Here is a 72,089-nt window from a genome sequence, read left to right as displayed (position 1 = left end):
TTGTGTTCCTACTAAGGTGATGACAAAAACTATCTCTAGTTGTTTGGGTGTGGTCCTACCAAGGTGATGTCAAAAACTATCTCTAGTTGTTTGGGTGTGTTCCTACCAAGGTGATGACAAAAACTATCTCTAGTTGTTTGTGTTCCTACCAAGGTGATGACAAAAACTATCTCTAGTTGTTTGGGTGTGTTCCTACCAAGGTGATGACAAAAACTATCTCTAGTTGTTTGGGTGTGTTCCTACCAAGGTGATGACAAAAACTATCTCTAGTTGTTTGTGTTCCTACCAAGGTGATGACAAAAACTATCTCTAGTTGTTTGTGGTCCTACAAAAGTGATGACAAAAACTATGTCTAGTTGTTTGGGTGTGTTCCTACCAAGGTGATGACAAAAACTATCTCTAGTTGTTTGGGTGTGTTCCTACCAAGGTGATGACAAAAACTATCTCTAGTTGTTTGGGTGTGTTCCTACCAAGGTGATGACAAAAAAACTATCTCTAGTTGTTTGTGTTCCTACCAAGATGATGACAAAAACTATCTATAGTTGTTTGTGTTCCTACCAAGGTGATGACAAAAACTATCTCTAGTTGTTTGTGGTCCTACAAAAGTGATGACAAAAACTATGTCTAGTTGTTTGGGTGTGTTCCTACCAAGGTGATGACAAAAACTATCTCTAGTTGTTTGGGTGTGTTCCTACCAAGGTGATGACAAAGGCTATCTCTAGTTGTTTGTGTTCCTACCAAGGTGATGACAAAAACTATCTCTAGTTGTTTGGGTGTGTTCCTACTAAGGTGATGGCAAAAACTATCTCTAGTTGTTTGTGTTCCTACCAAGGTGATGACAAAAACTATCTCTAGTTGTTTGGGTGTGTTCCTACCAAGGTGATGACAAAAACTATCTCTAGTTGTTTGTGTTCCTACCAAGATGACGACAAAAACTATCTATAGTTGTTTGTGTTCCTACCAAGGTGATGACAAAAACTATCTCTAGTTGTTTGGGTGTGTTCCTACCAAGGTGATGACAAAAACTATCTCTAGTTGTTTGTGTGTGGTCCTACCAAGGTGATGACAAAAACTATCTCTAGTTGTTTGTGTGTGTTCCTACCAAGGTGATGACAAAAACTATCTCTAGTTGTTTGGGTGTGTTCCTACCAAGGTGATGACAAAAACTGTTGTTTGGGTGTGGTCCTCTAAGGTGATGACAAAAACTGTCTCTAGTTGTTTGTGTTCCTACCTAGGTGATGACAAAAACTATCTCTAGTTGTTTGGGTGTGTTCCTACCAAGGTGATGACAAAAACTATCTCTAGTTGTTTGTGTTCCTACCAAGGTGATGACAAAAACTATCTCTAGTTGTTTGTGTTCCTACCAAGATGATGACAAAAACTATCTCTAGTTGTTTGTGTTCCTACTAAGGTGATGACAAAAACTATCTCTAGTTGTTTGGGTGTGTTCCTACCAAGGTGATGACAAAAACTATCTCTAGTTGTTTGTGGTCCTACCAAGGTGATGACAAAAACTATCTCTAGTTGTTTGTGGTCCTACCAAGGTGATGACAAAAACTATCTCTAGTTGTTTGGGTGTGTTCCTACCTAGGTGATGACAAAAACTATGTCTAGTTGTTTGGGTGTGTTCCTACCAAGGTGATGACAAAAACTATCTCTAGTTGTTTGGGTGTGTTCCTACCAAGGTGATGACAAAAACTATCTCGAGTTGTTTGTGTTCCTACCAAGATGGTGACAAAAACTATCTATAGTTGTTTGTGTTCCTACCAAGGTGATGACAAAAACTATCTCTAGTTGTTTGTGTTCCTACTAAGGTGATGACAAAAACTATGTCTAGTTGTTTGTGTGTGTTCCTACCAAGGTGATGTCAAAAACTATCTCTAGTTGTTTGTGTTCCTACCTAGGTGATGACAAAAACTATCTCTAGTTGTTTGGGTGTGTTCCTACCAAGGTGATGACAAAAACTATCTCTAGTTGTTTGGGTGTGTTCCTACCAAGGTGATGACAAAAACTATCTCTAGTTGTTTGGGTGTGTTCCTACCAAGGTGATGACAAAAACTATCTCTAGTTGTTTGGGTGTGGTCCTACCAAGGTGATGACAAAAACTGTCTCTAGTTGTTTGTGTTCCTACCAAGGTGATGACAAAAACTATCTCTAGTTGTTTGTGGTCCTACAAAAGTGATGACAAAAACTATGTCTAGTTGTTTGGGTGTGTTCCTACCAAGGTGATGACAAAAACTATCTCTAGTTGTTTGTGTTCCTACCAAGATGATGACAAAAACTATCTATAGTTGTTTGTGGTCCTACAAAAGTGATGACAAAAACTATGTCTAGTTGTTTGCGTTCCTACTAAGGTGATGACAAAAACTATGTCTAGTTGTTTGTGTTCCTACCAAGGTGATGACAAAAACTATCTCTAGTTGTTTGGGTGTTGTCCTACCAAGGTGATGACAAAAACTATCTCTAGTTGTTTGTGGTCCTACGTCCTACAAAAGTGATGACAAAAACTATGTCTAGTTGTTTGTGTTCCTACCAAGATGATGACAAAAACTATCTCTAGTTGTTTGTGTTCCTACCAAGATGATGACAAAAACTATCTATAGTTGTTTGTGTTCCTACCAAGATGATGACAAAAACTATCTCTAGTTGTTTGTGTTCCTACCAAGATGATGACAAAAACTATCTATAGTTGTTTGTGGTCCTACAAAAGTGATGACAAAAACTATGTCTGGTTGTTTGTGTTCCTACTAAGGTGATGACAAAAACTATCTCTAGTTGTTTGGGTGTGGTCCTACCAAGGTGATGACAAAAACTATCTCTAGTTGTTTGGGTGTGTTCCTACCAAGGTGATGACAAAAACTATCTCTAGTTGTTTGGGTGCGTTCCTACCAAGGTGATGACAAAAACTATCTCTAGTTGTTTGGGTGCGTTCCTACCAAGGTGATGACAAAAACTATCTCTAGTTGTTTGGGTGTGTTCCTACCAAGGTGATGACAAAAACTATCTCTAGTTGTTTGTGTTCCTACCAAGGTGATGTCAAAAACTATCTCTAGTTGTTTGGGTGTGTTCCTACCAAGGTGATGTCAAAAACTATCTCTAGTTGTTTGTGTTCCTACCAAGGTGATGACAAAAACTATCTCTAGTTGTTTGTGTTCCTACCAAGGTGATGACAAAAACTATCTCTAGTTGTTTGGGTGTGTTCCTACCAAATGACAAAAACTATCTCTAGTTGTTTGGGTGTGTTCCTACCAAGGTGATGACAAAAACTATCTCTAGTTGTTTGGGTGTGTTCCTACCACGGTGATGACAAAAACTATCTCTAGTTGTTTGGGTGTGTTCCTACCAAGGTGATGACAAAAACTATCTCTAGTTGTTTGGGTGTGTTCCTACCAAGGTGATGACAAAAACTATCTCTAGTTGTTTGGGTGTGTTCCTACCAAGGTGATGACAAAAACTATCTCTAGTTGTTTGGGTGTGTGGTTCCTACCAAGGTGATGACAAAAAATACCTCTAGTTGTGTTTGGGTGTGTTCCTACCAAGGTGATGACAAAAACTATCTCTAGTTGTTTGTGTTCCTACCAAGATGATGACAAAAACTATCTCTAGTTGTTTGGGTGTTTCCTACCAAGGTGATGACAAAAACTATCTCTAGTTGTTTGGGTGTGTGTCCTACCAAGGTGATGACAAAAACTATCTCTAGTTGTTTGGGTGTGTTCCTACCAAGGTGATGACAAAAACTATCTCTAGTTGTTTGGGTGCGTTCCTACCAAGGTGATGACAAAAACTATCTCTAGTTGTTTGGGTGCGTTCCTACCAAGGTGATGACAAAAACTATCTCTAGTTGTTTGGGTGTGTTCCTACCAAGGTGATGACAAAAAACTATCTCTAGTTGTTTGTGTTCCTACCAAGGTGATGTCAAAAAACTATCTCTAGTTGTTTGGGTGTGTTCCTACCAAGGTGATGTCAAAAACTATCTCTAGTTGTTTGTGTTCCTACCAAGGTGATGACAAAAACTATCTCTAGTTGTTTGTGTTCCTACCAAGGTGATGACAAAAACTATCTCTAGTTGTTTGGGTGTGTTCCTACCAAGGTGATGACAAAAACTATCTCTAGTTGTTTGGGTGTGTTCCTACCAAGGTGATGACAAAAACTATCTCTAGTTGTTTGGATGTGTTCCTACCACGGTGATGACAAAAACTATATCTTGTTGTTTGTGTTCCTACCAAGGTGATGACAAAAACTATCTCTAGTTGTTTGGGTGTGTTCCTACCAAGGTGATGACAAAAACTATCTCTAGTTGTTTGTGTTCCTACCAAGGTGATGACAAAAACTATCTCTAGTTGTTTGGGTGTGTTCCTACCAAGGTGATGACAAAAAATACCTCTAGTTGTGTTTGGGTGTGTTCCTACCAAGGTGATGACAAAAACTATCTCTAGTTGTTTGGGTGTGTTCCTACCAAGGTGATGACAAAAACTATCTCTAGTTGTTTGGGTGTGTTCCTACCACGGTGATGACAAAAACTATATCTTGTTGTTTGTGTTCCTACCAAGGTGATGACAAAAACTATCTCTAGTTGTTTGGGTGTGTTCCTACCAAGGTGATGACAAAAACTATCTCTAGTTGTTTGGGTGTGTTCCTACCAAGGTGATGACAAAAACTATCTCTAGTTGTTTGTGTTCCTACCAAGGTGATGACAAAAACTATCTCTAGTTGTTTGGGTGTGTTCCTACCAAGGTGATGACAAAAAATACCTCTAGTTGTGTTTGGGTGTGTTCCTACTAAGGTGATGACAAAAACTATCTCTAGTTGTTTGTGATCCTACCAAGGTGATGATAAAAACTATCTCTAGTTGTTTGGGTGTGTTCCTACCAAGGTGATGACAAAAACTATGTCTAGTTGTTTGTGATCCTACCAAGGTGAAATGCTCCACTCTGTTGTTGTATTAGCATTTCTTGACTGAATGGTAATGCTATCACTGTATGGTAATGCTATCACTGTAATGCTATCACTGTATGGTAATGCTATCACTGTAATGCTATCACTGTATGGTAATGCTATCACTGTATGGTGATGCTATCACTGTATGGTAATGCTATCACTGTAATGCTATCACTGTATGGTAATGCTATCACTGTAATGTTATCACTGTAATGTTATCACTGTATGGTAATGCTATCACTGTATGGTAATGCTATCACTGTATGGTAATGCTATCACTGTATTGTAATGCTATCACTGTATGGTAATGCTATCACTGTATGGTAATGCTATCACTGTAATGCTATCACTGTATGGTAATGCTATCACTGTATGGTAATGCTATCACTGTATGGTAATGCTATCACTGTAATGCTATCACTGTATGGTAATGCTATCACTGTATGGTGATGCTATCACTGTATGGTAATGCTATCACTGTAATGCTATCACTGTATGGTAATGTTATCACTGTAATGTTATCACTGTATGGTAATGCTATCACTGTATGGTAATGCTATCACTGTATGGTAATGCTATCACTGTATTGTAATGCTATCACTGTAATGCTATCACTGTATGGTAATGCTATCACTGTATGGTAATGCTATCACTGTATGGTAATGCTATCACTGTATGGTAATGCTATCACTGTATGGTAATGCTATCACTGTATGGTAATGCTATCACTGTAATGCTATCACTGTATGGTAATGCTATCACTGTATGGTAATGTTATCACTGATAAAGCTATCACTGTATGGTGATGCTATCACTGTATGGTAATGCTATCACTGTATGGTGATGCTATCACTGTATGGTAATGCTATCACTGTATGGTAATGCTATCACTGTATGGTAATGCTATCACTGTATGGTAATGCTATCACTGTAATGCTATCACTGTAATGCTATCACTGTATGATCACGTAATGCTATCACTGTATGGTAATGCTATCACTGTATGTAATGCTATCACTGTATGGTAATGCTATCACATGTATGGTAATGCTATCACTGTATTGTAATGCTATCACTGTATGGTAATGCTATCACTGTATTGTAATCACTGTAATGCTATCACTGTATGGTAATGCTATCACTGTAATGCTATCACTGTATGGTAATGCTATCACTGTATGGTAATGCTATCACTGTAATGCTATCACTGTATTATTGTAATGCTATCACTGTATGTATGTAATGCTATCACTGTATGGTAATGCTATCACTGTATGGTAATGCTATCACTGTATGCTATCACTGTATGGTAATGCTATCACTGTAATGCTATCACTGTAATGCTATCACTGTATGGTAATGCTATCACTGTATGGTAATGCTATCACTGTATGGTAATGCTATCACTGTATGGTAATGCTATCACTGTAATGCTATCACTGTATGGTAATGCTATCACTGTATGGTAATGCTATCACTGTAATGCTATCACTGGTAATGCTATCACTGTATGGTAATGCTATCACTGTATGGTAATGCTATCACTGTATGGTAATGCTATCACTGTATGATAATGCTATCACTGTATTGTAATGCTATCACTGTATTGTAATGCTATCACTGTATGGTAATGCTATCACTGTATGGTAATGCTATCACTGTATGGTAATGCTATCACTGTATGGTAATGCTATCACTGTATGGTGATGCTATCACTGTATGGTAATGCTATCACTGTATGGTAATGCTATCACTGTATGATAATGCTATCACTGTATTGTAATGCTATCACTGTATTGTAATGCTATCACTGTATGGTAATGCTATCACTGTATGGTAATGCTATCACTGTATTGTAATGCTATCACTGTATGGTAATGCTATCACTGTAATGCTATCACTGTATGGTAATGCTATCACTGTATGGTAATGCTATCACTGTATGGTAATGCTATCACTGTATGGTAATGCTATCACTGTATGGTAATGCTATCACTGTATGGTAATGCTATCACTGTATGGTAATGCTATCACTGTAATGCTATCACTGTATGGTAATGCTATCACTGTATGGTAATGCTATCACTGTATGGTAATGCTATCACTGTATGGTAATGCTATCACTGTATGGTAATGCTATCACTGTATTGTAATGCTATCACTGTAATGCTATCACTGTATGGTAATGCTATCACTGTATGGTAATGCTATCACTGTATTGTAATCACTGTAATGCTATCACTGTATGGTAATGCTATCACTGTATGGTAATGCTATCACTGTATGGTAATGCTATCACTGTATGGTAATGCTATCACTGTATGGTAATGCTATCACTGTATGGTAATGCTATCACTGTATGGTAATGCTATCACTGTATGGTAATGCTATCACTGTATGGTAATGCTATCACTGTATGGTAATGCTATCACTGTATGGTAATGCTATCACTGTATGGTAATGCAACGTGTAATGCTATCACTGTATGGTAATGCTATCACTGTATGGTAATGCTATCACTGTATGGTATGCTATCACTGTATGCTATCACTGTATGGTAATGCTATCACTGTAATGTAATGCTATCACTGTATGGTAATGCTATCACTGTATGGTAATGCTATCACTGTATGGTAATGCTACATGTAGCTATCACTGTATGGTAATGCTATCACTGTATGGTAATGCTATCACTGTATGGTAATGCTATCACTGTATGGTAATGCTATCACTGTATGGTAATGCTATCACTGTATGGTAATGCTATCACTGTATTGTAATGCTATCACTGTATGGTAATGCTATCACTGTATGGTAATGCTATCACTGTATGGTAATGCTATCACTGTATGTAATGCTATCACTGTATTGTAATGCTATCACTGTATGGTAATGCTATCACTGTATGGTAATGCTATCACTGTATGGTAATGCTATCACTGTATGGTAATGCTATCACTGTATTTGAATGCTATCACTTTATTGTAATGCTATCACTGTATTGTAATGCTATCACTGTATGGTAATGCTATCACTGTATGGTAATGCTATCACTGTATGGTAATGCTATCACTGTATGTAATGCTATCACTGTATGTAATGCTATCACTGTATGGTAATGCTATCACTGTCACTGCTATCACTGTATGGTAATGCTATCACTGTATGGTAATGCTATCACGTATTGCTATCACTGTATGGTAATGCTATCACTGTATGGTAATGCTATCACTGTATGTAATGCTATCATGTATGGTAATGCTATCACTGTATGGTAATGCTATCACTGTATGGTAATGCTATCACTGTATGGTAATGCTATCACTGTATGGTGATGCTATCACTGTATGGTAATGCTATCACTGTATTGTAATGCTATCACTGTATGGTATGCTATCACTGTAATGTATCACTGCTAATCACTGTATTGTAATGCTATCACTGTATTGTAATGCTATCACTGTGTATGCTATCACTGTATGTAATGCTATCACTGTATTGTATGCTACACTGTATGGTAATGCTATCACTGTGTATGCTATGATGCTATCACTGTATGGTAATGCTATGTATGGTAATGCTACTGTATGGTAATGCTTATATCACTGTATGGTAATGCTATCACTGGTAATGCTATCACTGTATGGTGCTATCACTGTATGGTAATGCTATCACTGTATTGTAATGCTATCACTGTATTGTAATGCTATCACTGTATGGTAATGCTATCACTGTATGGTAATGCTATCACTGTATGGTGATGCTATCACTGTATGGTAATGCTATCACTGTATGGTAATGCTATCACTGTATGGTAATGCTATCACTGTATGGTAATGCTATCACTGTATTGTAATGCTATCACTGTATTGTAATCCTGTTACATTAACGTAAGTATAACATTAATCTAACACCTTGGAATCTACCTGATGGTATCTGTCTTGGGCCATAAAACATGCCCAATGTCTAGAATTAGGTATTTGGCCTTTTGCCTTGAACTTACAAGTAAGTGTGACTGTGTCCAGTGGATAAAAAAAACAAGAGCTCCAGAGGGCCTGTATCGCTCACCTGGTTTGTAATGCCAAGTTATGTTCTGGATACAGGTTCATTGTTTCTTTACTGAAGGAATTTTAATATTTACCTCTAATTCCCCTATTTGGCCCCATCCCTCCTGCCCCCATGGGCTCAGAGCCAAAATTTATACAAGTTCTGTTCCCCTTCCCCCAAGGATATTTGTGGCCAAATTCGATTAAAATCCATGCAGAACTCTTTGACTAGTAGCGATTTATAGAATTTACCTCTATTTCCCTTAATCAGCCCCACCCCTCCTGCCCCCGGGGGGTCAGAGCCAAAATTTATACAAGTTCTGTTCCCCATCCCCCCAAGGATGTTTGTGGCCAAATTTGGTCCCTTCATGCAGAATTCTAGGACAAGTAGCGATTTATAAGATTTACCTTTATTTCCCCTATTGGGCCCCGCCCTTCCTGCCCCAAGGTGATCAGAGCCAAAATTGATACAAACTCTGTTCCCCTTCCCCCAAGGATGTTTGTGTCCAAATCTGGTTACAATCCATGCGGAACTCTAGGACAAGTAGCAATTTATAGGATTTATCTCAAATTCCCCTATTGGGCCCCGCCCCTCCTGCCCCCGGGGGGTCAGAGCCAAAATTTATACAAGTTCTGTTCCCCTTCCCCCAAGGATGCTTGTGGCCAAATTTAGTTACAATCCATGCAGTACTCTACAACTAGTGGTGATTTAAAGGAAATGTTGACGGACGGAGGGACGGACGGACGACGGACGCCGCGCCATGGTGAGCTAAAAATATACCATGTACTATAAAGTGTCAGAGAGCATGACTTTATATCAATTTAATCACTACCTCTTTTAGGGATCAAACCCATGACAAGTAGATTACTTGTCTAATACTCAACCGATCAAGCTAAAAAGAAATTTTCTCTCACCATGTATTCACTTTCCTCATCCCATCCCTTAGCAAGATTTTCAGGGGTCTATAGTGATGCCAATGGAGCAAATCTTAGTACATGTATATCATTTCTTTTTCCCTACATGTAGACACCAATGTAGCAGAATGCACAAAGTATCTGCATAATTACCTCTTATAGGGTTACACAAAGTATTGCCATAGCTACCTCACTAAAGGGTTAAACAAAGTATCGCCATATCTACCTCACTATAGGGTTAAACAAAGTATCCCCTTTAGCTACATCATTATAGGGTTACACAAAGTATCACATAGTTGCCTCACTATAGGGTTACACAAAGTATCATTTTTTAATCAGCTACCTAATTATAGGGTTACACAAAGTATCGCACTAGTTACCTCACTATAGGGTTACACAAAGTATCACCTTAGCTCCCTCATTATAGGGTTACACAAAGTATCACATAGTTACCTCACTATAGGGTTACACAAAGTATCACATAGTTACATCATTATAGGGTTACACAAAGTATCGCCATAGTTACCTCACTATAGGCCCAGGTTACACAAATTTAAAAGTATCGCCATAGCTACATCATTATAGGTTTACACAAAGTATCGCCATAGCTACCTCATTATAGGGATACACAAAGTATCACCTTAGTTACCTCACTATAGGGTTATACAAAGTATCACCTTAGCTACCTCACCATAGGGTTACACAAAGTATCACCTTAGCTCCCTCATTATAGGGTTACACAAAGTATCACATAGTTACATCATTATAGGGTTACACAAAGTATCGCCATAGTTACCTCACTATAGGCCCGGGTTACACAAAGTATCGCCATAGCTACATCATTATAGGTTTACACAAAGTATCGCCATAGCTACCTCAGTATAGGGTTACACAAAGTATCACCTTAGTTACCTCACTATAGGGTTATACAAAGTATCACCTTAGCTACCTCATTTTAGGGTTTCACAAAGTATCACCATATCTACCTCAGTATAGGGTTACACAAAGTATCGTCATAGCTACCTCATTATAGAGTTACACAAATTATCGCCATAGCTACCTCAGTATAGGGTTACACAAAGTATCGCCATAGCTACCTCAGTATAGGGTTACACAAAGTATCACCATAGCTATCTCATTATAGGGTTACACAAATTATCACCTTAGCTACCTCAGTATAGGGTTATACAAAATATCACCTTAGCTACCTCATTATAGGGTTACACAAAGTATCGCCACAGCTATCTCATTATAGGGTTACACAAATTATCACCTTATAATTAGCTACATCATTAAAGGGTACACAAAGTATTGCCATAGTTACCTCACTATAGGGTTACACAAAGTATCACCTTAGCTAAATTATTATAGGGTTACACAAAGTATTGCCATAGCTACCTCAGTATAGGGTTATACAAAGTATCACCTTAGCTACCTCATTATAGGGTTACAAAGTATCACCTTATAATTAGCTACATCATTAAAGGGTACACAAAGTATTGCCATAGTTACCTCACTATAGGGTTATACAAAGTATCACCTTAGCTACCTCATTAAAGGGTTACACAAAGTATCACATAGTTGCCTCACTATAGGGTTAAACAAAGTATAATTTTTTAATCAGCTACCTAATTATAGGGTTACACAAAGTATCGCACTAGTTACCTCACTATAGGGTTACACAAAGTATCACCTTAGCTCCCTCATTATAGGGTTACACAAAGTATCACATAGTTACCTCACTATAGGGTTACACAAAGTATCACATAGTTACATCATTATAGGGTTACACAAAGTATCGCCATAGTTACCTCACTATAGGCCCGGGTTACACAAATTTAAAAGTATCGCCATAGCTACATCATTATAGGTTTACACAAAGTATCGCCATAGCTACCTCATTATAGGGTTACACAAAGTATCACCTTAGTTACCTCACTATAGGGTTATACAAAGTATCACCTTAGCTACCACATTTTAGGGTTACACAAAGTATCGCCATAGCTACCTCAGTATAGGGTTACACAAAGTATTACCTTAGTTACCTCACTATAGGGTTATACAAAGTATCACCTTAGCTACCTCACTATAGGGTTACACAAAGTATCACCTTAGCTCCCTCATTATAGGGTTACACAAAGTATCACATAGTTACATCATTATAGGGTTACACAAAGTATCGCCATAGTTACCTCACTATAGGCCCGGGTTACACAAAGTATCGCCATAGCTACATCATTATAGGTTTACACAAAGTATCGCCATAGCTACCTCAGTATAGGGTTACACAAAGTATCACCTTAGTTACCTCACTATAGGGTTATACAAAGTATCACCTTAGCTACCTCATTTTAGGGTTACACAAAGTATCACAATATCTACCTCAGTATAGGGTTACACAAAGTATCGTCATAGCTACCTCATTATAGATACACAAATTATCGCCATAGCTACCTCAGTATAGGGTTACACAAAGTATCGCCATAGCTACCTCAGTATAGGGTTACACAAAGTATCGCCATATCTATCTCATTATAGGGTTACACAAATTATCACCTTAGCTACCTCAGTATAGGGTTATACAAAATATCACCTTAGCTACCTCATTATAGGGTTACACAAAGTATCGCCACAGCTATCTCATTATAGGGTTACACAAATTATCACCTTATAATTAGCTACATCATTAAAGGGTACACAAAGTATTGCCATAGTTACCTCACTATAAGGTTACACAAAGTATCACCTTAGCTAAATTATTATAGGGTTACACAAAGTATTGCCATAGCTACCTCAGTATAGGGTTATACAAAGTATCACCTTAGCTACCTCATTATAGGGTTACAAAGTATCACCTTATAATTAGCTACATCATTAAAGGGTACACAAAGTATTGCCATAGTTACCTCACTACAGGGTTATACAAAGTATCACCTTAGCTACCTCATTAAAGGGTTATACAAAGTATCACATAGCTAACTCATTACAGGGTTACACAAAGTATCACCTTAGCTACATCATTATAGGGTTACACAAAGTATCGCCATAGCTACCTCAGTATAGGGTTACACAAAGTATCACAGTTACATCATTATAGGGTTACACAAAGTATTGCCATAGTTACCTCACTATAGGGTTATACAAATTATCACCTTAGCTACATCATTAAAGGGTACACAAAGTATCCCCATAGCTACCTCACTATAGGGTTACACAAAGTATCACCTTAGCTACCTCATTAAAGGCTTACACAAAGTATCGTCATAGTTACCTCACTATAGGGTTATACAAATTATCACCTTAGCTACCTCATTGAAGGGCTATACAAAGTATCGCCATAGCTACCTCATTATAGGGTTACACAAAGTATCACATAGCTACCTCACTATAGGGTTACACAAAGTATCACCTTAGCTACCTCATTAAAAGGTTGTACAAAGTATAACCTTAGCTACATCATTATAGGGTTATATAAAGTATTGCCATAGTAACCTCACTATAGCCAGGGTTACACAAAGTATTGCCATAGTTTCCTCACTATAGGGTTACACAAAGTATCGCCATAGTTCCTAACTATAGGGTTACACAAAGTATCACATAGTTACCTCACTATAGGGTTATATATTATCACCTTAGCTACCTCATTAAAGGCTTACACAAAGTATCTCCATAGCTACCTCACTATAGGGTTACACAAAGTATCGCCATAGATACCTCACTATAGTACATAGTCTGTTAAATGTGTCCTGTCTACTACTACATCAACCTTCAAAGGCAGCTATAGGTAATGTGAAATGAATCTTCTTCTGATCTCTCTAACGAACAAAACCAACACACTGATATAAAGACACTAATATATATATTGTATCAATATAACAATATGGCATTCTACAATTGGGGGGGGGGGGGCGGGAACTCTAATTGCTGCTAAATATCATAGTAAGTATAATTATATTCATATCAGACTTGCTACAAGAGGTTTGGTCCCACTGCCTAATGCCAATATATACGTATACCTATAAAGTTAGGTTACTGTTAGCGTTATACCCGGTATGTATACTCTTAACATAACATAGATACCCGAACAGCTGACTTATCTGATCTAAGAGACTTTATACTCTCTAATATATGATAGTCACTACCTCCTAATAAATAGGTATCATATACTCATACTACAGCATCATTATTTGCTTGCCCCTTGAGCCCACCACTGCTCCAGGCAATTACCTCTATCACTAAATGTTTCACCTGTAATTGCTGTAGGCGTGTACCTGTGTAGGTTAAATTGGACAGGTGTGTTAATCTCTTATAAGTCACACTGGACTATACATCGGGGGCCTTTAGGTCCCAGAGGCACAAACAAGCTTCAATTAGGACTATTGAACAACTTGCTGCAATGAAAAAGTCAAAGAGACAGACTAGGAATGCGGGTGGGTGGGGACCAAATATACTTGAGGGGGGTGGGTGGGGACCAAAGATACATACTAGGGATGGGGGTGGGTGGGGACCAAAGATACATACTAGGGATGGGGGTGGGTGGTGATCAAAGAAACATACTAAGTATACATGTGGATGGGGGCCAAATATACTTCTAGGGTGGGGGTGGGTGGCATGAGGACAAAAGATTACTAGGGATTGGGGTTGGTGGGGACCAAAGATACATAGTAACTACAAACATATATATGATATATGTTTCTGATAATAATAAAAATAAAGTGATAAACACATTAAGTTTTGAAATGTCATTTAAATACGAGTATTTCAGAACGTTTTCACGGATATGAGCATACGTCATGTATGCGATCTTGTTTCTGTACATATTTTTATTTCAACCACATCTAACAAACATACATACATCCAAAAGAGATATAAAATGCAATACAATACACTTTATTCATATTTTTTTTTATTTCATAGATGTTATGATAATCGCTTCTACACGAAGCGGTAAACCGTAATCTCATATCCGGATCGTCAAAGCATCTCACCGGCATTTGGTTCTATTTTTAGTGGCTAACGTTAGCGGAAGTGGGTCCTGCTAACGATTAACGCAAACGATTTCTAACGCAAACGATTGTAAACGCAACTAACGATTAACGATTGCTAACGCAAACGATAACGATTAACGATAAACGATTGCTAACGCTAACGATTGCTAACGGAAATAACGCAAACGCAAACGAAACGCAAATTTGGGAAAGTTAAACGGTTCAGGTTCTGTAAGGATACAGGTGGGTGGGGGCCAAATATACTTCTAGGGTGGGGCTGGGTGTCATAGGGACAAAAGATTACTAGAGATGGGGGTGGGTAGGGATCAAAGATACATACCAGGGAGGGGGACCAAGGGAACAGACTAGGGATGGGGTGGGGACCAAGGGTACAGACTAGAGATGGGGTGGGGACCAAAGGTACAGATAAGAGATGGGGTGGGGACCAAGAGTACAGACTAGGGATAGGGTGAGGACCAAAGGTACAGACTAGGTATGGGGTGGGGACCAAGGGTACAGACTAGGGATGGGATATCGATGGGGACCAAGGGTACAGACTAGGGATAGGGTGGGGACCAAGGGTACAGGCTAGGGATGGGGTGGGGACCATGGGTACAGACTAGGGATAGGTGTGGGGACCAAAGGTACAGACTAGGGATAAGGTGTGGGGACCAAAGGTACAGACTAGGAATGGGCAGGGGACCAAGGGTACCGACTAGGGATGGGATGGAGGCCAAAGGTACATACTAGGTATAGGGTGGGGACCAAGGGTACAGACTAGGGATGGGATATCGATGGGGACCAAGGGTACAGACTAGGGATGGGGTGGGCCCAAGGGTACAGGCTAGGGATGGGGTAGGGACCAAGGGTACAGACTAGGGATAGGGTGGGGACCAAGGGTACAGACTAGGGATGGGATGGGCCCAAGGGTACAGGCTAGGGATGGGGTAGGGACCAAGGGTACAGACTAGGGATAGGGTGTTGGGACCGAAGGTACAGACTAGGAATGGGCAGGGGACCAAGGGTACAGACTAGGGATGGGGTGGAGGCCAAAGGTACAGACTAGGGATGGAGGCGGGACCAAAGGTTCAGACTAGGGATTGGGTGGGGACCAAGGGTACAGACTAGGGATGGGGTGGGGGACCAAGGCTACGACTAGGGATGGGGTGGGGACCAAAGGTACAGACTAGGGATGAGGTGGGACCAAAGGTTCAGACTAGGGATTGGGTGGGGACCAAGGGTACAGACTAGGGATGGGGTGGGGGACCAAGGCTACAGACTAGGGATGGGGTGGGGACCAAAGGTACAGACTAGGGATGAGGTGGGAACCAAAGGCACAGACTAGGGTTGGGTTGGGGACCAAGGGTACAGACTAAAGATATGGTGGTGACCAAAGGTACAGACTAGGAATGGGCAGGGGACCAAGGGTACCGACTAGGGATGGGATGGAGGCCAAAGGTACAGACTAGGTATCGGGTGGGGACCAAGGGTACAGACTAGGGATGGGATATCGATGGGGACCAAGGGGACAGGCTAGGGATGGGGTGGGGACCAAGGGTACAGGCTAGGGATGGGGTGGGGACCAAGGGTACAGGCTAGGGATGGGGTGGGGACCAAGGGTACAGGCTAGGGATGGGGTGGGGACCAAGGGTACAGACTAGGGATGGGATGGAGGCCAAAGGTACAGACTAGGTATCGGGTGGGGACCAAGGGTACAGACTTGGGATGGGATATCGATGGGGACCAAGGAGACAGGCTAGGGATGGGGTGGGGACCAAGGTGACAGGCTGGGGATGGGGTGGGGACCAAGGGTACAGGCTAGGGATGGGGTGGGGACCAAGGGTACAGACTAGAGATGGGGTGGGGACCAAAGGTACAGATAAGAGATGGGGTGGGGACCAAGAGTACAGACTAGGGATAGGGTGAGGACCAAAGGTACAGACTAGGTATGGGGTTGGGACCAAGGGTACAGACTAGGGATGGGATATCGATGGGGACCAAGGGTACAGATAAGGGATAGGGTGGGGACCAAGGGTACAGGCTAGGGATGGGGTGGGGACCATGGGTACAGACTAGGGATAGGTGTGGGGACCAAAGGTACAGACTAGGGATAAGGTGTGGGGACCAAAGGTACAGACTAGGAATGGGCAGGGGACCAAGGGTACCGACTAGAGATGGGATGGAGGCCAAAGGTACATACTAGGTATAGGGTGGGGACCAAGGGTACAGACTAGGGATGGGATATCGATGGGGACCAAGGGTACAGACTAGGGATGGGGTGGGCCCAAGGGTACAGGCTAGGGATGGGGTAGGGACCAAGGGTACAGACTAGGGATAGGGTGGGGACCAAGGGTACAGACTAGGGATGGGATGGGCCCAAGGGTACAGGCTAGGGATGGGGTAGGGACCAAGGGTACAGACTAGGGATAGGGTGTTGGGACCGAAGGTACAGACTAGGAATGGGCAGGGGACCAAGGGTACAGACTAGGGATGGGGTGGAGGCCAAAGGTACAGACTAGGGATGGAGGCGGGACCAAAGGTTCAGACTAGGGATTGGGTGGGGACCAAGGGTACAGACTAGGGATGGGGTGGGGGACCAAGGCTACAGACTAGGGATGGGGTGGGGACCAAAGGTACAGACTAGGGATGAGGTGGGACCAAAGGTTCAGACTAGGGATTGGGTGGGGACCAAGGGTACAGACTAGGGATGGGTGGGGGACCAAGGCTACAGACTAGGGATGGGGTGGGGACCAAAGGTACAGACTAGGGATGAGGTGGGAACCAAGGCACAGACTAGGGTTGGGTTGGGGACCAAGGGTACAGACTAAAGATATGGTGGTGACCAAAGGTACAGACTAGGAATGGGCAGGGGACCAAGGGTACCGACTAGGGATGGGATGGAGGCCAAAGGTACAGACTAGGTATCGGGTGGGGACCAAGGGTACAGACTAGGGATGGGATATCAGATGGGATGGGTGGGGACCAAGGTGACAGGCTAGGGATGGGGTGGGGACCAAGGGTACAGGCTAGGGATGGGGGGGGACCAAGGGTACAGGCTAGGGATGGGGTGGGGACCAAGGGTACAGGCTAGGGATGGGGTGGGGACCAAGGGTACAGACTAGGGATGGGATGGAGCCAAGGTAAGACATGGGAGGGTGGGGACCAAGGTACAGACTAGGATCGGGTGGGGACCAAGGGTACAGACTTGGGATGGGGTATCGATGGGGACCAAGGAGACAGGCTAGGGATGGGTTGGTGGGGACCAAGGTACAGGCTAGGGATGGGGTGGGGACCAAGGGTACAGGCTAGGGATGGGGTGGGGACCAAGGGTACAGGCTAGGAATGGGGTAGGGACCAAGGGTACAGACTAGGGATAGGGTGGGACCAAGGGTACAGACTAGGGATGGGATATCGATGGGGGACCAAGGGTACAGACTAGGGATGGGGTGGAGGCCAAGGGTACAGACTAGGGATGGGGTAGGGGACCAAGGGTACAGACTAGGGATGGGGGGGGACCAAGGGTACAGACTAGGGATAGGGTGTTGGGACCGAAGGTACAGACTAGGGAATGGGCAGGGGACCAAGGGTACAGACTAGGGATGGGGTGGAGGCCAAAGGTACAGACTAGGGATGGGGTGGGGACCAAGGGTACAGACTAGGGATTGGGTGGGGACCAAGGGTACAGACTAGGGATGGGGTGGGGGACCAAGGGTACAGACTAGGGATGGGGTGGGGACCAAGGGTACAGACTAGGGATGGGGTGGGGCCCAAAGGTACAGACTAGGGATGGAGGGGGACCAAAGGTTCAGACTAGGGATTGGGTGGGGACCAAGGGTACAGACTAGGGATGGGGTGGGGGACCAAGGCTACAGACTAGGGATGGGGTGGGGACCAAAGGTACAGACTAGGGATGAGGTGGGACCAAAGATACATACTAGGGATTGGGGGGGGACCAAGGGTACAGACTAGGGCCAAGGGGTACACACTAGGTAGTATATCAATGGGGGATCAATGAGGTATACAGACTTGGTATATGTGTAAAAGGGTATCATATGTATGTATTGTATCAATGAATACAGGGTATGGGGGTGTATCTGAATATCATATGTATGTGTATCTGAATATCATATGTATGTGTATCTGAATATCATACAAAGTATGTGTATCAAATATCATATCTTGTGATATCTGAATATCATATGTATGTGATAGGGTATGTATGGTATTATCATATGTATGTGTGTATCTGAAACATTTCTATGTATGTGTATGGAATATCTATATGTATGTGTACTGAATGGTATGTATGTGTATCTGAATATCATATGTATGTGTATCTGAAATATCATATGTATGTGTATCCAAATCATATGACACATGTGATATCTAGTTTATATCAGTTTTATTATCAATAATTAGATGACAAACATAGATTAAATATGTGATTAACGCATTCATTTACAATGTTTACATCATCAAATTGTTTATTCTGAGAATGTGTACAAACTTATCGAGATCTAGACACAGAACTTGTGAGAAGTGGAAGTTTTCACAGTAATCCGATACTTAGGGCGTATTATGGCAGACCTTAAACTATCAGATAGACAAGTACATACAATGAAAAAAACTTTCACATGTTTCTCATCCACAAATAAAATATCACTTGAGCCTTATTCTGTCTCTTGGTTTGCAATAACTATGAAATGGTCTACATGTACACTGCACATGTATGGGTTATAAACTATACTAAACTCATTTTGCTGTAAAAGTTAAATAAAATGCCACCTTTGACCATTATGTACAGACCTTGATAGTTTACATTTCACAAAGTTACATTCTTGTTATAGGTATGGGACCAATTTTGATACGATGGGCCCTGTTTTTACACCCCCACCTTTAGGGATGATGAAGCTATATAATCTAATCCATAATCTGTCATTGTGTATATGTATCCCTATATTTTAAACCTGTTCACTGTATACATCTAAATAATACAGAGCAACAATTACCCAGACCACATAGCATTTCATATACTTGGTCTGTCAGGTAGATAAACTTTTCTCAATAGGGATGGTAGCCGGATGGCACGGTCAAAATGTCAGATATCATCAATATATAATTCTAGTGGACCAAGGGTACAGACTTGAATAAATACATGTCAAAAGAAAGCTATACAGAATTTGGTTAGTGGGACCACATCTTCATGCTTGGAAATTGAATATATGAACTATAAATAGCCCTATATAAGTGATGGACATATATATTGAACAAGTATATTCTACCACTTGTAACATTCTGATCTGGTACAGAGTTTATAATTAACTCATGGGTAAACTATATTAAGTCTGCATATTCTACCTAGTGTCATTGCATCGTGGCCTTAATGCCTTATACCATATTCGACCCAAAAGCGCCCAGGGCGCTTAAGGTAATTGATAAAAATGATTAAAAGGTACTAATAATTCTAAATTATTTTGCGAAGGGTATACAGGATTACCATTTTATGTAGTTTAAAATCATATTGTACTTTATTATGTCTGGGTAAATTCAAAATTGTGAGGGTCAAAAAGGGTACACTTTTATGGGGTACATAGGGCAGGCTTATTGGGTCGACCATACAGTAATAAGACAATAATTTTTCAGGGTAGGTAATGGGGGCTGACACAATCTTGACTAGATGTGATTATACAGTATTACTACCTATTACTGCAAGTCAATCAACACTTCCTACAGGCCTACACAACCTACCAATGATCACAGCCATGTACATCATAGACCATGTACTTAAATAGAGATGGGTTGGGGATAATATACACTTTAGAAATTGGGGTAGGGTACCAAAACAGATTAAGGATCCTCTGCAGTTCTGCAAATTTTATAACAGACATTGAGGATGAAACTATTTTTAAGTGTTCAAACGGTAACAAACTAGTGGGAACAAATTTTTCTAAGGATGGGGACTGATACCAGAGGGATAAGGGATGTGGGGACCATCAGGTAACAGATTTTGAAAAATTTGATAACGACACATGGGTTCTTCAAGGGATCTAAAACTACATACAGGTTTTAGGTACCTTGGGATCAAAGGGTACAGACTTGGACACTATGGGGTGGGGAAAGCTGGGATAAATGTCTAAGGATTGATGTTTTATTACTTTGTTTCTGTACAATACAGACTGTGGTTATAGATAGGGTGGGGACCAGGCTAACGATACAGGGTATGGATGTGAGAAAGCAAATAACAGTTGAATTGTTATGTGATATGGGGGACCAATACAATCTATTAAACGCAAAAGGGTACGCAACTAGGGATTTCAGGACGATTGCTAGGGTACAGTTTGGATTTGATTAATGGGGTTCAAAGGGTACAGACTTTTTCAGGGGTATAACCAAAGGTACAGACTAGGGATTGGTTTACCAGGTTCTGACCAAGGGTACAGATAGGGATGGGTTTCAAAGGGAATCAGGGGACTAGGGCAAAGGTACAAGAGTTTCAGACTAGATATTGGGTGGGGACCAAGGGTACAGACTAGGGATGGGGGGGGGGACCAAGGTACAGACTAGGGATAGGGTGGGACCAAGGGTACAGACTAGGGATGGGGTGGGGACCAAGGGTACAGACTAGGGATGGGGTGGGGACCAAGGGTACAGACTAGGGATGGGTGGGGACCAAAGGTACAGACTAGGGATGGGATGGGACCAAGGGTACAGACTAATGGATATCGATGGGGACCAAGGGTACAGACTAGGGGGATAGGATAGGGTGGGGACCAAGGGTACAGGACTAGGGATGGGGTGGGGACACAAATGGGTACAGACTAGGGATATGGGTTGTGGGGACCAAGGGTACAGACACTAGGGATGGGATGGGGGACCAAAGGTACAGACTAGGGATAGGGAGTGGGGACCAAAGTACAGGACAAGGGTACCAAGGTACAGACTAGGGGATACAGACTAGGGAGGGGTGGGGACCAAAGGTACAGACTAGGGATGGGGTGGGGACCAAAGGTACAGACAGGGTCGGGGGGACCAAGGGTACAGACTAGGGAGGGTGTGGATATCCAAGGGACCAAGACTAGGGATGGGGTAGGGACCAAGGGGCTAGGGGGACCAAGGGTACAGACTAGGGATAGACTTGTTGGGACCAAGGTACAGACTAGGAAAATGGGGACCAAGGGACCAAGGGTACAGACTAGGGATAGGGGTGATGGGCCAAAGGTACAGACTAGGGATGGGGTGGAGGGGGACCAAGGTACAGACTAGGGATTGGGTGGGGACCAAGGTACAGACTAGGGATGGGGTGGGGATGGGGTGGGGGACCAAAGGTACAGACTAGGGATGGGGTGGGGACCAAAGGTACAGACTAGGGATAGGGATGGGGTGGGGACCAAAGGTACAGACTAGGGATGGGGTGGGGACCAAGGGTACAGACTAGGGATAGGGGTGGGGACCAAGGGTACAGACTAGGGATGGTGGGGGACCAAGGGTACAGACTAGGGATGGGGGGGGACCAAGGTACAGACTAGGGATGGGGTGGGGACCAAAGGTACAGACTAGGGGGATGGGGTGGGGACCAAGGGTACAGACTAGGGATGGGGTGGGACCAAGGTACAGACTAGGGATGGGGTGGGGACCAAAGGTACAGACTAGGGATGGGTGGGGACCAAGGGTACAGACTAGGGATGGGGGGGGACCAAGGTACAGACTAGGATGGGGTGGACCAAAGGTACAGACCAATGGGTGGGGACCAAGGGTACAGACTAGGGATGGGGTGGGACCAAGGGTACAGACTAGGGATGGGGTGGGGACCAAAGGTACAGACTAGGGATGGAGTGGGGGACCAAAGGTACAGACTAGGGATGGGGGGGGGACCAAAGGTACAGACTGACTAGGGATGGGGTGGGGGACAAAGGTACAGACTAGGGATAGGGGGTGGGGACCAAGGTACAGACTAGGGATGGGGGGGACCAAAGGTACAGACCAGGGATGGGGTGGGGACCAAGGTACAGACTAGGGATGGGGTGGGGGACCAAGGGTACAGACTAGGGATGGGGTGGGGACCAAGGGTACAGACTAGGGATGGGGTGGGGACCAAAGGTACAGACTAGGGATGGGGTGGGGACCAAAGGTACAGACTAGGGATGGGGTGGGGACCAAAGGTACAGACTAGGGATGGGGTGGGGACCAAGGGTACAGACTAGGGATAAGGGGTGGGGACCAAGGTACAGACTAGGGATGGGGTGGGGGATGGGGGAGGACCAAAGGTACAGATAGGGATGGGGATGGGACCAAAGGTACAGATAGGGATGGGGTTGGGACCAAGGGTACAACTAGGGATAGAGGACCAAAGGTAAAACTATGCATGGTGGAAAGGTTGGGAGGGACCAAAGTGAACACATCCACAGGGAGGGTTTAACCAAGTCTGAAAGTTTATACAAATGATTAAAGTATGTATACCAATGTTTAAAGTATCATTTTTGGACCATTGTGACCAAAGGTATCTGACTATGTATGGGAAAACTGGATATGCATGTGTGGGTTCATATAATGTGTATATGAATATCATATGTATGTGTATCTGAATATCATATGTATGTGTATTACATATCATATGTATGTGGTATGGCCTGAATATCATCAAAATATCATATGTATGTGTATCTGAATATCCATATGTTTATGTGTATCTGAATATCATATGTATGTGTATCTGAATATCATATGATATGTGTATCTTGCTCATTTAATAGAACCAATTGTGTATCTGAATATCAATATGTATGTGTATCTGAATATCATATGTATGTGTATAAAATATCGAATATCCCCATATGATGTGTATCTGAATATCATAATATGGTATCTGAATCCATCAAGGATATGTGACATATCTGAATATAATTAAATGTAAGAAATATATCTTTTGAATATCCCTATGGGGTCGGACCAGGCTCACAGTTATATTTATACTTTCAAAATTAGATGACACAACATAGTAAATATGTCCGAATGATTCATTTACAATGTTTCAACACCTGGTAAATATGGATGAAATCCATTAGGATTTTAGAGTAGATTTTAAAGTGTAAAAAAACTTATCGAGAAAATTTGCCCCAGGTGACAAGTGGCTCAGTTATTACAGTAATCCGATGATTGTCCTTAGGGCCAATATCCCACCAAATATAACTAATCGGCAGACAACCAAAGTACATACAATGAAAAAATTTCACATGTTTTCCTCATCCACAAATACCACTCATTGAGCCTTATTCCTCTTGGTTTGCAATGGATATGAAATGTGGAAATCCAACATGATGCAGGATGTAGGATTTAAACCAAAGCTGTCTTCTTTGGAAAACACTCCAATTGTCATCAAAGACAAGTATAAACATCTGGGAATCTGGTTTGACCAACATCTTGCATGGAACTTCGCCATAAAGGAATTAGCTAAATCAGCCAGCCGGGCACTTGGAGTTGTAATAAGTAAACTTATCGCTTGTGGAGGAATGCCATACACTGTATATACCAGACTGTTTGAGTCCTTAGTACAACCAATTATGTTATATGGATCCTGTATCTGGGGGATAGCAGAACAACGATTAATAAATAACATACAAAATCGAGCGATGAAAGCTTATCTTGGAGTAAATAAATATACGTCAAATGTTGGAGTTCTTGGAGATTTTGGATGGAAATCATGTCAAGCAAAACAACACATGGAAGTTTTTAGACTTTACTGTAGGTTACGTACTGTTAATACGGGTCGACTTTTACATAGAGTGTATATTTGGTCTTCCAGGAGAGGAAATTCTTGGGAAGCGAGAGTCCGTAAACTAGGGAAAAAAAAACCCACGTTTTAGATATTGTCGATAACCAAACATCGGTAAAATGCAAACTGCAAAAAATATCTACCGCTATTAACAGGAATGACGAAATCGTTTGGTTCAGCAAATTGTGGAGCGATAACACCGGTAGTAAATTGAGATCATACAGAATATACAAAAAGGACAGGATACCGGAACATTATATCTCGTCAATTATACCACGTCACTATCGGAGCCACCTTGTCTCCCTTTACTGTTAGAAACTGGGCGATACAGTGGAGAAGCGTAAATGTCCTTTTTGTCCGGATAAAGTGGAAGATGAACCTCATTTTCTCTGTGACTGCCCCGTTTATAGTTATATCAAACTATATCTGTTCGAAAAAACAGCGAATTGTAACAGTAATTTTAATGAGCTCACTTCAATTGAAAAGATGTTTTATTTATTTTGTAATAATGAGCTTCAATTTCTATTATCTAAAACAATATATCAAATGATGAAACAAAGAAGGCTAATTTTAAGAATATAAAAAAAATTGTTTTAAATGATACCATGATGAAATTTTACTTTTGTGCTTCACTTGTGATTTTTAACATAGTTTTAATATGTATAACAATGAGGATTTATAACTCCATGTACATTTTCATAAGTGTCTCATAAGCCGATATCGGCAGGGCATCAAAAATTACCTGTACATTTATTTTATCAATGGCTGTATATTTTTACGATGCGTGACACTAAAATAAAATATTGATTAATTGATTGATCGTAGTACTTCGTGATATACAGAAAATCGTATCAAGTAGGTTCGTTTTACTGTATTACCATTTGACCACTCTACTTCCTCTTTATCCATCTTCGTTAACAAACACTGCAATATATATGTTTGTTCTGACCACTCTCGAGCTGCCGTTCTGGTCAGTCATTGTACACTACTTTGGGACAGAATAATTTGGACACTTGACCCACTGCTACAGTAAATACCAGTATGTGTACATAGTTATAAAGGACCGGACCGTGGACGTGTTTAAACCGCACAGAAATAATTACATTTCCAACACGAAGATAACAACTTAGATATCTCGCCACTTGAAAGAGCGCATATCAGTCAATAAATGTATGACATATGCATTACACCACATAAACATCCATATAGACCTCCCCTTTAGCTTCTTCGCCTTCATCACCGAGGATATCAATACTGCCGTTATATGTAAAGCTGTGTTGGTGTCCATTAGTGCTATACAGACAGATATAATATGTAGTCATTATAGATACCACACGACAAACCCTTCCTATATATCTACCTGTGTTCGCAGACTACCTGCCATACTTATGTGACCATTACTATCTTCCATTACATATCTTATTTTCTATATCTCAAGTAATAGTTTGACTTTTTTCACCTTCTCGGTTTCCTCAATACATGTACAGTTACAATAAAATCCAGCTTCGTTTAGTTTGACTTTTTCACCTTCTCAGTTTCCCTAATACATGTACAATAGAATCCAGCTTCGTTTAGTTTGACTTTTTCACCTTCTCAGTTTCCCTAATACATGTACAATAGAATCCAGCTTCGTTTAGTTTGACTTTTTCACCTTCTCAGTTTCCCTAATACATGTACAATAGAATCCAGCTTCGTTTAGTTTGACTTTTTCACCTTCTCAGTTTCCCTAATACATGTACAATAGAATCCAGCTTCGTTTAGTTTGACTTTTTCACCTTCTCAGTTTCCCTAATACATGTACAATAGAATCCAGCTTCGTTTAGTTTGACTTTTTCACCTTCTCAGTTTCCCTAATACATGTACAGTAACAATAGAATCCAGCTTCGTTTAGTTTGACTTTTCACCTTCTCAGTTTCCCTAATACATGTACAGTTACAACAGAATCAAGCTTCGTTTAGTTTGACTTTTTCGCCTTCTCAGTTTCCCTAATACATGTACAGTAACAATAGAATCCAGCGTCGTTTAGTTTGACTTTTTCACCTTCTCAGTTTCACCTAATACATGTACACAGTAACAATAGAATCCAGCGTCGTTTAGTTTGACTTTTTCACCTTCTCAGTTTCCCTAATACATGTACAGTTACAATAGAATCCAGCTTCGTTTAGTTTGACTTTTTCACCTTCTCAGTTTCCCTAATACATGTACAATAGAATCCAGCTTCGTTTAGTTTGACTTTTTCACCTTCTCAGTTTCCCTAATACATGTACAATAGAATCCAGCTTCGTTTAGTTTGACTTTTTCACCTTCTCAGTTTCCCTAATACATGTACAATAGAATCCAGCTTCGTTTAGTTTGACTTTTTCACCTTCTCAGTTTCCCTAATACATGTACATGTACAATAGAATCCAGCTTCGTTTAGTTTGACTTTTTCACCTTCTCAGTTTCCCTAATACATGTACAGTAAATAGAATCCAGCTTCGTTTAGTTTGACTTTTTCACCTTCTCAGTTTCCCTAATACATGTACAGTTACAATAGAATCCAGCTTCGTTTAGTTTGACTTTTTCACCTTCTCAGTTTCCCTAATACATGTACAATAGAATCCAGCTTCGTTTAGTTTGACTTTTTCACCTTCTCAGTTTCCCTAATACATGTACAATAGAATCCAGCTTCGTTTAGTTTGACTTTTTCACCTTCTCAGTTTCCCTAATACATGTACAATAGAATCCAGCTTCGTTTAGTTTGACTTTTTCACCTTCTCAGTTTCCCTAATACATGTACAGTTACAATAGAATCCAGCTTCGTTTAGTTTGACTTTTTCACCTTCTCAGTTTCCCTAATACATGTACAATAGAATCCAGCTTCGTTTAGTTTGACTTTTTCACCTTTCAGTTTCCCTAATACATGTACATAAATCAGCTTCGTTTAGTTTGACTTTTACAGTAATACAACTAGAATCCAGCTTCGTTTAGTTTGACTTTTTCACCTTCTCAGTTTCCCTAATACATGTACAATAGAATCCAGCTTCGTTTAGTTTGACTTTTTCACCTTCTCAGTTTCCCTAATACATGTACAGTTACAATAGAATCCAGCTTCGTTTAGTTTGACTTTTTCACCTTCTCAGTTTCCCTAATACATGTACAATAGAATCCAGCTTCGTTTAGTTTGACTTTTTCACCTTCTCAGTTTCCCTAATACATGTACAGTTACAATAGAATCCAGCTTCGTTTAGTTTGACTTTTTCACCTTCTCAGTTTCCCCAATACATGTACAGTTACAGTTTCCCTAATACATATACAATAGAATCCAGCTTCGTTTAGTTTGACTTTTTCACCTTCTCAGTTTCCCTAATACATGTACAATAGAATCCAGCTTCGTTTAGTTTGACTTTTTCACCTTCTCAGTTTCCCTAATACATGTACAGTTACAATAGAATCCAGCTTCGTTTAGTTTGACTTTTTCACCTTCTCAGTTTCCCTAATACATGTACAATAGAATCCAGCTTCGTTTAGTTTGACTTTTTCACCTTCTCAGTTTCCCTAATACATGTACAAGTAATCCAGCTTCGTTTAGTTTGACTTTTCACCTTCTCTTTCCTAATACAGTTAGAATCCAGCTTCGTTTAGTTTGACTTTTTCACCTTCTCAGTTTCCCTATACATGTACAATAGAATCCAGCTTCGTTTAGTTTGACTTTTTCACCTTCTCAGTTTCCCTAATACATGTACAATAGAATCCAGCTTCGTTTAGTTTGACTTTTTCACCTTCTCAGTTTCCCTAATACATGTACAATAGAATCCAGCTTCGTTTAGTTTGACTTTTTCACCTTCTCAGTTTCCCTAATACAGTTACAATAGAATCCAGCTTCGTTTAGTTTGACTTTTTCACCTTCTCAGTTTCCCTAATACATGTACAATAGAATCCAGCTTCGTTTAGTTTGACTTTTTCACCTTCTCATTTTCCCTAATACATGTACAATAGAATCCAGCTTCGTTTAGTTTGACTTTTTCACCTTCTCAGTTTCCCTAATACATGTACAATAGAATCCAGCTTCGTTTAGTTTGACTTTTTCACCTTCTCAGTTTCCCTAATACATGTACAATAGAATCCAGCTTCGTTTAGTTTGACTTTTTCACCTTCTCAGTTTCCCTAATACATGTACAATAGAATCCAGCTTCGTTTAGTTTGACTTTTTCACCTTCTCAGTTTCCCTAATACATGTACAATAGAATCCAGCTTCGTTTAGTTTGACTTTTTCACCTTCTCAGTTTCCCTAATACATGTACAATAGAATCCAGCTTCGTTTAGTTTGACTTTTTCACCTTCTCAGTTTCCCTAATACATGTACAATAGAATCCAGCTTCGTTTAGTTTGACTTTTTCACCTTCTCAGTTTCCCTAATACATGTACAATAGAATCCAGCTTCGTTTAGTTTGACTTTTTCACCTTCTCAGTTTCCCTAATACATGTACAATAGAATCCAGCTTCGTTTAGTTTGACTTTTTCACCTTCTCAGTTTCCCTAATACATGTACAGTTACAATAGAATCCAGCTTCGTTTAGTTTGACTTTTTCACCTTCTCAGTTTCCCTAATACATGTACAATAGAATCCAGCTTCGTTTAGTTTGACTTTTTCACCTTCTCAGTTTCCCTAATACATGTACAATAGAATCCAGCTTCGTTTAGTTTGACTTTTTCACCTTCTCAGTTTCCCTAATACATGTACAATAGAATCCAGCTTCGTTTAGTTTGACTTTTTCACCTTCTCAGTTTCCCTAATACATGTACAATAGAATCCAGCTTCGTTTAGTTTGACTTTTTCACCTTCTCAGTTTCCCTAATACATGTACAATAGAATCCAGCTTCGTTTAGTTTGACTTTTTCACCTTCTCAGTTTCCCTAATACATGTACAATAGAATCCAGCTTCGTTTAGTTTGACTTTTTCACCTTCTCAGTTTCCCTAATACATGTACAATAGAATCCAGCTTCGTTTAGTTTGACTTTTTCACCTTCTCAATTTCCATAATACATGTACAATAGAATCCAGCTTCGTTTAGTTTGACTTTTTCACCTTCTCAGTTTCCCTAATACATGTACAATAGAATCCAGCTTCGTTTAGTTTGACTTTTTCACCTTCTCAGTTTCCCTAATACATGTACAATAGAATCCAGCTTCGTTTAGTTTGACTTTTTCACCTTCTCAGTTTCCCTAATACATGTACAGTTACAATAGAATCCAGCTTCGTTTAGTTTGACTTTTTCACCTTCTCAGTTTCCCTAATACATGTACAATAGAATCCAGCTTCGTTTAGTTTGACTTTTTCACCTTTTCAGTTTCCCTAATACATGTACAATAGAATCCAGCTTCGTTTAGTTTGACTTTTTCACCTTCTCAGTTTCCCTAATACATGTACAATAGAATCCAGCTTCGTTTAGTTTGACTTTTTCACCTTCTCAGTTTCCCTAATACATGTACAATAGAATCCAGCTTCGTTTAGTTTGACTTTTTCACCTTCTCAGTTTCCCTAATACATGTACAATAGAATCCAGCTTCGTTTAGTTTGACTTTTTCACCTTCTCAGTTTCCCTAATACAGTTACAATAGAATCCAGCTTCGTTTAGTTTGACTTTTTCACCTTCTCGGTTTCCCTAATACATGTACAGTTACAGTAAATCCAGCTTCGTTTAGTTTGACTTTTTCACCTTCTCAGTTTCCCCAATACATTACATTACAATAGAATCCAGCTTCGTTTAGTTTGACTTTTTCACCTTCTCAGTTTCCCCAATACATACAGTTACAATAGAATCCAGCTTCGTTTAGTTTGACTTTTTCACCTTCTCAGTTTCCCTAATACATGTACAATAGAATCCAGCTTCGTTTAGTTTGACTTTTTCACCTTCTCAGTTTCCCTAATACATGTACAATAGAATCCAGCTTCGTTTAGTTTGACTTTTTCACCTTCTCAGTTTCCCTAATACATGTACAATAGAATCCAGCTTCGTTTAGTTTGACTTTTTCACCTTCTCAGTTTCCCTAATACATGTACAATAGAATCCAGCTTCGTTTAGTTTGACTTTTTCACCTTCTCAGTTTCCCTAATACATGTACAGTTACAATAGAATCCAGCTTCGTTTAGTTTGACTTTTTCACCTTCTCAGTTTCCCTAATACATGTACAATAGAATCCAGCTTCGTTTAGTTTGACTTTTTCACCTTCTCAGTTTCCCTAATACATGTACAATAGAATCCAGCTTCGTTTAGTTTGACTTTTTCACCTTCTCAGTTTCCCTAATACATGTACAATAGAATCCAGCTTCGTTTAGTTTGACTTTTTCACCTTCTCAGTTTCCCTAATACATGTACAATAGAATCCAGCTTCGTTTAGTTTGACTTTTTCACCTTCTCAGTTTCCCTAATACATGTACAATAGAATCCAGCTTCGTTTAGTTTGACTTTTTCACCTTCTCAGTTTCCCTAATACATGTACAATAGAATCCAGCTTCGTTTAGTTTGACTTTTTTCACCTTCTCAGTTTTCCCTAATACATGTACAGTTACAATAGAATCCAGCTTCGTTTAGTTTGACTTTTTCACCTTCTCAGTTTCCCTAATACATGTACAGTTACAATAGAATCCAGCTTCGTTTAGTTTGACTTTTTCACCTTCTCAGTTTCCCTAATACATGTACAATAGAATCCAGCTTCGTTTAGTTTGACTTTTTCACCTTCTCAGTTTCCCTAATACATGTACAATAGAATCCAGCTTCGTTTAGTTTGACTTTTTCACCTTCTCAGTTTCCCTAATACATGTACAGTTACAATAGAATCCAGCTTCGTTTAGTTTGACTTTTTCACCTTCTCAGTTTCCCTAATACATGTACAATAGAATCCAGCTTCGTTTAGTTTGACTTTTTCACCTTCTCAGTTTCCCTAATACATGTACAGTTACAATAGAATCCAGCTTCGTTTAGTTTGTTTTACTTTTTCACCTTCTCAGTTTCCCTAATACATGTACAATAGAATCCAGCTTCGTTTAGTTTGACTTTTTCACCTTCTCAGTTTCCCTAATACATGTACAATAGAATCCAGCTTCGTTTAGTTTGACTTTTTCACCTTCTCAGTTTCCCTAATACATGTACAATAGAATCCAGCTTCGTTTAGTTTGACTTTTTCACCTTCTCAGTTTCCCTAATACATGTACAATAGAATCCAGCTTCGTTTAGTTTGACTTTTTCACCTTCTCAGTTTCCCTAATACATGTACAATAGAAATAGAATCCAGCTTCGTTTAGTTTGACTTTTTCACCTTCTCAGTTTCCCTAATACATGTACAATAGAATCCAGCTTCGTTTAGTTTGACTTTTTCACCTTCTCAGTTTCCCTAATACATGTACAGTAACAATAGAATCCAGCTTCGTTTAGTTTGACTTTTTCACCTTCTCAGTTTCCCTAATACATGTACAGTTACAATAGAATCCAGCTTCGTTTTAGTTTGACTTTTTCCCTTCTTTTCCCAATACATGTACAATAGAATCCAGCTTCGTTTAGTTTGACTTTTTCACCTTCTCAGTTTCCCTAATACATGTACAATAGAATCCAGCTTCGTTTAGTTTGACTTTTTCACCTTTTCAGTTTCCCTAATACATGTACAATAGAATCCAGCTTCGTTTAGTTTGACTTTTTCACCTTCTCAGTTTCCCTAATACATGTACAATAATCCAGCTTCGTTTAGTTTGACTTTTTCACCTTCTCAAATACATGTACAATAGAATCCAGCTTCGTTTAGTTTGACTTTTTCACCTTCTCAGTTTCCCTAATACATGTACAATAGAATCCAGCTTCGTTTAGTTTGACTTTTTCACCTTCTCGGTTTCCCTAATACATATACAGTTACAATAGAATCCAGGTTCGTTTAGTTTGATTTTTTCACCTTTTCAGTTTCCCTAATACATGTACAATAGAATCCAGCTTCGTTTAGTTTGACTTTTTCACCTTCTCAGTTTCCCTAATACATGTACAATAGAATCCAGCTTCGTTTAGTTTGACTTTTTCACCTTCTCAGTTTCCCTAATACATGTACAATAGAATCCAGCTTCGTTTAGTTTGACTTTTTCACCTTCTCAGTTTCCCTAATACATGTACAGTTACAATAGAATCCAGCTTCGTTTAGTTTGACTTTTTCACCTTTTCAGTTTCCCTAATACATGTACAATAGAATCCAGCTTCGTTTAGTTTGACTTTTTCACCTTCTCAGTTTCCCTAATACATGTACAATAGAATCCAGCTTCGTTTAGTTTGACTTTTTCACCTTCTCAGTTTCCCTAATACATGTACAATAGAATCCAGCTTCGTTTAGTTTGACTTTTTCACCTTCTCAGTTTCCCTAATACATGTACAGTTACAATAGAATCCAGCTTCGTTTAGTTTGACTTTTTCACCTTCTCAGTTTCCCTAATACATGTACAATAGAATCCAGCTTCGTTTAGTTTGACTTTTTCACCTTCTCAGTTTCCCTAATACATGTACAATAGAATCCAGCTTCGTTTAGTTTGACTTTTTCACCTTCTCAGTTTCCCTAATACATGTACAATAGAATCCAGCTTCGTTTAGTTTGACTTTTTCACCTTCTCAGTTTCCCTAATACATGTACAGTTACAATAGAATCCAGGTTTGTTTAGTTTGACTTTTTCACCTTCTCAGTTTTCCTAATACAGTTACAATAGAATCCAGCTTCGTTTCGTTTGACTTTTTCACCTTCTCAGTTTCCCTAATACATGTACAATAGAATCCAGCTTCGTTTAGTTTGACTTTTTCACCTTCTCAGTTTCCCTAATACATGTACAGTTACAATAGAATCCAGCTTCGTTTAGTTTGACTTTTTCACCTTCTCAGTTTTCCTAATACAGTTACAATAGAATCCAGCTTCGTTTAGTTTGACTTTTTCACCTTCTCAGTTTTCCTAATACAGTTACAATAGAATCCAGCTTCGTTTAGTTTGACTTTTTCACCTTCTCAGTTTTCCTAATACATGTACAATAGAATCCAGCTTCGTTTAGTTTGACTTTTTCACCTTCTCAGTTTCCCTAATACATGTACAATAGAATCCAGCTTCGTTTAGTTTGACTTTTTCACCTTCTCAGTTTCCCTAATACATGTACAGTTACAATAGAATCCAGCTTCGTTTAGTTTTTCACTTTTTCACCTTTTCAGTTTCCCTAATACATGTACAATAGAATCCAGCTTCGTTTAGTTTGACTTTTTCACCTTCTCAGTTTCCCTAATACATGTACAGTTACAATAGAATCCAGCTTCGTTTAGTTTGACTTTTTCACCTTCTCAGTTTCCCTAATACATGTACAATAGAATCCAGCTTCGTTTAGTTTGACTTTTTCACCTTCTCAGTTTCCCTAATACATGTACAATAGAATCCAGCTTCGTTTAGTTTGACTTTTTCACCTTTTCAGTTTCCCTAATACATGTACAATAGAATCCAGCTTCGTTTAGTTTGACTTTTTCACCTTCTCAGTTTCCCTAATACATGTACAATAGAATCCAGCTTCGTTTAGTTTGACTTTTTCACCTTCTCAGTTTCCCTAATACATGTACAATAGAATCCAGCTTCGTTTAGTTTGACTTTTTCACCTTCTCAGTTTCCCTAATACATGTACAATAGAATCCAGCTTTGTTTCTCACAATGGATATGCAATAGCATCATGTCCATGCAATGATATGAGGAGCTTTGAGGAGCTATATGTCCGAGAACCATAACCTAAAGCTGGCGCCTAGATCCCGCTATCATACCAGTCCGATAAGGCCTAAAAATATGTCTGTTTAGGGTTACCCAACCGACCCTAATTTTTCACCCCCGACCGTAGCTTCCCCCCCCCCCCAAAAAAAAAAAAAAAAATAAACGTCGGGATTTCAATCTGAGACTCCGGTTCTGACCTTTATTTTAGAGTGAAAGACACTAAAAAATCCTCCCGACCTACCGACCCTATTTTTTTGCCAGTGCAACCCTAAACAGACATTTTTTTTTAGCTTAATAAGTTAATATAAACACCCCAAACACAACCTAGTGATGGAATCACTACATACCATATAATATAGTCCGCTAAACCTGCCTATATTATCACTACATACCATATCATATAGTCCGCTAAACCTGCCTAGATTATCACTACATACCATATCATATAGTCCGCTAAACCTGCCTATATTATCACTACATACCATATCATATAGTCCGCTAAACCTGCCTATATTATCACTACATACCATATCATATAGTCCGCTAAACCTGCCTATATTATCACTACATACCATATCATATAGTCCGCTAAACCTGCCTATATTATCACTACATACCATATCATATAGTCCGCTAAACCTGCCTATATTATCACTACATACCATATCATATAGTCCGCTAAACCTGCCTATATTATCACTACATTCCATATCATATAGTCCGCTAAACCTGCCTATATTATCATTACATACCATATCATATAGTCCGCTAAACCTGCCTATATTATCATTACATACCATATCATATAGTCCGCTAAACCTGCCTATATTATCATTACATACCATATCATATAGTCCGCTAAACCTGCCTATATTATCACTACATACCATATCATATAGTCCGCTAAACCTGCCTATATTATCACTACATACCATATCTTATAGTCCGCTAAACCTGCCTATATTATCACTACATACCATATCATATAGTCCGCTAAACCTGCCTATATTATCACTACATACCATATCATATAGTCCGCTAAACCTGCCTATATTATCACTACATACCATATCATATAGTCCGCTAAACCTGCCTATATTATCACTACATACCATATCATATAGTCCGCTAAACCTGCCTATATTATCACTACATACCATATCATATAGTCCGCTAAACCTGCCTTTATTATCAGCATACCATATAGTATATATTATCACTACATACCATATCATATAGTCCGCTAAACCTGCCTTTATTATTAGCTTTTTTATTTATTTATTTTCCCTCTGATATATAGTCAGCTCGCGGTACCTCTTAAAATGTGAAATCGTAGGACAGATTTGGCCTACGCTACGTCAGCGGCATATTTCTAATATATCGTCCATGCAATGCCGGGAAAACGCGTGGAGGTGTCATCACCCGTACTTTGTAGAAACTCCATTTAGATCTAAACATCGTGTAGCTCACTTACTTTAACCGTCACCGCCATGTTCATTTTTCTCTCGGAACGCTTCTCGACTTTACATATCGTGACTACATTATGCAAATTATGTTATGTTGTGCTTGTCGGTAAACTCGAGAAGCGTTCCGAAGAACAAATGAACATGGCGGTGACGGTTAAAGTAAGTGAGCTACACGATGTTTAAAGGGAGTTTCTACGGGTGATGACACCTCCAAAGGAGATTGGGGATAAACACAGTTAGGGGTACTGTTTACCACCACAAGCGTAGATTTTGTGATTTTGGCTTGGTTTTTGAGGTAGGTACCCATTAGAGCCGAGACGACATTTCGACCGGACAGGGAAATGTCTAACTTTACCTAGCATATTTTTCGTAAATTTCCCGATTCATCAAGCCATAACTTCGTCAATACTTGGCAAATTTTGTTCATCAAGCACTCAATGGAAAGATAAATTATTTCTCTTTAGGGTAAGATATCCGTCAATGTTGTATAGAACCCATTTGTTAAAATAATCACGGTTTTAAAAAAATAGGTCCGTTTTTCTCGATCGCCGAGGTTCATACCCTTGATACTATAATATATATGTATATATACTGTTAGTTTAAAAAAAGTCGTGCCAGGTCCCTATGAATTCAACCACAACAAATCACTATACTTTCGATAATTCCCTTTATCTATTGATGTGATAAGATAATTTGTTTCGTCTTTCAGCTGAATACTGACGTGTGCAAATCTTGGCCAGTGACGTCATCATTGAATGGTCTCCTGCCTGACGTGATTGTAGACTGAGGAGCAGGTAGAAGAGCCGTGGTTTAAATAAATGTCGGTATACGTGTTTGATTTGGTGAAAGATCAGTAAACGCAAAGTCATTTATACAGACGAACTACACAAACTTAAAAAAATATAAGAATATAGTTTGTGAACATTTGTCATCAGGAGCGGCAAAGCTCCCTTTTGTTCATGCAGATGACTATTACTGTACGGTGATGATATGTTATATGGTGTACGTGTACATTGTACTACCACAGTTCACTATTGTGAAGAGTTTCTAGTGATTTCCTATGTATTGTGGTTATTTAGGTACAACAATGGTATTGTTATTAGTGATGATAATCCCCATATACTTTTATATCTTTATATTAATATACTCTGGAATCGTTATCAAAATATATTTTTAAAAACTATTTTGTTTAAATATTTTTTCAATTCCCTATAATCTACCGCCATTAGTTTCGCGGCGTCCTCCACAGTTTTGAGTGACACTTATTATAACCAAGGACCTTTTTTTTTTACATTTTCTTAGACATTTCTAAGGGCCAGTGACCTACTCTATCTACAACTCTACTCAAATCTCCAGTTAGGAGTTATTTGGTAATTAACTTACACCTTTCCAGCATTTTCAGAGAAATTGATATTTATGCAAATATATTCTATGCCAATTGCTATGCATTTACGATGAACTATCGCATTATCTTTAGACCTTCAACTATAAAACTCGATCACAAACTAACATTGTTTTCAACATTATTTATATATAAATATCATTTTGCTGTAATATTCTGTTTATGTGTGAACAATTTTCCACGTGAAGACGTTTTGACTTGTAAGTGTGTGTGGCCTACTTTGTAATAGAAATTGAGGTATTGTTAAATTTGTTACTGACGACCTTGACCTACATTGTCTGTAATATTTGAAGTACTGTTTTATTTGTTACTGATGACCTTGAGCTACATGATCTGTAATATTTGAAGTATTATTTGATTTGTTACTGACGACCTTGACATACATTGTCTGTAATATTTGAAGTATTGTTTAACTTGTTACTGACGACCTTGACCTACATTATCTGTAATATTTGAATTATTATTTGATTTGTTAATGACGACCTTGACCTACATTATCAGTAATATTTGAAGTATTATTTCATTTGTTACTGCAACCTTGACCTATCGACATTCTGATAGCGTCTAATTGTATAATTTATATTGGTGTCTGATATGAATCTATAAACCCCTTACTGGTTATGTGTTACATTGTATTTATATCCAAGAATTATATCTTGGATTGGCAGATTTCTGATTTATTTATTTTACTCGTACTACGGCGTACAAATAACAAGAGGTAAGACATCCTCACAACAAATGTAATATGGCAATGGCACTACGTATGCGTTTTATTCTTATATCAGTATCAAGTATACATGTATATGACGTCATCAAGAAGTGATATATCGTGAAAGTTTTCAAAAAGTAAATAATTGTAATTATACACTGTTATTTTGTTGTCTATGGTTCTTATCACTTCTGCCGACGAACGTGGACTGATGGTCTGATAGGGGGATGACAAACACATAATAGTGGTCTGATAAGAGGATGACCAACACAGCTGGTGGTCTGATACGTAAATGACCAACACAGAATGGTGGTCTGATAGGAGGATGACCAACACAGACTGGTGGTCTGATAGGTGGATGACCAACACAGACTGGTGGTCTGATAGGGGGATGACAAACACAGACTGGTGGTCTGGTTGGGGGATGACCAACACAGACTGGTGGTCTGATGGGGGGATGACCAACACAGACTGGTGGTCTGATAGAGGGATGACCAACACAGACTGGTGGTCTGATAGGAGGATGACGAACACAGACTGGTGGTCTAATAGGAGGATGACCAACGCAGACTGGTGGTCTGATAGGAGGATGACCAACACAGACTGGTGGTCTGATAGGGGGATGACCAACACAGACTGGTGGTCTGATAGGGGGATGACCAACACAGACTGGTGGTCTGATAGGGGGATGAAAAACACAGACTGGTGGTCTGATAGGGGGATGACGAACACAGACTAGTGATCCGATAGGAGGATGACCAACACAAACTGGTGGTCTGATAGGTGGATGACCAACACAGACTGGTGGTCTGATAGGGGGATGACAAACACAGACTGGTGGTCTGATAGGGGGATGACAAACACAGACTGGTGGTCTGATTGGGGGATGACCAACACAGACTGGTGGTCTGACGGGGGTATGACTAACACAGACTGGTGGTCTGATAGGAGGATGACCAACACAGACTGATGGTCTAATAGGAGGATGACCAACACAGACTGGTGGTCTGATAGGGGGATGACAAACACAGACTGGTGGACTGATAGGGGGATGACGAACACAGACTAGTGGTCTGATAGGAGGATGACCAACACAGACTTGTGGTCTGATAGGGGGATGACCAACACAGACTGGTGGTCTGATAGGGGGATGACCAACACAGACTGGTGGTCTGATATGAGTGACAAACACAGACTGGTGGTCTGATAGGGGGATGACGAACACAGACTGTTGGACTGATAGGGGGATGGCGAACACAGACTAGTGGTCTGATAGGAGGATGACAAACACAGACTGGTGGTCTGATTGGGGGATGACCAACACAGACTAGTGGTCTGACAGGAGTATGACGAACACAGACTGGTGGTCTGATAGGGGGATGACCAACACAGACTGGTGGTCTGAAAGGGGGATGACCAACACAGACTGGTGGTCTGATATGAGTGACAAACACAGACTGGTGGTCTGATAGGGGGATGACCAACACAGACTGGTGGTCTGATAGGGGGATGACGAACACAGACTGGTGGTCTGATAGGGGGATGACCAACACAGACTAGTGGTCTGATAGGGGGATGACCAACACAGACTGGTGGTCTGATAGGGGGATGACCAACACAGACTGGTGGTCTGATATGAGTGACAAACACAGACTGGTGGTCTGATAGGGGGATGACCAACACAGAATGGTGGTCTGATAGGAGGATGACCAACACAGACTGGTGGTCTGATAGGTGGATGACCAACACAGACTTGTGGTCTGATAGGGGGATGACAAACACAGACTGGTGGTCTGATTGGGGGATGACCAACACAGACTGGTGGTCTGATGGGGGGATGACCAACACAGACTGGTGGTCTGATAGAGGGATGACCAACACAGACTGGTGGTCTGATGGGGGGATGACGAACACAGACTGGTGGTCTAATAGGAGGATGACCAACACAGACTGGTGGTCTGATAGGAGGATGACCAACACAGACTGGTGGTCTGATAGGGGGATGACCAACACAGACTGGTGGTCTGATAGGGGGATGACCAACACAGACTGGTGGTCTGATAGGGGGATGACAAACACAAACTGGTGGTCTGATAGGGGGGATGACGAACACAGACTAGTGATCCGAAAGGAGGATGACCAACACAGACTGGTGGTCTGATAGGTGGATGACCAACACAGACTGGTGGTCTGATAGGGGGATGACAAACACAGACTGGTGGTCTGATTGGGGGATGACCAACACAGACTGGTGGTCTGATAGGGGGATGACAAACACATAATAGTGGTCTGATAAGAGGATGACCAACACAGCTGATGGTCTGATAGGGGGATGACCAACACAGACTGGTGGTCTGATAGGAGGATGACAAACACATAATAGTGGTCTGATAAGAGGATGACCAACACAGACTGGTGGTCTGATGGGGGGATGACCAACACAGACTGGTGGTCTGATAGGGGGATGACAAACACAGACTGGTGGTCTGATAGGAGGATGACCAACACAGACTGGTGGTCTGATAGGGGGATGACCAACACAGATAGTGGAGGATGACCAACACACAGACTGGTGGTCTGATAGGGTGATGACCAACACAGACTGGTGGTGTGATAGGAGGATGACCAACACAGACTGGTGGTCTGATAGGGGGATAAAGAACACAGACTGATGGTCTGATAGGGGGATGACAAACACAGACTGGTGGTCTGATAGGGGGATGACAAACACAGACTGGTGGTCTAATAGGAGGATGACCAACACAGACTGGTGGTCTGATAGAGGGATGACCAACACAGACTGGTGGTCTGATAGAAGGATTACCAACACAGACTGGTGGTCTGATAGGGGGATGACCAACACAGACTGGTGGTGTGATAGGAGGATGACCAACACAGACTGGTGGTCTGATAGGGGGATAAAGAACACAGACTGATGGTCTGATAGGGGGATGACCAACACAGACTGGTGGTCTGATAGGAGGATGACGAACACAGACTAGTGGTCTGACGAACACAGACTGGTGGTCTTTTAGAAGGATGACCAACACAGACTAGTGGTCTGATAGGGGGATGACAAACACAGACTGGTGGTGTGATAGGGGGATGACCAACACAGACTGGTGGTCTGATAGGGGGATGACCAACACAGACTGGTGGTCTGATAGAAGGATGACCAACATAGACTGGTGGTCTGATAGGGGGATGACCAACACAGACTGGTGGTCTGATAGGTGGATGACCAACACAGACTGGTGGTCTGATAGGGGGATGACCAACACAGACTGGTGGTCTGATTGGAGGATGACCAACACAGACTGGTGGTCTGATAGGAGGATGACCAACACATACTGGTGGTCTGATTGGAGGATGACCAACACAGACCGGTGGTCTGATAGGAGGATGACCAACACAGACTGGTGGTCTGATAGGGGGATGACCAACACAGACTGGTGGTCTGATAGGGGGATGACCAACACAGACTGGTGGTCTGATAGGGGGATGACCAACACAGATTTGTGGTGTATTTTATTTTCTGAAACGGCGCCTAAAGTACTATGGGATTATTCAGAATACACTACTGTTGGCAATGTTATATCTCATCACATACACTCATGCATTGGTGTGATATTTCGACACAATTTTGAGGGACGATTTCTAGGTTTGAAGCAAGAATTGTTTTGAAATTCTAAATCGGCATATTACAATATCATCTGCGACGAAATGAGAACCTGTAAGGCCGCAGTTTGTCTTAGTATGTCCTTAATTGAAAACTAAACATGTACATTAAATGTCAAAATACAATTTATTTGTAATAAATAAATAATAATTATGTGAACGTTATTTTAACGTTCATTGCTGCAAACATGTTAAATCATGTGCAAGCGGCAAGCACACGTGAACGAAGTCAACCGGCATCATGACACAAAGGGCCTGTCACCCCAGAGTATAGATTTAATATAATGCAAAAAAGTCACAGCTAGCTACATGTATATACTCTCTGTTTTGTAGTATTGAGGACGGATGCAGATTTTGAATCCTCTTTGGGTATTCTCTATAAAACAATTCGTATTACAATGAACCACAGTTTAAGCTCAGTCGTTGTAGGAATTAGTTTGTATTTTCTCCAAATTCTGATTGATAGTTAACCGGAGGGCGATGTTCCTTTTCCCAGTCCATCCACCAACAGGAAGACTCCGGCCACGATCTCAAGTAAACTGGCTACAATGGCTAGTCCGAAGGAGTAGGACAGTTCGTGTTTGTTATTGGGGAATCGGTCAATGTAACGGTCGTCAAACTTTACACCGAACACAATGCATCCAATGAGCAACAGGGCACCTGGAAAAGGAGGAACAAGTCATTACATTTACATTATAACATAATCACACCTGGAAAAGGAGGAACAAGTCATTACATTATAACATAATCACACCTGGAAAAGGAGGAACAAGTCATTACATTTACATTATAACATAATCACACCTGGAAAAGGAGGAACAAGTCATTACATTTACATTATAACATAATCACACCTGGAAAAGGAGCAACAAGTCATTACATTTACATTATAACATAATCACACCTGGAAAAGGAGGAACAAGTCTTTACATTTACATTATAACATAATCACACCTGGAAAAGGAGCAACAAGTCATTACATTTACATTATAACATAATCACACACTGGAAAAGGAGGAACAAGTCATTACATTTACATTATAACATAATCACACCTGGAAAAGGAGGAACAAGTCATTACATTTACATTATAACATAATCACACCTGGAAAAGGAGGAACAAGTCATTACATTTACATTATAACATAATCACACCTGGAAAAGGAGGAACAAGTCATTACATTTACATTATAACATAATCACACCTGGAAAAGGAGGAACAAGTCATTACATTTACATTATAACATAATCACACCTGGAAAAGGAGGAACAAGTCATTACATTTACATTATAACATAATCACACCTGGAAAAGGAGGAACAAGTCATTACATTTACATTATAACATAATCACACCTGGAAAAGGAGGAACAAGTCATTACATTTACATTATAACATAATCACACCTGGAAAAGGAGCAACAAGTCATTACATTTACATTATAACATAATCACACCTGGAAAAGGAGGAACAAGTCATTACATTTACATTATAACATAATCACACCTGGAAAAGGAGGAACAAGTCATTACATTCACATTATAACATAATCACACCTGGAAAAGGAGGAACAAGTCATTACATTCACATTATAACATAATCACACCTGGAAAAGGAGGAACAAGTCATTACATTCACATTATAACATAATCACACCTGGAAAAGGAGGAACAAGTCATTACATTTACATTATTAATATAACATAATCACACATATGTGTAATTTTTGTAAAGCTTTTCTACATTCACAGGCATCTTCAGGTGGATTGAATGCGATTTGATATTGCTTACAATTACCTTCGTACGAAATCATTATTATCTTTTTACGTGTTTGATTGTATATATCACTCACGGACCGAATATTGAAAACGCTGGATTGGCTGCCATTGCCACAAACTGAATGTGTCTCTCTCCAATGTATAAACATCACTTAAAGTTTACCACAGCGAATTAACCTATAATCTAAACATGAATGTTCTTGTATTTTAATCTTGTTTTTCAGGTGGGCGTGTCTATTACGGGCGTTAGGCAGTTTCCATAGCTTCCAGGGATATCAATGTATTGATCTTCCGGTGGCTTTAGAATATTTACGCCCTGCTGTGCTCATGTAACTGTGTTTAATATAATTCAGAATTGATTCAAATAGCTTCGCACAGGAATACCTAAATTTAAATGACAACCTTCATACAATATCAATATATTCCTTTCCGGTTTACCAGAGTCGTTGAAAAGAATCATCATTTTCAGGCATAATAACAAGGAACGAACATAAAACTGAAAAAAGGAAAAGTATTCCAACCTTTAATCGTGAAGCGTGGCTCTCTTTAAATATAAAATTTATGAAACAAAAACTAAATTTGCACTCATGCACTAATTATTTCCAAACGTCATACATGTTGAAACTCGCTATCAAAAAGAGACAACCTCGACACGATAGTCATTAAACGAACATCAGCTAGGCTAAAATATGCATCCAGTCCTATATCAACCATTGGATTCAGAGGATTGCTTATCCTACATATCAACCATTGGACTGAGAGAATTGTTTATCCTACGTATCAACCATTGGATTGAGAGAATGGTTTATCCTATACATCAACCATTGGATTGAGAGGATTGTTTATCTTATACATCAACCATTGGATTGAAAGGGTGGTTTATCCTACACATCAACCATTGGATTGAGAGAATGACTTATCCTACATATCAACCATTGGATTGAGAGGATGGTTTATCCTACACATCAACCACTGGATCGAGAGGATGGTTTATCCTACAAATCAACCATTGGACTGAGAGGATGGTTTATCCTACATATCAACCATTGGATAAGATGATTTTTATCCCACAAACCAACCATTGGATTGAGAGGATGTTTTATCCTACAAACCAACCATTGGATTGAGAGGAAGGTTTATCCTACACATCAACCATAGGACTGAGAGGATGGTTTATCCTACACATCAACCATTGGATTGAGAGGATGGTTTATCCTACACATCAACCATAGGATTGAGAGGATGGTTTATCCTACACATCAACCATAGGACTGAGAGGATGGTTTATCCTACACATCAACCATAGGATTGAGAGAGGATGGTTTATCCTACACATCAACCATTGGACTGAGAGGATGGTTTATCCTACACATCAACCATTGGATTGAGAGGAAGCTTCATCCTACACATCAACCATTGGATTGAGAGGAAGGTTTATCCTACACATCAACCATTGGATTGAGAGGATGGTGGATTCTACACATCAACCATTGGATTGAGAGGATGGTTTATCCTACACATCAACCATTGGATTGAGAGGATGGTTTATCCTACACATCAACCATTGGATTGAGAGGAAGCTTTATCCTACACATCAACCATTGGACTGAAAGGATCGTTTATACTATATTGCAACCATTGGATTGAGAGGATTGCTTATCCTACACATCAACCATTGGATTGAGAGGATGGTTATACTACACATTAACCATTGGATTGAGAGGAAGGCTTTATCCTACACATCAACCATTGGACTGAAAGGATCGTTTATACTATATTGCAACCATTGGATTGAGAGGATTGCTTATCCTACACATCAACCATTGGATTGAGAGGATGGTTATACTACACATTAACCATTGGATTGAGAGGAAGGTTTATCCTACACATCAACCATTGGACTGAGAGGATGGTTTATCCTACAAATCAACCATTGGACTGAGAGGATGGTTTATCCTACACACCAACCATTGGACTGAGAGGATGGTTTATCCTACACATCAACCATTGGATTGAGAGGAAGGTTTATCCTACACATTAACCATTGGATTGAGAGGATTGTTATCCTACACATCAACCATTGGATTGAGAGGATGGTTTATCCTACACATCAACCATTGGATTGAGAGGATGGTTTATCCTACACATCAACCATAGGACTGAGAGGATGGTTTATCCTACACATCAACCATTGGATTGAGAGGATGGTTTATCCTACACATCAACCATAGGACTGAGAGGATGGTTTATCCTACACATCAACCATAGGATTGAGAGGATGGTTTATCCTACACATCAACCATAGGATTGAGAGGATGGTTTATCCTACACATCAACCATTGGATTGAGAGGATGGTTTATCCTACACATCAACCATTGGATTGAGAGGATGGTTTATCCTACACATCAACCATTGGATTGAGAGGATGGTTTATCCTACACATCAACCATAGGACTGAGAGGATGGTTTATCCTACAAACCAACCATTGGATTGAGAGGATGGTTTATCTTACACATCAACCATTGGATTGAGAGGAAGGTTTATCCTACACATCAACCATTGGACTGAGAGGAAGGTTTATCTTACACATCAACCATTGGATTGAGAGGATGGTTTATCCTACACATCAACCATTGGATTGAGAGGAAGCTTCATCCTACACATCAACCATTGGACTGAGAGGATGGTTTATCCTACACGTCAACCATTGGACTGAGAGGATGGTTTATCCTACACGTCAACCATTGGATTGAGAGGAAGCTTCATCCTACACATCAACCATTGGATTGAGAGGAAGGTTTATCCTACACATCAACCATTGGATTGAGAGGATGGTGGATTCTACACATCAACCATTGGATTGAGAGGATGGTTTATCCTACACATCAACCATTGGATTGAGAGGATGGTTTATCCTACACATCAACCATTGGATTGAGAGGAAGGTTTATCCTACACATCAACCATTGGATTGAGAGGATTGCTTATCCTACACATCAACCATTGGATTGAGAGGATGGTTATACTACACATTAACCATTGGATTGAGAGGAAGGTTTATCCTACACATCAACCATTGGACTGAGAGGATGGTTTATCCTACAAATCAACCATTGGACTGAGAGGACGGTTTATCCTACACATCAACCATAGGACTGAGAGGATGGTTTATCCTACACATCAACCATTGGATTGAGAGGAAGGTTTATCCTACACATTAACCATTGGATTGAGAGGATTGTTATCCTACACATCAACCATTGGATTGAGAGGATGGTTTATCCTACACATCAACCATTGGATTGAGAGGATGGTTTATCCTACACATCAACCATAGGACTGAGAGGATGGTTTATCCTACACATCAACCATTGGATTGAGAGGATGGTTTATCCTACACATCAACCATAGGACTGAGAGGATGGTTTATCCTACACATCAACCATAGGATTGAGAGGATGGTTTATCCTACACATCAACCATATGATTGAGAGGATGGTTTATCCTACACATCAACCATTGGATTGAGAGGATGGTTTATCCTACACATCAACCATTGGATTGAGAGGATGGTTTATCCTACACATTAACCATTGGATTGAGAGGATTGTTATCCTACACATCAACCATTGGATTGAGAGAATAGTTTATCCTACACATTAACCATTGGATTGAGAGAATAGTTTATCCTACACATTAACCATTGGATTGAGAGGATGGTTTATCCTACACATTAACCATTGGATTGAGAGGATGGTTTATCCTACACATCAACCATTGGATTGAGAGGATGGTTCATCCTATACATCAACCATTGGACTGAGAGGATGGTTTATCCTATACATCAACCATTGGACTGAGAGGATGGTTTATCCTATACATCAACCATTGGACTGAGAGGATGGTTTATCCTACAAACCAACCATTGGATTTAGAGGAAGGTTTATCCTACACATCAACCATTGGACTGAGAGGAAGGTTTATCCTACATACCAACCATTGGATTGAGAGGATGGTTTATCCTACACATCAACCAATTGAGATGGAGGATGGTTTACTCACCAGTTATGATACAGACGATGGCTGCGCCCATTCCCACCTCCTTGTTACCACCACACTGTGACGTGAAGAGGAGAAGACACACTAGGAAGAAGGCAATGTTGATACCGACAAAGCCGAATATAGCCATGGCCTGGGTGGCCGCCCACCAATCTGTAATGACACAATCAAATGTTTATTGGCATACCTCATCACACATACGTGTAACACATTCAATACAACGCCACAAGGTATGAGGTAGTTCGAGACCACATCACACATGATACAACGTCACAAAGTATTAGGCAGGTCGAAAACGTTACATGTTTATGTGTGGTATAAAAATCTGTAACTCGTTTTGGCGAAAATTCCGAAAAGGATCTTACTGGTGAGCTTGGTAGATTAAACGATTCTGAAACGGACTTTAACTTGATTACAATGGCTCGATGATCATTTGGCGGGAATTAAACGGCACGGTTCTGCCGTGCGCATGCTTTAATATAGTCCGACAATGAATGTTGTTTTGAAAAATTGAATTTAATATACGTCAAATGAAAAGTATTTCATCCTAAAGTTGATTTCAATTAGAAGAGTTTTATATGAATGGATTCTTTATCAAAATATGACTTTTGAATATTAATAAGTGCCTTTTTGCTGATGAAAATATCATTACATCTTATTTGCATATCTCGGCAAACACATGTTACCTTATCTTCGTCGTATTTCTATCGGCTAAAAGCGGATATAATTGTGGTAAAGCTCGTGTCTTTTGTAACTTTCAAAAAATAACTCACTCGTGTGGAATAAATTCCATATCCAACAACCACTCGTTGTGTAACCTATATATATATAATAATCTTTCTTTCATATAGGATACCCGTTACATTAGACATAGAGTTCTATGCATGTTAAATGTTAATTGGTATACCAATAGCCTACTACTATCCCCACTTACCTACACAGAGTTCCATGCATGTTAAATGTTAATTGGTACATACCTAGTGCCCATCCGTCCAGCGGTGTACACCCAGGGTTGTACTCATTCTCGCTACACACCCGCCATAATCCCCAGTGGGTTCCACTAGCGTTCTCTCCCCATCCTGTTGTCGTAAAAGCAATGTAGATGAACAGCAAAGCTACTGCCAACATAAAAAATGCAAGCTTCCCAAACAGGGAAGCCGATTTGATGCCATCTACAACACCCATTTTTGCAGTTAGGTAATTTTACTTTCTCCTATATCGTGCAGTGTATTATGACTAACGACTTTTACTAATCCGAGTAAAAGATGATAAGATCGTTGTAACACTGACTTTATATGAAGCATACTTGTTGCTACAAACAGTCCCGTAAACAAACGTTTACAGGTACCGACGTCCATCGGGGTAGCTATAGATACATCTAATGAGGGCGGGGCTCCTCAGGAACGCAATCCAAGTCGGGGTTTAGTGGCTCCGTGTATAGCCCCGCCCCTCTAAAGAAACCCCATCCGATCAGCTCGCTCTATCGTGTTAATGGCCAATGGGGAGTTTGGGAGATACTGTATGTATAATTCATAATATTGGATCATAATTAACGCTTTTAATAGGATGTTTGATACAACTTCTAAATATTGAACAATACCTTTAATTTATTATACACCATACATTACAGTATGATGGTATTAAGTACATAGTAGATAGCAGCAAAGTGAGACCTGAACAAATGTTATAGCAACCTAAATACACTTTAGTACATAGTCATATATCTATTGAATATTACCGAAATGTAATCATTTTCAGTTGGCCAAACAAATCTAAGATATAAGGTTGGCCAAACAAATCTTAGATATAAGGTTGGCTAAGCAAATCTTAGATATAAGGTTGGCCAAACAAATTTAAGATATGAGGTTGGCCAAACAAATCTTAGATATGAGGTTGGCTAAGCAAATCTTAGATATGAGGTTGGCCAAACAAATCTTAGATATGAGGTTGGCCAAACAAATCTTAGATATGAGGTCTTATTCCTTGAGTTTTTGATAATAACACCAGCACCTCTATACCTATATACAATCTAAACGTGTGATCTTTGTCATAATTCATAGTAAGAAATCTCCCACTAAGTAATGCGGCTATGATGTGGTGCTGCCACAGGCGTTTGGCTCTATAGACATTTTTCTCTCTATATATATATGTAATACTGTATTACATATTATAGTGAGAAAAATGTCTTAAGAGCCAAACGTCTGTGGTGCTACGGGACAAGACACGGGCGTCTATCCCCCGATACAGTGTCGTTACTAACCACGCCATGTTGACGTATACCGCACATTGTCCTTGTGACGGTCGTATGGTTGTTTACTACTGGCTCGACTTTAGGACAGAATAAGTAACTAGATAATTACTACAAAGGAAGTGAGATTATACCACGGGAGATGATTGACAGGGGTTATTACCGGACAACTGAACCTTAAATGGAATACACAGAAGAATCGATTTACTTTGTAATATTCAACTCACACCCCAACTGTGGGAGCCTTTATCACTGAAGGATACAGGCTATAGGAGGAATCAATTTGATATAAAAAAAATGATTACAAAAATGTATGTGTGTATATGAGTTAAACGTGTCATCCAGTATGAGTTAGCCATGTGTAACTTTTCTGATTGTTATGCGTATGATATAAAAATTAGACAATTATTTAAATGTCTGTATGAATGTAGCTTGCCTTATTTTATCTATCACAATGCTGAATTGGTAGGTTAGCTTGATCGTTCTTCTTATCGTCTGAATTAGTATTTCGTTACAGGGTAGGAGTATTGTATACTTTATACCGTGTCCTTGTGTACCGCATGTGCGCCATTGAATCCTGCAACACACGGTAATTACATTAAATTGTGGTGATAAGGTTAACATTAGCAATTTACATTTATGACCGACACTGAAATGAGATGCTACTTTAACCTACATTGTCACAAAGGATGCCTCTCAAAACCAACCAAAGACAACATTGAGAATTAAACACCAAACTAAGTCTTTGTCCCTTACACCTACCCCAATCCTACGTGACCGCTGACGTTTGCAGTAAATCGTATTTGTGGTAAGTCTGTTGTTTGGTTTGTGTTTATCTAGTTGTGACTCCACCCGTTTGTTAAATAGTGCACTTAAAACCACGAATTTGATTTCACATTGTAAAAATAAATCCCATTACACAAAAAAACAATCACTTATTTTGTAGAAGGACATTTTTGACTTCGTGTTGTATTTGCTTTGAATAACAAGCATTCTGAAATTGAATTGAAGCACATGATAACTCGTCCTAGTGAAAAATAATCGAAGGAATCCTTCAAACAAATGTCGACGTCATCTAAAACCATGTAAAGAGAATATAAATTTAGCAGTGTCATATTATTACAGTTAACAACACAGATATCATTAATATCACATTAAAATATTTCAATTTCTATCGTGGTGACCCAGTCAGTTTATCGAGGTTAAATATTATATATAAAATAGTAAACTGGTGTATATCACTACCTGGGTATGGGGATCAGTCTCCCCACTTGAGACGTGAACAGTTACAGTTTTACGGGGTTATAATAGCTAGAGGCTGTGGCCGACCAACGTACCGCAGCCTCCCAAACCATACAGACATTCACACACACAACCCAAATATACCGCGGTCTCCCAAACCATACAGACATTCACACACACAACACAAATATACCACAGCCTCCAAAACCGTACAGACATTCACACACACAACACAAATATACCACAGTCTCCCAAACCATACAGACATTCACACACACAACACGAATATAACACAGTCTCCCAAACCATACAGACATTCACACACACAACACGAATATAACACAGTCTCCCAAACCATACAGACATTCACACACACAACACGAATATATAACACAGTCTCCCAAACCATACAGACATTCATACACACAACACAAATATACCGCAGTCTCCCAAACCATACAGACATTCACACACACAACACAAATATACCGCGGTCTCCCAAACCATACAGACATTCACACACACAACACAAATATAACACAGCCTCCCAAACCATACAGACATTCACACACACAACACAAATATAACACAGCATCCAAAACCATACAGACATTCACACACAAAACACAAATATACCACAGTCTCCCAAACCATACAGACATTCACACACTCAACACAAATATACCACAGTCTCCCAAACCTTACAGGCATTCACACACACAACACAAATATACCACAGTCTCCCAAACCATACAGGCATTCACACACACAACACAAATATACCACAGTTTCCCTGACCATACAGGCATTCACACACACAACACAAATATACCGCGGTCTCCCAAACCATACAGGCATTCACACACACAACACAAATATACCACAGTCTCCCAAACCATACAGACATTCACACACACAACACAAATATACCGCGGTCTCCGAAACCATACAGACATTCACACACACAACACAAATATAACACAGCCTCCCAAACCATACAGACATTCACACACACAACACAAATATAACACAGCCTCCCAAACCATACAGACATTCACACACTCAACACAAATATACCACAGTCTCCCAAACCTTACAGGCATTCACACACACAACACAAATATACCACAGTCTCCCAAACCATACAGGCATTCACACACACAACACAAATATACCACAGTCTCCCAAACCATACAGACATTCACACACACAACACAAATATACCGCGGTCTCCCAAACCATACAGACATTCACACACACAACACAAATATAACACAGCCTCCCAAACCATACAGACATTCACACACACAACACAAATATAACACAGCATCCAAAACCATACAGACATTCACACACAAAACACAAATATACCACAGTCTCCCAAACCATACAAACATTCACACACTCAACACAAATATACCACAGTCTCCCAAACCTTACAGGCATTCACACACACAACACAAATATACCACAGTCTCCCAAACCATACAGGCATTCACAAACACAACACAAATATACCACAGTCTCCCAAACCATACAGACATTCACACACACAACACAAATATACCGCGGTCTCCCAAACCATACAGGCATTCACACACACAACACAAATATAACACAGTCTCCCAAACCATACAGACATTCACACACACAACACAAATATACCGCAGCCTCCCAAACCATAAAGGCATTCACACACACAACACAAATATACCACAGTCTCCCAAACCATACAGACATTCACACACACAACACAAATATAACACAGTCTCCCAAACCATACAGACATTCACACACACAACACAAATATACCGCAGCCTCCCAAACCATAAAGGCATTCACACACACAACACAAATATACCACAGTCTCCCAAACCATACAGACATTCACACAAACAACACGAATATACCACAGTCTCCCAAACCATACAGACATTCACACACACAACACAAATATACCACAGTCTCCCAAACCATACAGGCATTCACACACACAACACAAATATACCACAGTCTCCCAAACCATACAGGCATTCACACACACAACACAAATATACCACAGTCTCCCAAACCATACAGGCATTCACACACACAACACAAATATACCACAGTCTCCCAAACCATACAGGCATTCACACACACAACACAAATATACCACAGTCTCCCAAACCATACAGGCATTCACACACACAACACAAATATACCACAGTCTCCCAAACCATACAGGCATTCACACACACAACACAAATATACCACAGTCTCCCAAACCATACAGACATTCACACACACAACACAAATATACCGCAGCCTCCCAAACCATACAGACATTCACACACACAACACGAATATACCACAGTCTCCCTGACCATACAGGCATTCACACACACAACACAAATATACCGCGGTCTCCCAAACCATACAGGCATTCACACACACAACACAAATATACCACAGTCTCCCAAACCATACAGGCATTCACACACACAACACAAATATACCACAGTCTCCCAAACCATACAGACATTCACACACACAACACAAATATACCGCGGTCTCCCAAACCATACAGGCATTCACACACACACCACAAATATAACACAGTCTCCCAAACCATACAGACATTCACACACACAACACAAATATACCGCAGCCTCCCAAATTCATTTCAATGCGTTTATTATTTGCTTGTAGTCTATTTTAGTATTCAGCTGTGATTTTACTTTCCTTAGACCAAATATGTACACCTCAGAATGAAAAACGAAATATTTAGATCGAAGTGGATTAATTTCATCTTGGCTGCATTTGGTTATTTTTTTTTAGATTTCTTTACATATATAAAGCCATGTCATAACAAGTCGTATAGAAAACACGCCACATAAGAATGCCATTAACACCAATATTACAATGATTATCAGTCAAGAAATGTTGTGTCTCTGTCGTGTGTAACATTCAATACCATATGCAGAAAGATACCTCTGTTCTCATTCAGTAAAATGACGGTAATTTATACCGTTAACTCGTGTTAAATAATATTCTGACCTAAATGCACTAACTAGTTCAGTGTTGTCATGACGTCACTGCTCAATGATGCTGAACCTAATACGAACATATACGATTGATTTCATCCATACTGTGGACCCTAGTTCTGTTGCCTCTCCATTCAGAGTGTTCCGTCTCTGGAAATATCTGTATTCCACCTATGGCTATATCCTGCAGGTCCGTATCTCCGATCTCTTTCTCCCGACTAATTTACATACGTTTGGTCTCTGGAACAGTCTCAGTGGGTATGATACAGTCAGGTCGGGTCTGAAGTAACAATCACTTCATCGGCAGATGCTTGTAACATTGAAAATCAGCTTTTCAGTTTTTGTGGAAGGTCCTAACACGCCTTATGTATGTATGTAACAACGTAAATTCCTCCGTTTATTTTTCGGAACACCCACCTATATGACGGTACAACAAAGTCAGATACACTCCACAATAAGGGATTACTGGGTTTAGTGTCTATGGCATCCAACAACCAACTCTACCAACACAAACTACAATTTATATACTTATCTCTGAACAGTTACAAGGGTATAGCTCCCGGGATTTACATGTTTAGTGCATTGTCGTCGCTGATAATTGGTTCTGCATCGATTAGAAACACAGTCTATTAATATCTCGCAAACCAAAAGCATGGAAATTAATAATCAGTGTTTTAATCGCTATTTAGAGGACACCCTCGGCCATTATCAATCAAATCTCTCTATAAAGGAGAATACTTTCGTCCCATTTTATTAACAGTCGTATTTGTCTATTTCACTTCAACATTAAGAGCACATATCCTGTTTGTCTATTTCACTTCAACATTAAGAGCACATATCCTGTTTGGCAGACAAAGCATGGGATATGTATATTAGAGTTGTAATTAGTGAGGACTATAAAGGACATTAGAAAACTAAAAGCTTTTTCAACAGTAATCTCATCTACACGAAAAACCTATTTTCACCCATTTCTTCCATGATGTTCTTCATGACCAGCTGCCACTATAGCTTTTCCAAGTAAGACAAAAAATATTAATTAACGAAATATTTCGTTAACTTTAATACTATATTTTCCTTTCCCTTGATAGATAGTAACATACCATTTCCTTTTTTATAAAAGCTATGCATATGAATAGTCCTGTCGTAAACTAAGTCCTATTCCAATATCATGAGTTTCGTTAAGCCATGGGCAACATTCAAGAAGATGCATAACACTGCCATGTCAAGAAAATCAGCCAGGTGAATATCCTACAAGAAGGATATGTGGTGTGGATATTGTGTGGTGTGGATATTGTTTGGTGGATATTGTGTGGTTTGGATATTGTGTGGTGTGAAGTCATTTAGTCTTACTACCGGCGTGGCTATTTCTTCTTTTTTTTTTCTCTCTCATTTTGAGGATGTTTGCTTACATATTATAATACGATAAGTTTATTGAAGTGTTATCAATGAAGCATCCACAGTACATAGCAAAAACTGTCTATGAAGCCAGCATGCCAATTTATTTAATGAGCAATGTCGATCCTTAATTTCAATACATTTATGGAAGATATCTTGAATACGACATCAGATATCTCATAAAGTACATGTATATGGGATGTTGTATGTAATATATAAAATATGTTATATAATTCGATTGAATACAGGATATTCTTACTTCTTTATTTGATATTAAATTGACTTGCTATACTGATCCTTTCGCAAAGCCTAGTCGTTCTGTTTCATGTAAGAACTAGTGATATTTGCTCCAGTGTAAAAAAAGATAAATGTAATTAAAGTTTGCCGTTAAATATCTCTATATTGTAGCGGTCTACAATAACTACCAAGGGTCATTGTCCTTGGACCGCCGCCATCCTCGTTGTATTCCCTTACTAATCAGAACACCATCCAGGTTTTAACCCACCAGACGCTAACTCTACCGAAACACATGGTTCTATTCTCCGATACTCTTTAATTTTTATTTATCTGTGATAATCAGGACCACTGGACAAATTAGATCACGATAACTTGTTCAATGAAACATGAATAAACTGTATGTACAACAGAAGTTATCTCCTACATTTGCACCAAGGTTTATTCGTGTTTACGTGTTGAAGGTAACATATTGCAACGGTTTCAATATACATTCAAGATTGCGTGGTTAAAATATTATGTGTGTGTGTGATGAGTAAAATTGCCAGACCTTTTGACAGAACTGAAGGACATTTGTATTGATGGTCTGCCATGAACGTGGGTCAGAAGAAACTCGCCCCATTATTGGACGTGAAGCGGTAAGTAGGCTGTTTATTCCATAGTGCTAGGTAGATAACACTATCACTATCACTGATATGTAAATGTATAGTAATAAACTGTTGACGCATAAGATCCGCCCTAACAACAATAAACTCCCGGGTACATAGCAGTACTTCTGGTCGTTATATAGAGGCGGCATATCGTCCTTGACAACTACAACATTGTAAGTTAGAAAAATATATACTGTACAGATGTAAGATAAAGTATTGGGGAACAACCAAAGCTTCATATCGAATATATCTTACAGCATACAATAAATATCATTATATAAAAGTGCATCGTTTTCATCTAGAATATTTCATTGCTCTGATGACCTTGAGAAAGAGAATATAATACGCACCATTACTATTCATATATATCAATCATTTCACCAATGTTAACTATAACAGGGAAACAGTTAATTACCAATCAATAGTAATGTATAATAAGATAAACTATAGATAAAACTACTACGTTTTTATTTTTGTTTTGCGTTTACGCTGTTGCTGCGTTATTGTTTGAATTACATTAAGTTCATAGATACATGTATATTAATAAGCATTCTTGATGATATAACATTACAATGTAATTTCTAAAATCTTGCAGAAACATGGAAGTTCTGCCATACAGTGTGGTGCATCGCGATTTACGCAAGGGTCATTTTAAATGATAAATCGTCAACACAAAAGAAATGACCTCAAAGTAAAATTAAATTCTATCAAATCCAAACCTTCATGTCTATACAGGATATGTCTCCAAATGTTACTAGATTTGTCATTAAGCGTCCCTGTCATTTTCTGGGTATCCCTGAATACCTGCCGGGTGTTTCACTGTCGGTTTATATCAGGGAATTCTAACTGTTTCTAAACTGAGATATAAAATACTATGTGAGTATAATGAACCGGATGAGTTGTCCTGTTCGGGGTTTTTGACAGTACCTAGTGTGCTTCAGATAGAGAGAACTATAAGGTCAACATAGAACAAACAATTTTCACACAAAAGGTTTTAAGCAAGAAGCAGGCACAACACACTATGATAATACTACCGGGAGGGTGGGAGTGGATTAACTTAAAGCCACACTTTACGTAACTATCAACAAAAAATCAAGTTAAATTCGACTCCGATATTGTTAGTATTTGTAGATGTAGTTGAAATTAAGATATATTAAAGAATATTTGTAATGATTTTTTAATAACTTTAGTACAGCAGTTGCTGAAAGTCGATACATGTAAACATGCCTTCATTTTAAACTGGTCGCCATAGAAGTTACGATTATTACCGAACGGAAGTCGGAAAGCCCGTTTTCGGAAGAGTTCCGACAGACGTTACGTAGTAACGGTAGTCACATGACGTTCTCGGCAACGACGTTACAATGTCGGCTAACTTCGGCTTGTTTGACTAAGTGGGACCCACCTAGCGATGTTTAATATTTATTTGATTTTTATCAAAGTATTCCGAATCATAATCGCTCATCTTGACTTCGATTTAGTCCTGTCTCTGCATGATTTACAACAGGATTTTTTTTCAACATTCTTTTAAATCATGAAACAAATAAGAAAGATGCGGATATTGGGCCTTTAATAATCCTTTAGTGTGGCTGTTGAAGCACATGTTGAATTGAAAACGAGGCGTGGTAAAGCATGTAAAGTATAACAATTTTAGAAGTATCTATCAATTGAAAATTGAGAATACAACAAAAATGAGTGTTGCAAATGTCATGCGATATAGGTACAACCCCAAGTTGTTGAAAAGGAAGGGAAAAAGGGGTTAGGATACAGGTTAACGAGGAAGAGGTAAACAAAAGAGAGGTTCATAGCATTGATGCGTTTGCTCCTATCAGTTTCAATATAGCGTCTATAGCAATCACTAGACCATAAACCTAGAAGTTGGATATTATCATCTGCGACACCATACGAACTAGCCCAAGTAGCAGCCCCCTCCTCAGAGAGTGACCCCCATAGGAAGCGGCGTGGTATCCTAGCCGAGAGAGAACTAAGTGGGGTTCATTTTGATTCTATGCTAAACTTTGACACTCATATTTCTGAAATTTGAAGAAAGGCATCACAACAGCTTTCTGTACTAAAACGCATTGGCTCTTATCTGACTATGAAAGGAAGAAGTGTTATTTACCATTCTTTTATTATCTCAAATTTTAATTACTGTCCTCTTGTATGGCACTTCAGCAGCATGAAAAGCATATAAGGAAAATGGAAAAGATTCAGGAACGTGCCTTGAGATTTATATACAGGTACCAGGACTACACGTCAACATTTAAACATATTTTAGACATATCTGGAAATGAGTTTTACATGTTAAGAGACTTCGAGATATGGCCTGCGAGGTTTTTAAGATAGTTAACAAGATCTCTCCTGAATATTGTTGAACATTATCTAATTTCGTTCCGTAAAATATCGAGATCCGGAATATCATTTCTATGATTCGCTATTCCTAAATTTATATGTAACCAAGCCTCTCTTTGAATAAAGATGTGGACGGCATGGCAGCTAAGAAAACTTCTGTCTACTTGTATTTTGTTTGATATGACAACTCCACATCAACATGGTGGCAGCGGTGACGGTCGTATGCTATGAACTGTACTTCGTACAACGTAAGTGTTGAACTGTTCTATGACTAAATCTATGAAATAATCGGTGAAGAAGGTCAAGAGGCCTAGGTTTTCCTTCCCGCAGCCGAGGCAATGGCCGTACCGGCAACCCAGCATATCAACACAAATTTACGTTTACCCCCCGAATTAAACATTCATTCAGGAAATGTGTCGGAGAATTTCAAAACATGGAACGGCATATCGAAATATACTTAACCGCGAGTGGAATCTCACGGATGGGCGGCGAAATACAAACCGCAACAATAATTAATTGTGGAGGGGAGGCCCTATTGAAGGCATACGATCACTTTACGTGGGAAGACGGGATGGATAAGAATAACCCCGTAGATGTTTTCAACAAAATTAGAGATTACTGTAATCCTAGACAAAACGAGGTCGCCGAGTCCCACAAATTTTGGACTGTATAGTATTTTGAGCCTTTTGATCAATTTTTGACTGAATTGAGATCACGCGCAGCATCCTGTAATTTCGGGACACAGGAAAATAGGATGATAAGGGACAAAATAGTTTTCAGCGCTACTGGAAAAGTACAGCAACTGCTACTACGTGATGACGACCTTACCCTCAAGAGAGCAATCAAAATATGTCAATCTTATGAACAAGCAAATAGACAGGTGAGTCAAATGAAAGAACCTGCCTATAAAGACTCTAAAGTACACAAACTGAAAGCCACTACCAAGCACAATGTTAAGGGAAAACAAAACAACCGATGAACAGTAGGCCTAATTACAGGGAATCAAATGCTAGTGTAACTGTCAGAGAGTGTAAATTTTGCGGACGGACACACACTATGAAAAAGGAGGCATGCCCAGCATGGGGAAAGACATGTACCCAGTGTAATGGACGAAACCACTTCAAAGTTAAATGCAAAAAGAAAAATCTTCATGTCGTCGGTGTGGAGGGAGAAAACTCTGATTTCGACGAAGATGGAAACGACCAGTGGTTACACTCTGTCGCGATGAAACAGAGTAAGAACATAATTACTGCCTCCATGACTGTAAATGAGAATTCCGTGAAATTTCAGCTAGACAGTGGAGCTGGTGTGAATACCATCAACCAAAGATATGTTCGGAGAGAACAAGTTCAGCCAACAACTCTCACCCTACACATATTTAATGAGAGCACACTCCAACCATTGGGAGAGACGGAACTCATGGTCACGAATCCTAAAACAGGAGAGGGACAGTCTGTGAAATTTGTTGTAGTCAATAATAGATTACAGAACATTCTTGGGTTAAGATCCATACAAGAATTGGGTCTAGTCACTATAAACAATGAACGGTTCATTGGAAAAGTGGAATCATCAACTGTTACCAAACTGGGTGACCTAGGGGAGGCAACTCTTACTCTTGACCCTGAGGTAAAACCTAAAGTTCTACCTTGTAGAAAACTACCAATCTCACTCCAAGATCAAGTCAAGGCTGAATTAGACAGTCTGGTGGAGAGACAGATTTTGATACCAATTACCAAACCTACACCTTGGGTAAGTCAAATGGCGGTGGCCCATAAGGCAAACGGAAAACTCAGGATCTGTTTGGACCCCCAAGTACTAAACACAGCCCTTCAAAGAGAGCACTTCAAACTACCGACAATTGACGATGTTTTGCCAAAGTTGAACAATGTCCGCGTATTTAGTAAACTAGACGTAAAGGAGGCTTTTTGGCATATACGCCTGGAAGAAGAATCCAGTGAATATACAACCATGATTACTCCATTTGGACGATATAGATGGGCTCGACTACCTTTTGGACTGAAGGTATCTAGTGAAATCTTCCAGAGGAAATTAAACGAAGCCCTAGAAGGACTAGATGGTATTTTCGCCATAGCTGACGATATCATTGTTGTAGGAAAAGGCGCGTCAGACGCAATCGCTCTGGAGGACAACAAAGAGAAACTAGAGATTCTTTATCAGCGATGTGAAGAACGAAACATAGTCCTTAATGAAGAGAAGAAAGCTACAGGTCTCAAGGAAATACTCTTTCATGGACATACCATTATCGCCAATGGTATTAAAGCAGACCCTCTGAAAGTTGAGGCCATTCTGAAAATGGCCAGTCCTACTGATGCTCCAGGAGTGCGAAGATTTTGTGGTATGGTTCAATACATGGCCAGGTTCTTACCTTCTCTCTCGACAATGATAGAACCACTACGTGAACTTACACGTAAAGATGTAGATTTCAAGTGGACAAAGACACATGATGCATGTTTCTCTACTGTAAAACAGGCACTCACATCTACACCAGTCTTAGTATACTATGATCCCAACAAGGAGTTAGTAATCCAGGTTGACAGTAGCAAAGATGGTATCGGTGCTGTTATGTTGCAGGATGGAAAACCATTGGAGTATGCATCCCGAGCACTTACTTCCTCGGAAAGGAAGTGGGCACAAATCGAAAAGGTAGCACTCGCTACTCTATATGGTGCAGAACGGTTTGACCAGTATACATATGGCCGGAAAATAGTAATTGAAAATGATCACAAGCCGTTGGAGTCAATACTGAAGAAACCACTTTGCAGTGCCCCAAGGAGGCTTCAGGATATCATCATGAAACTCTACCGGTATGATGTAGAATTCCGTTTCCTTAAAGGGACATCACTTGTCATTGCTGATACTCTGAGCAGAGCATATCTTGACGAAGCTAGACCTCGCATCATGAACATAGAGGTCAATGAGGACATTTCAGACAAATGGCTAAGAGAAATATGTGACGCCACATCATCAGACCCTGATCTTCAAACCTTAATGAACACTATAGAAACTGGATGGCAAGAAACAAGGGAGACAACTCAAAATCCTTGTAAGCCCTACTTCGATGTAAGAGACACTCTGGGGATTATAGATGGTTTGATAGTGAAAGGAGAAGCTGTCATCGTACCCAAATCACTACGAGCTGACATCAAATCTAAGCTTTACAAATCACATGTTGGATTAGACGCCACTATGAGGAGAGCCAAGGTACAGTATACTGGCCCGGTATGAAAACTGAAATAAAGCAAATGGTGGAAACCTGTGAGGCGTGTCAAGAGATGGCACCTCGATCTACGAAACTACCACTCAAACAACATAATGATGGTGACAAGCCATGGAAAAAGTTAGGTATGGATCTATTTGAGATAAAAGGGAGACAATACCTGATAACTGTAGACTACTACAGCAACAACATAGAGGTTGATTACCTCTCAAAGGTAACCTCAACTGCTGTCGTGAACGTTCTGAAGAAACAATTCGCTCATTTTGAAATTCCACAATAATTGTGTCAGATGGAGGACCACAATTTACCTCTAGAGAATTCCAACACTTTACCAAGACATTGGGTATTAACCATGTGACGTCATCTCCTCAGCATCAGCGAGCGAACGGCAAGGCTGAAGCAGCAGTAAAAGTGATCAAACATCTTATGATAAAATGTACCAGAAACAGAGAGGACCAATACGAGGCCCTTATGGAACTAAGGAACGTGCCTAGACAGGATACAGGACTCAGTCCTAACGAGATGGTATTCGGTCGACGAACGCGTACGCTCCTCCCAGATTTGAACCATGGTCGCGAGGAAAATGACGTGGTTAAACGAAAACGCGAGAGTCAGAAGAAAAGTGTCAAACGTTACTATGACAAGATTGCTCGTGATCTATCTTATGTGAAGGAAGGACAGAATGTCTATTTTCAATACAAGGAACATGAACGATGGATACTAGGTCGTATTTTAGAACAGTGTAGTGACTCTACCTACATGATACAGGCTCAGAATGGTGCTGTGTACCGTAGAAATCGAATGCACATTCGACCAACTAAGGTTGAGGCAATTATCCGCGATAGGTCACCGTGTACACGTTACCACAGCAACAGTGACACTCCGGACAAGAGTGATATTACGGTACCACAACATCAACCCATATGTGTTAGCCATGAGTTGGACAATCGAGCAAGCCCGATTAAGCGCGATGAGGAAAAGTGTGCCACTAACACTTCACCATCTAAAACCATGGAAGGAACCACAAAGGGAAGCCTTAACGTACCACCCAGAAGGTCTGGAAGGGAAAGGAGAGAACCTACTCATTTGAAAGACTTTGTTCGTTATAAGTGAATCTCCTCAAAGAATAGGTGGTTCTCGGAAACTCTAGTATTTCGGATGAGTTCCAATCAAAGTTTAAAGTTTGTTTCTAGTAGTTATAGTTAGTTAAAGTAGTTAGTGTGTTTAAAAGGTCCTAAAGACTTGTTTGAACAGGACATTTTATACTGCCGGTGAAATTATGTGAAGGACACTGTTAAAAATAATAATAATAAGTCGGAGAACACACAAGTTCAGTAAGTTTACTGTAATACCTTAATTTCTTAACTTCTAGTCATATATATCTGCTAGTCAAGAGACATTATCATATATGTGTTTATGGTAAACCAAATATTTCAAGTTAAAGTTATATATGTTCAGTGCTACCTTAGATAGTCTTTTCTTAAAGAAAAAGGGATGTTGAACATTATCTAATTTCGTTCCGTAAAATATCGAGATCCGGAATATCATTTCTATGATTCGCTATTCCTAAATTTATATGTAACCAAGCCTTTCTTTGAATAAAGATTTGGACGGCATGGCAGCTAAGAAAACTTCTGTCTACTTGTATTTTGTTTGATATGACAACTCCACATCAACAAATATGTCCAGGACTTGATAACAATCAAACAATCATCTTTTTTATAATTTCAGACAAGACAGAAAAGCAGACATCAAAAAAACTAACACGGTTAAGTATGGTCATAAATCATTTTCTTTTGAGGCCGCTCGGGTGTGGAACAGTCTTCCAAATGAATTCCGAAGAGTAGAAAACTTGTCGGAGTTTAAAAGACTGATCCACACCTGGGACGGCCAAATTTGTCAGTGTGCCATTTGTCTGTCTTGTCATTCTCCTGTGTATACTTACATATTTCTTTTATCCTGTGTTCTGTATTATTCTGTATTATGCAGCTTGTGTATACATGTACACTATATGTATCTGCTAAAGCTTTGTCATGTTTACGCTTTTTCGTTTATTTATCACTAGTCTATGTTTATGACACTTTGTCTTTATATAATATGGTCTTAATTTTGCTTTTTACGATCTCAAATTAAAATGCTTCCTTTTAACTCACACTATATTAGTGTATAATCTGTCAATTTTTACTTTTTGCTATGTTAGCATGTATGTATATTACACCGATCTGATAGTGTTTTAATCCCTGCCTTCAGTAACACAGTGTTTGTACAAATTCGAGTGTTCATGTTTTAACTAACGTCTTTGTTTTACCCTTTAATTTCTGTGATATATATACAAACCTATTCTTGTGATTTTCCATATTTTAATATAATCTTTGTGTTGTCAACAATGCATATATACTTTTGTTTGTCGCGATAATAGCTCACAAGAGCTAATGTTATTTGTAAGAAATATGCGACTTTAAATAAAATTTATTGTATTGTATTGTATTGTATAGTATAGGCCTCAAGAGGAAACCAGAGTAGGATATATTCCAGCGAATTTGCGCAGAAATTTGGTCAAATTGTGCACTTTTTGATAAAAACACAACCAAAAGAAAACTTTTTAGGACCCGGGCCATTTCCAAAAATAGCCTATGACGTCATGGCGGCCATTTTCCAATATGGCAGCCACACATATTACTTATTATATTCTAAAACATCAAGTTATAGTTATCAAAATTCATTAAGATTTAAATATAATTTATTTGATTTGACATCAAGAATCCAACCAAAGGAAACTTTTTAGGACCCGGGCCATTTCCAAAAATAACCTATGAGGTCATGGCGGCCATTTTCCAATATGGCCGCCACACACTTATTACTGTACATTCCAACAGCATCAAGTTATAGTTATAAAAATTCATTTAAGATTTAGATATGTTAAAGTTGGTTTGACATCAAGAATACAACCAAACAAAACTTTTTAGAATCTTGGTCATTTCCAAAAATAGCATATGACGTTATATCGGCCTTTTTCCAATATGGCCGCCACACACACTACTTAATACAGGGGTATCAGAACCCATTTGTGATATATAAGTAATTAATTTAATTCATATTAACTTTTAATTCTTACTATAATTCAAATTAGCTTTTAATTCTTCATGCATTTATTTATTAAAATATGTCATTATCTAGGCTAGTGTTGTTCTGCTTTGAAGGTAGACTCATTCTCGAAAAGTTATTCTCTGAGTATTGCCTTCCTAACTGAAATAAAAAAGAAGCTTACACTACCTACTATGTAGATAAGTAAAGCAACTTTTAATACCATAAGGGCATGTGATGATTATTTTCCTTGATCTCTTTGGGAATCAAACTTCCAAATTTATGTTGCATCATTTCTTAAGATAACGCTATTTACTGATTTTTCTTTACTCATACGACATATTGGTGTCATTGGAAGATTCAACCATAGTCAATAAAAACGATATTTCTGCTCCTGCTTAGCACACAGCATAAAGTGAATGGGACGACTGGTTTGCCCATTTGCAGTTTAATAGGTCTTTGGCAGCATCTTTCAGTGAAGAAATCTTAGACAAGAAACTTTAGAGTAAAGACATAACAAAGGTAATTATATGCTACAATCATCTATCAGGCTCATTAGAAATACCTAGTAGTAAATAGCATTACCTTAAGGGAAGGGCAGTAGCTGAATCATAGGTATATTGATATAACAAGAGGCCCATAGGCTTTAACAGTCACCTGAGTTCGGATACAGAATGAAGCAAAGACATATAAACACTATATATTGGCCCATATAGGCCCTTGAAGTCAGTCAGTGATTTTATATATTTGACTTTTTAATCTTTGAAGATTAGCCATTTTGACCCCTTTTGGCCCCGCCCCTCTGGCCCCTGAGCGTCGACCAGGACCAATATGGATATGACGTTAAAATGCTATTTCAGATTAATAATTCTTACCCAGTTTTTGACTATTTTCCTTGAAAACTAAGTAAATAATGTTCATAAATGTGTTTTCCTATATAAACTATAGTAAACTTGACCCCCTCCAAGGGAAAAACTAGAGACCCCAGGGTCATATAATTCACAATTTTTGTAAAGGACCTTAAGAAATTTCCATCTATGAAGAGTATTTGATTCTACCAGTTCAAGAAAGTTTTAGCATATTTGACGCCTTTTGGTCCCGCCCCTAAGGCCCCTTGGGGGCAAGTCATGGAAAATTTGCTAACAGGATTCAATGGCCATTTCATAGGGATAATTCTGATAACATTTGAATAATTTCCTATTACAAATGACCAAGTAATGCTCAAAAATGTGTTTTCCCTATATAAACTATAGTAAACTTAAACCCCTCCCAAGGTAGAAACCTTAGACCCCAGGGTCATATAATTAACAATTTTGTAGAGGGTATTGAGACCTTTCTATCCATGAAGAGTATTCGATTCTATTACATCTGTGAGTGGAGAAGAAGATTTTTGAAATTTTAGTAAATTTTACTCCTTTTGGTCCCTCCCACAGCCCCCTAGGGGGTGGGGGTCATATAATTCACAATTTTGATTGGCCTTATGCCTAAGAAGGTATGTGCAAAATTTCATTGAAATTGCTTCCGCGGTTTTGGAGAAGAAGTCGAAAATATAAATTGTTTATAGTCGCACGACGGACGACGACAGACAAAAGGCGATTAGAAAAGTTCACCATGAGACTTTGTCTCAGGTGACCTAAAAACTGAAAAATACCAAAAAAAAAACGACTAGACAACACATTATCAGCTTTTCTACTTATGAGATGACACTTACAGGTGTGATCTGTGGTATGGATAATCCATTTTTAGAACTGGACAAATGATCGAGTCCATGCAAGCAATGGATTGTATCGGTACAAACAGCATACCATCTCAGAGAATGGCTTATTACTGGAGAAAAACTTTTTTTTAATAAAATTTCATCATCTTTGTACCAATTAGGAATACCAAGAAGGTACCATATCACTGGAGGAGCTGCTTACCAAAGCACATGTAATTATCACTGGAGGAGCTGCTTACCAAAGTACATGTAATTATCACTGGAGGAGCTGCTTACCAAAGTACATGTAATTATCACTGGAGGAGCTGCTTACCAAAGTACATGTAATTATCACTGGAGGAGCTGCTTACCAAAGTACATGTAATTATCACTGGAGGAGCTGCTTACCAAAGTACATGTAATTATCACTGGAGGAGCTGCTTACCAAAGTACATGTAATTATCACTGGAGGAGGTGCTTACCAAAGTACATGTAATTATCACTGAGGAGCTGCTTACCAAAGTACATGTAATTATCACTGGAGGAGGTGCTTATCAAAGTACATGTAATTATCACTGGAGGAGCTGCTTACCAAAGTACTTGTAATTATCACTGGAGGAGGTGCTTACCAAAGCACATGTAATTATCACTGGAGGAGCTGCTTACCAAAGTACTTGTAATTATCACTGGAGGAGCTGCTTATCAAAGTACATGTAATTATCACTGGAGGAGCTGCTTACCAAAGTACATGTAATTATCACTGGAGGAGGTGCTTACCAAAGCACATGTAATTATCACTGGAGGAGCTGCTTACCAAAGTACATGTAATTATCACTGGAGGAGCTGCTTACCAAAGTACTTGTTATTATCTCTGGAGGAGCTGCTTACCAAAGTACATGTAATTATCACTGGAGGAGCTGCTTACCAAAGTACATGTAATTATCACTGGAGGAGCTGCTTACCAAAGTACATGTAATTATCACTGGAGGAGCTGCTTACCAAAGTACATGTAATTATCACTGGAGGAGGTGCTTACCAAAGTACATGTAATTATCACTGGAGGAGCTGCTTACCAAAGTACATGTAATTATCACTGGAGGAGCTGCTTACCAAAGTACTTGTAATTATCACTGGAGGAGGTGCTTACCAAAGTACATGTAATTATCACTGGAGGAGCTGCTTACCAAAGTACATGTAATTATCTCTGGAGGAGCTGCTTACCAAAGTACATGTAATTATCACTGGAGGAGCTGCTTATCAAAGTACATGTAATTATCACTGGAGGAGCTGCTTACCAAAGTAATTATCTTAATAATGCTCATGGTGGTCGTATTGTCCGTTGACACAATCACAGTTTTATAACACCACCAAGTGGCCCACAGCCATTGTTTCTTTAATATTAATATGTTCGGAGGACATCACTGGCAGGTCTAATTCCCAATTGAAATAAAAGTAAGCGCCATTAAAGTACCCTGCACATCCTTTATCAACGCGTCTGTCTGTAGGCCTGTTAGAGGTGTTGACTCTATAAAGCGGACACAGCCGTTAAAAGTTGACATAAACGTTATCCACCAGTTTAAGTCGGAGAAAAACTCATTAGAACTTTTATATTCGCTTTGAATCAAATTTAGCATACGTCTGAGAAAGGTGCGGCCTCCCTTTATCACTGAACATGCCCAACTGAGCTTTCCACATAAAGATTCTAGTTGTTTGACACGTGCACGCTTTTTTTCCAACAAACGTATATGGTAACTTTTGATATTCGGTCATTCTTTCCTGCGGTAAACTCAATGTTAGTTCCGTCGTGTTGATTAAGACTCCAAGGAAGATAAGCTGCTGACTAGGACCCTCGACTTTGTTCCACGATATATTGAAGCCCAATTTTCTCAGAGTTGAGATGAGTAATCCAAGACCTCTATTGCACTGTTCAAAAGTGTTGCAATAATCAGAAAATCGTCTAAATATGCGATGACTGTCACATTAAATTGAACTTTCACGATATGACACACAGATGAACTCAGCTTTTGAAAGATTTATGAGTTTTAAGCGGGCCCAAAAGGTAATTTTGTGTCATACATATATGATGGTGATGTTTCTTCCTTAAACGTCCACTTTAAGCCTGTGCAGGCATATTCTGAAGGGTGAATTTTTACTGAACGGTAGGCACTTTTTAAATCCACACTTACTATGAAATCACATGGTTTAATAATAGAAATAGCACTTTTTAAATCCATATAAGAACAATCTGTATCCGAAGTATAAGAATTTAAGCATGTATGTACAGGCCGACTAGTATGATGAATTAAGCGAACATCCCCGTTCGCTTTAGGGACAGTTCCAAGCGAACTAATCATTGTCGGTTTTGTATCCGTTTGGTATGGGCCGAGTTTTGTAGTAAGCATCACGTATACCAACTAAAAGTTCCTCCCTATCATCACAATCATTTGGGAGAAGTTCTTCCCACGCCTATGTTTTAAACAGTTTGTTCAGTCTACTGTTGAGCTGGCCAGTTTTTTGGGAGACCCTGTGACAGTGGGGTAAGAATTGGAAGTGTCTTGGGAGTGGTTAACGGCCGAATCAACATTTGAAAGACAAATGGCACAAATATGTGCCATCCTACATGTCGGTCGCGTACACATGTTCTTAATGAAGCTACGACAGATTTCTTTCCCGTTAGGCAGAAAGGGACCCTTCATTCGTCGACTCGGTGCACTGTTTGAATGCCCTCCTCTTGGAAAGCCCTGGACGTGGCATTAGAGGATTTATGAACTAGGTTGAATTCTCGCAGATCTTATCCACTCAAAATGCTCCCGATATTCTTTATCATAAAGGAGCACGGAAAACCAAACATACTTGGGCGCGAGCCGAAAAATATCAGCTGTATAGTTTAAAGACGCTGCACCGCTGACAAATGGTAGTTTTTCTCTATCAAAAACAGGAGCAGACGATTTAGTATTTTTCTTCAGTTGAAAAAGTTACTTACCATTACCATCATTGAAAAGTTTGAGCTTCTAATTTTACTTCAAGATAAAAGTATTAAAAAAATGAGCTTCTAATTTTACTTCAAGATAAAAGTATTAAAAAATTGAGCTTCTAATTTTACTTCAAGATAAAAGTATTAAAAAATTGAGCTTCTAATTTTACTTCAAGATAAAAGTATTAAAAAATTGAGCTTCTAATTTTACTTCAAGATAAAAGTATTAAAAATAATTTACTGCATTCCGAAAAAAATCCCTGGCACTATATCGTATATGGAAGTACTGATTGCGCATGCACCAAAAGCAAAATAAACTATTTCATATTATTTTTTGTTTTAATTAGACACATATACACACGATTAAATACCAATAATTGCTTAAATGATGAGTATCGTTTCTATTTTGTCGGCGGTGGAGCATCTTTAAGTATATGGCGCAGAATTTGGAAGGTCGCCTGATTTTGTGAGGGCATTCATGATTTGGATGTTCGCGAATCCCCGTTGTTCTAGTGTCACTTTTTCCAAAGTACGAGTTTTACCTATTCTCACCTCCATATTTTTGCCTAGATTCACAGTATCAAATTGGGGAATAGCGTCCTGCCAGATATGGTCTACGATTTCTAAACATTTTAGCTGTTCGTTGTTATTGTTCAAGTTTTTCAATATCCACTCACCGACACTGGCAGCGGCTCCAATGTCTTGACCTTGACCGTGATCCCTAGAGTTGTCTGGTATCACGTAATCTTTTGGGAGTTCAGTTCGTATGTTTTCCTTTTCTACATTAATTTGTCTTCGTATCATAATTTTTTTCTTTGTCAATTTTTATCCTTTTCAGTTCGTTTTGCAGTTGTTGTAGCTCTTCATCGTCATGATCGTCCACGTGATCGCCATCACTCCTCGGCATGGGTCCATGTTCTGGCATTGTCAAAGATTCGTGGAAAACGTCTTCCGTGTCACTTTCGTAGGACTCTTCTTCATTTTGAAGGGCGTTGATAAACCCCTGTAGTCTTGCTCCCGTGCGCTTGGGGCGAGCCCCGCCGGTACCTTCAGCCATATTGCAGCAAAAAATCATCAGCCTTTAGCCTGGCTGTTGAAGCACATGTTGAATTGAAAACGAGGCGCGGTAAAACATGCGGAAGTATAACAATTTTAGAAGCACTAAAATTACAGAATGCGGGAAAGAAAGCGGAACGACAATCCTAAAATATATTTACAGTTCAATAAAATTCTAAAAACGTTTGTTGTGTTTTTGATCAACAAGAACACCGAATCTGACGAAGCGTATTTCACATTAAAAATGTTACAGTTCAGTCTTCTTATACTTGTATGGTCATGACATAAATGACTTCTGTAAAGTGAAAGGAAAAGACCAAAATGAATGTAAGCATATTTATAAAGAGTGGATGTTGCAGTAAAAAACTCAAAAGAACTATTTGGAACTGCCCGATAGTATCGACAGTATGTTTGCAGACTACTAGCTAGGAAACGTACTAATGGAAACTTGATATGAAATGTAAACCTGGTCAACTCTCCTTCTTGTCTCGAGTTAGAGACCAGTAAATCATTGGATGTAACGCCATTACAAGAGGTGGCACTAGAATTTCACGGGAATGACATTAATATGCGAATAGGCAGTTAGCGTGCTATAGAATATATCGCCCATTTGTCTGGAAAAACTAAGGAACGCCATAATATGATGTCATAGCAACAACCCATTCTTAGATCTACAATGGGGTACTAGACCTTCATGATAAAGAGAGACAACTCTTATTTCACCCTTTTCATCCAAAGAGAGACAACTCTTATTTCACCCTTTTCATCCAGACAAAGATAGACAATTCTTATTTCACCCTCTTCATCAAGACAAAGAGAGACAACTCTTACTTCACCCTCTCCATCAAGACAAAGAGAGACAACTCTTATTTCACCCTCTTCATCAAGACAAAGAGAGACAACTCTTATTTCACCCTTTTCATCCAAACTCTTATTTCACCCTCTCCATCAAGACAAAGAGAGACAACTCTTATTTCACCCTCTTCATCAAGACAAAGAGAGACAACTCTTATTTCACCCTCTTCATCCAGACAAAGAGAGACAACTCTTATTTCACCCTTTTCATCAAGACAAAGAGAGACAACTTTTATTTCACCCTCTTCATCAAGACAAAGAGAGACAACTCTTATCTCACCCTCTTCCAAAGTATCCACTTCCCACAATGACCCAACTTAGCTAGCCAAGTGTATTCCATACTTGTACTGAATACCCTTGGTTAGCGAAGCTGACCATAATCAACACCAAGAAAACAGTAATCTTGAGGGATACTGCAACTCAAGCAACCACTTCAATTAATCTGATAAAAGTGACTTCATACTTCTGTGGTTTGTTGATCATTGGAAAAACTAAAAGTTACCTTTTCCAAACATGTTAATAAAATAAGTATTCTTCACAAACAGTTATATT

The 72,089-nt window shown here is 39.5% G+C and overlaps 4 protein-coding genes across 4 annotated transcripts; 2 read left to right on the top strand and 2 right to left on the bottom strand.

Annotated features, from left to right (window-relative positions):
• Window positions 1–24,198: 24,198 nt before the first annotated feature.
• On the top strand, window positions 24,199–25,435 carry LOC138319810 (uncharacterized). Its single transcript, XM_069262941.1, has one exon. The coding sequence runs from the start codon at window positions 24,199–24,201 to the stop codon at window positions 24,745–24,747; it is 549 nt and encodes a 182-aa protein (XP_069119042.1). The 3' UTR covers window positions 24,748–25,435.
• Window positions 25,436–38,126: 12,691 nt separating this feature from the next.
• Window positions 38,127–41,893, bottom strand: LOC138319809 (uncharacterized). Its single transcript, XM_069262940.1, has 4 exons — window positions 41,871–41,893; window positions 40,800–41,465; window positions 39,075–40,676; window positions 38,127–38,982 (listed from the first exon to the last, which is right to left on the bottom strand). The coding sequence occupies exons 1-4, from the start codon at window positions 41,891–41,893 to the stop codon at window positions 38,127–38,129; spliced, it is 3,147 nt and encodes a 1,048-aa protein (XP_069119041.1).
• On the bottom strand, window positions 41,762–48,936 carry LOC138319398 (uncharacterized). The gene is made up of 3 exons (XM_069262500.1): window positions 48,468–48,936; window positions 47,494–47,643; window positions 41,762–42,313 (listed from the first exon to the last, which is right to left on the bottom strand). The coding sequence occupies exons 1-3, from the start codon at window positions 48,673–48,675 to the stop codon at window positions 42,120–42,122; spliced, it is 552 nt and encodes a 183-aa protein (XP_069118601.1). The 5' UTR covers window positions 48,676–48,936; the 3' UTR covers window positions 41,762–42,119.
• A 12,961-nt stretch (window positions 48,937–61,897) lies between these two features.
• On the top strand, window positions 61,898–62,985 carry LOC138319808 (uncharacterized). The gene is made up of 2 exons (XM_069262939.1): window positions 61,898–62,086; window positions 62,245–62,985. Exons 1-2 carry the CDS (start codon window positions 61,898–61,900, stop codon window positions 62,983–62,985), a joined length of 930 nt encoding a protein of 309 aa, XP_069119040.1.
• The last annotated feature ends 9,104 nt before the right edge of the window (window positions 62,986–72,089 follow it).

This window comes from Argopecten irradians, chromosome 3 (assembly GCF_041381155.1).
Source record: "Argopecten irradians isolate NY chromosome 3, Ai_NY, whole genome shotgun sequence".
In the NCBI taxonomy this organism is placed as follows: Eukaryota; Metazoa; Mollusca; class Bivalvia; order Pectinida; family Pectinidae; genus Argopecten; species Argopecten irradians.
This window is presented reverse-complemented; position numbering and strand designations above follow the sequence as displayed.

What these genes read in the sequence shown, in the direction of transcription:
- LOC138319810 (XM_069262941.1), top strand. Translation starts at nt 24,199, where the DNA reads ATGATGCAGGATGTAGGATTTAAACCAAAGCTGTCTTCTTTGGAAAAC.
- LOC138319809 (XM_069262940.1), bottom strand. Translation starts at nt 41,893, where the DNA reads ATGCCGGTTGACTTCGTTCACGT. An exon ending in CCGGTTGACTTCGTTCACGT is followed by an intron (nt 41,466 to 41,870) that starts GTGCTTGCCGCT and finishes TCCCCCTATCAG; the next exon opens with ACCACCAGTCTGTGTTGGTC. An exon ending in ATCCCCCTATCAGACCACAA is followed by an intron (nt 38,983 to 39,074) that starts GTCTGTGTTGGT and finishes TCCCCCTATCAG; the next exon opens with ACCACCAGTCTGTGTTGGTC.
- LOC138319398 (XM_069262500.1), bottom strand. Translation starts at nt 48,675, where the DNA reads ATGGGTGTTGTAGATGGCATCAAATCGGCTTCCCTGTTTGGGAAGCTT. An exon ending in GCTGGACGGATGGGCACTAG is followed by an intron (nt 47,644 to 48,467) that starts GTATGTACCAAT and finishes GTGTCATTACAG; the next exon opens with ATTGGTGGGCGGCCACCCAG. An exon ending in CATCGTCTGTATCATAACTG is followed by an intron (nt 42,314 to 47,493) that starts GTGAGTAAACCA and finishes CTCCTTTTCCAG; the next exon opens with GTGCCCTGTTGCTCATTGGA.
- LOC138319808 (XM_069262939.1), top strand. Translation starts at nt 61,898, where the DNA reads ATGGTGGAAACCTGTGAGGCGTGTCAAGAGATGGCACCTCGATCTACG. An exon ending in AGGTTGATTACCTCTCAAAG is followed by an intron (nt 62,087 to 62,244) that starts GTAACCTCAACT and finishes TCATCTCCTCAG; the next exon opens with CATCAGCGAGCGAACGGCAA.